Raw genomic sequence first — 72,089 nt, forward strand, 5'->3', positions numbered from 1 at the left:
AGACAGTGTATGAATGCATAAATATGCATAACCACCCTTTTAAGGAATGTCTGAATGATGGGAGTGAATTATTAAGAATGAATGAGATGCACGGCATTTCACTACAATCAGTGAAAGTAAACAAGGTAAGCTTTTGCTGAGCTCCTGCTGTGCTAAAACCCAACTATATGCAAAAGATTTCTATCAAAGTAACATACACAAGGAGAGCTTTTGCACATCAATTTATCTATTTCATATTGCACCACATTAAATAAAAAGGCATTTTATATAAAACAGTAATTAAGACAAGTGCCAGGCACCAATGAAATTGAGTTTCATAAATACTAAAACGCACATACAGAGACCAGTATTATTTCAAAAGAACACTTGAGTTTGGCTACATTACAAAATACATATGAAGCCGTTAACAGTGCACCAAGCCAAGATGTGTTGTAAAACTGGTACTACAGTATCAAAAGCAAAGAAACAGGCAACATTGTTTTGCACAATCACATTAGTGAGCAGATATTAAGACTGTGGCATCAAGTATGAAATGTATTTTAACAAAATATGTTATTTCAGTTTTGAGTCCTGGTGGGCGGGGGGCAGTGGGGCACTATCATTAAACTGCCCATTAGATCAGTTGCTTTATGTAAACATATGCAAAACTGAAGGAAATCCTATTATGGATGACAATGACTGACTATTAACTATAAATACATGAGTTGCAGCTAAAGCTCCACAATTTTGCTTCCAGAAACCTAAACAACTGTCATGCATTAAATGGATTTGTTTTAAATAGATGGTGTTTTCAACGCTCATAACTTAACTCACCTACATCAATGAGACAGCATGCAACTAAAATCCTACTTTTGTTATATTGCACAGAAAAGGCAATGTGGTGCCATTAGTTTCTTCAGTGTTGACAAGCAATACACAGTAGTAGGCTAAAGTAGGATGTGTTAATACTACATAGAGCTCATAGTGAGGGATGCAAATTATAGCTTCATTAAGAACATTCAGCTTAAAACACATTCAGACTGAGATTCACATGGAATGTAATAAATATCCACATATTACATAGAAAGAAATACTGATGAAGAAAATCAGTAGTGTTGCTTTCATTCGAAATGGTAAAGAGACCTAACTAGCATTTTATTGGTTTTCATAAGTTTTAGGTCTTTCCTGACACTCTCCTACCGTGATGCCGTGTAACCGTAATAAAACTGCTCATCAGGCCGAAAGCCGTAAGCCGTGGCAGGACGTGCGGGAGTCACACCTGTCTGTCCGTACCCGTCTGTCAAAGAACTGGAGGAAGAAAAACAGACAACTGTCAGCCTGAATCATCACTGCTGAAGAGAAAATCATTATGTTAATGTGTATTTTATTAGGAAATTCCTTATGTATGGGTTAGATAAAGGTTATGTGAATCACTAGATGGCGCTCTGATCCTGCAAAACAGAACTACCAAGATTAAATCAGAACTGCTCCAAACCTAGTGAAATAATAAATATATAAGTAGCAATTATAATAAATTATATTTACTTCATATCATATTATATATTATTTACACTAGGAGTTAATAAAATTATATATTATACTATACTATGATATATTATATACACCGGCTGTGTTTACAAATTAAAAATGAGATTTTAAAACCAGAAGTAGTATATTAATTCTTCAAGGCAAACGACTAACGGGATCATGCCACATCAGTTGGAAAGGACTAGTATGATCTGCCTTTAAATAAACAACACCCACCCAACTTTGGCCTGTCTTCTTAAAATATGGGTTGTTTACTTTGCCCCTTCCAGCTCCCATAATGCTGTGTTGTTTTTAGACCAAATCACTTCCAGCGATCGGTTACATGCGTTACCCCCTTCACTCCCAGTACACCCGCCCTCTCAGGGCAGCAAGTCTGTCTTTATCCTCTGAGGAACACCATTGCCGTCTGGGGAAATTTCAGACGTTGTTAAAAAGCTTGAGGAGGAGAGGCTGGATGTCAAAGAATTTGGGTGAAACCGAAGCTTATAACTAACAGAATAAGTTCAAAAGGGTTGATGGGAAGGAAACGGCAGTGTGTTGTAAATCAGATGATCCCTTCAAAGAGTGTCCAGGTAAGAGACAGGCCTTAAAAGTGTGTGTTTGTGTTATGATCATTCTTACAGTGAGTCATTCATCCCAAAGGGATGCTGTCATCCTTTCCAGGAAAGTTGAAAAGATGACCTTTTCTGCAGGTTTCCACAAATAATAATGTTACTAGTGATTCAAACCAACTTTTGTCTAATAATTTATTGTTTATCCTTCTACTATCTTATGAAACACAGCCGTTGGCCCTTTACACTTGAGGGTCACAGTCACAGTGCACTTGGTGATAATCTGAAGATCTGAGGTTGGACGCAAGCTGAAAAAAGACCCCCATGTTTGGCCCCGGTAGACTCTGAGAGTTAACACTGAGGTGAGATCCTGTAAAAAACACCCGAAAACCTCTAAACAAGAAAGTATCTGTGTTGCCAGTCTCTTTCCTTCCTCTGGTGCTCGAAAATTATGATTCTGTTATATTTTCTCACCCTCATGTCTTCAAAAATTTAAATTTATTTATTTTATGAAACACAAAATGAGAAAAGGGGGTACTCTATGAAGTATTTTAAAAGTATTTGCATATGATAGGTTTGAAATGACACAAGGGTAAATGAATTATTATTTACTTACTGAACACAAACTCAAATCAAGTATATAATCAAATCAAGTGTTATCTGCAAACAAATGGTACCTGGCCTTTTCTCAGAGCTGATTTGAATTATTTAGCCATTTGTTCTATTACTTTAAACCAACTGGTCTCTATTAGTGAATATATGAAGTCAGTTCCCCTTAAGTTCACACAGGTGTCCCAGCAGAGTAACCACAGGTGTAGTTCATCACATTAACTCTGGACATGTTACATAACGTTTGCCAACAGAAAGTATCCAAAGAAAGTAAAATAAATAAACGCCACGTGGTTTAACACTTTCTAATGCAACGTCATTTAAACTTTTTGTGTATCTTAAGTGTCCAAATACTTTTTGTGGGAACTGTACTCGTCCTGTTTGGCTCTGGGAATGTTTCATTAAAAATAATATTGTACGCTTTACTGCATTAAAATAATTTTACTTTACTTTAAAATATTATATTTTATATGATTTTTGTCTAATCATAACATTCACAATGAGGAACTCCTATTTTTCAAGCAAATGCAGCCAAGAATGTGTTTTTGTTTTTTCTTCTGAAATAACGAAGCGTTCTTTATGTGCTAAATGAAAGATTGCTCTGTGCTATTCTATAAATAAAAGTGATTCTATTAAAGGCTTTTAAAAGAACCGTTCCCAGTGTGTCTGGCTCCTGACTCGGCGCAGGGAAACCTAGGCTGTTCATTGTGTTAACCTGGGTCTCTAACACCACACGGACAAAATGAAAACCACACTTTCAGGCCGCCCAATTCCCTTTGCACTCTCAGTATATTCTACAGGTATTGCTTACAAAGAGCTGTGAAAAAAAACATGGCTTCCTCTGCCGCCCTTCTCCCGCTCTTATTCACTTGCTGCTTATTTTTCAGTGCCTCTTCTCTGACTTCACGACTCCAACCTTTCTCTCACAGACTAATGTATAATTTAGCAAGCTCTCACTGTTGTTAGACCTATGTTTAAAGCCTAAACCTATGACTGTCTAATCATTTAAAGGGGTCACTGTATTATCATTAACTGTACCCATATCAAATAATTCCCTCTTTGATTACGGAGTTGAATATTTGGAACAGAGCTCAAATATTTTGCACAGTCCCATGACACAAAGTAGGCCACACCATAAATCATAGCATCAAGTCATCACATTAGTGCTTTTCTGAAACCCCTAAACAGTAGGTATATGGCAACTGAAGCAGATTTGGAAAACGCTAAATAGAGGGAGCTGTGTTTACTCTCAAAGCTGAGGGTATTTCTGTTGGAGGAGTGCTGTGGCCTGCTGGGATGCCGGAGGACTCTTTGACGCAGCACTTTTGAGCCCTTTTCTGCTAAAGCCAACAAAACTGGCAGACAAAGATGTGTGTGTGTATGATGCAGTAATAACAAAAGCCAGTTTGACTAATTCATCATATTTAAATGTACCTGCTGGGGAAACCCTGTGGTCCTAACAGGTCTCCGTTCTGGAAGTCTGTGAAGAACTTTGGACTGATGGCACCATCTGCTGGGATTATTCCATCTGCGGGAATCACAAAGAAGCTAAAGCGCGCTCTGCAGGACATGGAGGCACCAGCGCAAACACTTTTTTTTTTTTGATAAAGGTAAGAGTAATACATCATTCAGACCTGTAAAGGGTCTACTTGTATTTGTGTGCACTCACAATACCAACAAAAGGTTCTTTTATAAAACAAAGAAAACAAACATGATGCGCTTTCTGCCGTCTTTAACAGGAGCGCTTCACAAAAATGAACCGAAGCTGAGCGAATACATGCCTCACAGACATGATAAATATATCTATCAATTATCACTTAACGAAATAAAAAATTTTTAAAACAAAAACTCTTTTATTATAATCTTAATCATAATCAAAGATGCATTTCTCTCTAAAGGCGCGTCTAATGAGGAGACGGCGAGTCAGGATCAGCGTACTCAGAAAACATTAGTTTATTAGTAAATCATTTAAATATCTCTTTACTATTTCCTGCTGACACATTCATGGTTATGCTTGCTGAGGTTTTGCAGCAAGCTTTAGCCTATTGTGTGCATTTGAACGCAGAACTATTCAGCTGCGCTGAAGTCACTTGAGCACGCTGCTGCTGCTGCGGGACACTAAACACCATCGAGCTGCTCTCAGTCGCGGCACGGTCTCGTCTTGTTTCCACCAACGCTGCAATTTTTTTCATCACTAATCGATAGATGTCTACAATATAAAAATAAAGAGAAACCCAAAACAGGCCCGAGGCCTGGCCCGCGTCTGAACTATGACGTGGAAATTGGCAATTAAAATTTGAAAAATTTAAATTATAATTTTAAATTAATTATTTTAAAAAGTAATAATAAAAATAATTTAAAAGTACTGTTTGTTTATAATCTGGGTTTTTAACTAGATTACAGACTACAGAATATTTTATATTTATATATATTATAGATATATTAGAGACTTTTAATTTAATTAAATAAAATTAATTAAAACCACATTAAAATGCCAAAATCAAAAGGTAAATTTAAATCATGTCTTTTTACCCCAATATTTTTTTTTTTAAACATACACATTAAAATCTTCAATCTCACTGAATCAAAAAAAGAAATGTTTATTAAATATATCAATACTTTTACTTCATAAATACGTTTTAAAACAAGCAGTACTGTCATAATTACTGCAGAAATACCACAGAAATATCTTATATATGGGGCTAATATTGTCCACCGTGAAAAAATCATGTCTGATCATTTTGAAAGATATTTTCAAAAACACTAACTCAAAGTATGTTGACGCATCAAAAATGCAAAAATTAAACACCCTATTCATAAGAACTACTATTTAAATTAAGCTATATTTCTTAAAATCCCCGCCCAATATAACCTGCGCTGTAGAAGAGGTCTGGCCGTTCCAGGATGTCACCATTTTGGAGAAAAGGTTCTCCATCATCTCCATACATGAAAGGCTCTGCCTCATCCATCTGCCGGTTCTCCACCATCTCCAGCCACTGAGAGTTATGCCAGCGGAACTTCTCACTCTGGATCTTCTTGCCCCACTCCACATCATATTCCTACAGACACAGACAGAGAGATTATTAGCACAGGACACAGAAAGGCTCTGCCTGTATTGCCTCGCTGCATGTGCCATACCGAAGATGTGGGATGAATCAGGTGCGCTGTGTTGCCTGGCAGACGGATAACATGGTAGTTGTTTATTTTAATTCTACAGGGACTGAGAGTAATAAAACCTCTTTGAGGTTGGTGGAAATAGTTATGCTAAGCAAGCTCTCTGATTAATCATCCCCACACGGGGTGGAAGGCCTGGGGCTCTGATGGCCACCTGAGGCCCAGGCCTCAAACAGGCCTCACTGTCACCGGTCCTGGCCTCACCGGCATACACAGTGACACTTCCTGCCAGGGCACAAATTTATCATTGTTAAGCATTAAAGGCGCCACATGCTGCACTCCTGTGGCCAATCAACGCGATGAATGTGGTCTGATACACTGGCTAATCAATCTTCAAGTAGCTGAGCTCATGACGTTACTGAACATTTGGATCCAGAGCAGGTTTGGGTGTTTTATAAATAAATCTGGGGGGAAAAAAAATCTTCAAGCGTGTCCAGAAATAGCATGTAAAAATGAATTATGAATGACTTCTCCTGTCTGGGTTAAAAACCGCTGTCACTAGGGAAAAAAAGGCTTGGGTATGACAAGACAAAATTAGACAAATTAATTTAAACAATATTCATCAGATATTCATATTTGTATAACATAGAAAAAGAAAAAGGGGAAGATGACCAACAACGTGTGTGTGTGAATGTGTGGTTTTCAGCGGTTCTGCGTTCTGTCCAATATCACCACGAGATATTAAGCAGACATCTCCTTCTCTCTCTTTGATGTGGCTCCCTGCTTTAATGGCCCTTTCCGATCAGATGTATGGAACACTTCCCTTGGCCTCAAGACCAGCCATAATTACATTAATCTGAGGCCTGGGACAGATCACTCGTGACAGAGCTGCTTCAGAACGGTTTATACATTTAACCCGCTAGCAACGGCGTTCATCCATTAGTCTTTTATGTCAAATGACCCTGACTACAAACCGTATGTGCCATATTTATCATTAACAATGAAGACAATTGGATGGTCTCCCTCTTGACTCAGTCAAAACAAAAGAAGAGAGGAAGAAGATTTGGCAAAAAAGTTTGGAACAGTTCTTTACAGCGTTATTGTTAACTAAGTCTAAAATTATTAAAACTGATTTACGTTAGGTGATATGAAACCGAAATAAAACATGAATGTTAGATGAAAAACTTGAATGACTAATGTCACCTTGACAACTAACTGAAATATAACTGAAATTAAAGCTGCAGTCTGTAGGTTTTGCCTCTTTGTCGCCATTTCTGTTTGAAAACCTGGAATTGCAGCTCTGTGCGGAATTATCTTGTTTGCGTGGGCTATGCTCCGGCATGGTCTAATCCGATTCAATGATCTATGCTAAGCTAAGCTAAAAGTGCTACCGCCAGATCCGGAGATCGGCTGAATGGATTCAAAAATGGTAAAACTCAACTGTTTAACTCTACGGGAGTTGTAAAATGAGCCTATTTTCAAAAAAAGTAGAGTGTTCCTTTAAGTTGAAGTACTAAAATAATTAAAACTAAATAAATAGAAAAGCAAAATAGAAGTATAAAAAAACAAATAAAAATGACAAAAGCACATTTCTCTGAATTACTAAAATTACAATGAATACTAAAAATATAAAAATAAAGCCTTGTTCAGAATATATAGGTCAAACAAACAACTTGAAATTGGTGGAAAAAACAGCCCACTACTTGAGGTATAGCTGATTCATACTCACAGCAATGATGTCCAATGTATTGTCACACACTTTGCGTATTTCTGCATTTTTGTCGTGCATCAGGTCAATGAGATACGCAGGAGCCTCTGATAAGATAACAGTCAAGGACAAAAACTTTGATAGAGGAATCGCTGTATGACTGAACAACAACATCACGCAACTGCAAGTTTTACAAGATTAAGGATACGTGTTTCTTTTATGATGACATCTCGGGTGGCCTGGTGAAACACCATTTGGTAAAAGACGTACACAATCTGACAGACAAACTCATCATCTTCTTGCTGGGCTGAGGATGGAAGAAAGAAAGAGATGATCATTTCTCTACTTCCACTAACATACGTCAAAAGAAACAGGCATTTTAAAAGCACTGTGATGGCATGAATGTTTCCTACCATTCAGCAGCTCTATTAGAGCAGGAATGATGCCTGATTTGGCCAACATTACAGCACAGGAGTCGTCCATGGAGACAGTGCCAATCATGATCACCACCTCCAGAATGAGGTCATCCTCTGCAGAGCCTAAAAGCCACATATCATGAGACCTTACAACTAATATTCTCATATATTGTGAATTCTGATGTAAAACAGTAAAGTTGATTGAGACAGACCTGGTTTGAGGTGGTCTTTGAGATAAGGCACCAGGTTGTACTCCTTTAGCACAAGTTCCCAGTCAAGATCAGGAATAGTAAGATTGGAAAGAGTTCCCAAGCTCTCAATCACAAACTCCTCCTCTTCCTTCAGTCCGATCGGAGCCGCCAGGTCACCGACATAATCCTCAAACACATCAAATGCTTATTAGTTTTCAATGTAATAAACATCAATGAAAATTTCTACATAAACTTGGGTGAGTATATTCTCGGTTTTGACTCTTACAATGAAAAGATTTTTAGAAGGTCCATCATGCTGAGATATATTTCGGATCATCTTCATCATCAGAGGATCTTTTAGCTTTAGTGCTCTCTTCATCAGCATCTTCAGACCATTGCCTTCGATGGAAACATTAAATTCAGCACTGAGTCTACTGTTCAATGTTTTTTGGTTGTGCATTTGTATCTGCTCTCACCTTCACACATGATCTGGGCATTCCTCTTGTTGGCAGCCAGGTTGATGCAGAAGGAAATGAGCTCAGCGTCAATCCTCTCCTCACCACAATCAAACAACATCTTCATTACCTTACCAACAAATCACCAGGAAATAACAGAAAGAAACAGTCAGAGCACTTGCCACAGCAGCCATTACTCCAGTCTTCAGTGTCACATGATCCTTCAGAAATCATTGTGATATACTGAATTGGTGCTAAAGAAACATTTCTTAGTATGGTCAATGTTGAAAACAGCTGTGCTGTGAAAAGTTTTGTGGAAATTGTGATACATTTCTTTGATTATGTAGAAATATTTTGTAACATTATATCTTTACTGTCACTTCACTGATGACTTCAATTTAATGCATTCTTTCTGAATAAAAGTATTATTTTATTTTAAAAAATTACTTACTGACATCAAAGTCAGCTAGGCTTAGTGTGTGTATATGTTCAATTTTAGTCCAGTTACCTCATACCCAAAAGCTTCAAGCTCAAGTGCCCCCTTCTTTCTTGAAAGATCCAACTCAACAAAGTCAGCACGCACCTTGAAGTCCTGACCAGCCTAGAACTTTAATCAAACCCGCCTTTGTCACACAAAAAAAAGCTGACAGACCTGAAACATTTTTTCCAAACTCCCGCGCCCAATTTGTAAGTTTCCCAGACGTCCAGGGATTCCTGATTTTCTCAAGCGAATCTTAACTTTAGACACGAACCTTACATGTCACTCTGCATTAGCTTGGCTAACGTCACCACACCCCGAGCGGAACAGAGGACTGGACTCTGCTACCTGAGGGGACGGTAGGGGTCCAGGAAGGGAGCGTGGGGGAAAAGGGACTGGGCAGAGGTCCAGGCCTGGGCTGAAGTGGTCAAGGGATGTCAACATCGCCCCCTGACGTTAACGATAAGCAGGAGGCCCGGAGAGAGAGTAAGAAGGCAGCGGTGAGTATGCAAAGCATACAGTCCCATACAGAGTATCACATAGCAGCCGCCCTGCAGCCTAAATCACAGTGGCTAGACTTACTGGCACCTGCCCTGCTTTCACATGCAACATCCAGTCGCCCCACCAAAACCTTGGTAACCCCCAGCCTGCAGTCACCATGTTTTCATCTCTCTAGTCACCCAATTTGACCACGAAGGGCCTTTCTATTTCCTTTCTTCTTATACTTTAATGTCTGATGGTTCCTTATTCTGAATGTTAACTATAATCTCTAACATGCTTCTGTGATCTAATTTAAATGTGATTTAAAGTTTCTTTAACAATCCATAGTAGGGGTGTAACAGTGCACAAACATGGCAGTTCGGTATATATATATATATATACACACACACACACACATACATACATATATATACATATACACATATATATACACATATATATATCTATATATATATATATTTGTTTTTTTTTTAGATTTTTCTTCAAATAAATTCAATTACAATTAAAATGTTCTACCTCAGTTTCTGCTCTAGCCCTTTTACATTACTATAAGGTTACAATGAACAACAGAGAGCTCAATTTTAAATTCAATTACTATTTATTTTTAACTATAATAATTAACACTCAAAACACTTAAAAAATTTGTATGCAAACATGTAAATCGCACATAATGCAGTTTTTAAATTAACTTCTAAATTATACAATAAAATTTCTATTTGTTGTTGACAATCATTTACACAGTGGCTGTCATAACTTGTTTCATAAAATATTTAATTAAACATACATTAAATAATACATCACTAACAGTTAAAGTAAAATATAATTAAGTATATAGTCTAATATTTCTCAAAATGCTCTTCTCTAGACTTAAATTTTCTAGCTAATAACGAGCTGTAGACACTGATGACTTGCCAGAAGTAAATGAAATGCTACATGACATTTTGTTTACAAGCTGTTTTATTGACGTATTTCTGCAATTGAAACTCTGATTGAGCGAATACATGAGATGTTCATTCATGTTTATTTCACATTTAAACTAGTACTAAAGAGGAAGTGATTATGGCGCAGAGGCTTTAAACAGCGACGCCACATCAAAGAGCGCCAAAATGGAATTTATTGTCTGAATTTCCTCAAAAAATGGAATGATTTGTTCGGTACACATGCATACCGAACCGAAAGACCCGTACCGAAGATTTTCGGTATGAATATGTGTACCGTTACACCCCTAACACATAGTGACCCAAAGAAAAAAAGGGCGAAAGCTGCACTGGGTTCTCAAACCTTTTGACCACTGGATTTCCAAGATTTTTCCAGCTATTTGTGATCAACTGATACCGTCTACACTGGATGCAAAGCATCATGATGCAACAAGACAGTGACAGTAAACTCATGCTGTTCTAGTTCTGACGTACTCCACATTTCCAAAAACAGTATAAATGGATTTGGAACTTTAAATTTGATGCATCAAACGTAGACAGCTTCAAACTGTTGCGGTGTGGCACAATGGAACAACGGTCACACCCGATGTTGACATGATGTGAGAGTGGATATAGACCTCTCCTGTCCCCTGCTATAAGATCATGCTAATGCAGGCTGATCTCTCACCTGTGGAATGCAATCCGTGTAGGCAAACATAGACTTGAAACGGTCGTCCATACTGATGTGGTACAGAATGCACATGGCGATCTGTCTCTGCGCTTCGTCTCCTGAAAGACAAGCACACACAAGCCATGAATGGACAGACACAATCTGCATATTCAAGGTAGCCTGAACTACACCTTCTTCTTTAGTAGAAATAGACAGCAAGATAAACAGGACAGCACCAGATTGCACTTTTGAGCATTCGATTCTGATTTGAGTCACGAGTGTCCCAATATTTATGGAATGAGACACTTTTTGGTCATTACTGTGGACCTATGCGACCATTCAAAAATCTGTGGTCAGTAACACTTTTTTTGTTGGAAAGAAAGAAAATAATCCTGTTGTTGATAAAAGATGCATTATATTGAACAAAATTTACAGTAAATACTTGTACACAGATGCTGTTCATCAATGGACTCATCAAAAAATTCTACAAAACAATGTACCATGGTTTCCACAAAAATATTAAGCATCAAACTAATAATAACAAGAAATATTTATTGAGCATCCAATCAGCATATTAGAATGATTTCTGAAGGATCATGTGGCACTGAAGACTTGACAGTTCTAAATCGTAATAATATTTCACAATATCATTGTTTTTACTTTAGTTTTAATCAAATAACTTTAACCTTGCTTGGCAAAAGATAAAAAAAATTCCAAAAACAATTAAAAATCTTACCAACTCAGTAGTGTTATTAAAGACAAAGCAAATCTGCAAGAATTACTTTGTTAATCTTAGGATTTTTTAAAGATCTGGTATTTATTTCAGGCCTGAGTAATTCTGACCCTGAGAAAGCAGACTGAAACCTGGACCTGGTAAGAACCTGAGCCTCCGACTTAATCAGACAGACAGACCCAGACCCCGAGAGAGGGAAGAGGGGGTGGGGACGGGTCGGAGCCGGCCATGGACCCTTTAGGCAAGGTTATCTCAGCCTATTGGAGCCAGATGTGCTCCCAGAGACCCCTGAAAAGAGAAGGGCTTCTCCATTTAATTGGGGAAAAGAGGAGGAAGCATAAATTTTACTGCCATTAATAACTTCAAGCCAAGCTGCTCTGCACCGCTAGCACCACGATTGGCCTACACATGTGCTTCTCATTAGTGAAAGACACACACAAGCGTACAAACGAGCTCTAGCGCACACTCAGAGGTCAAGCGCAAACACACACACGCAAACCCCGAGTTAACGCCTCGGCCTGCACGTCGGGAGAGGAAAACGGGGGATCCTTTATGAGGATGGAGGAGAAGGGCCTGTAAAAATGTTCAAAACAGCCCCGGAGCCTGGGAGAAAAAAGCCCATTAAAAATTCATTATCCTGTTCAGGGTGCGTTTAGTGGGAGAGCAGGAGAGCTAAACTTCAATTGCACCCCAGTAAGATTTAAACCACCCAACCGCCATAAAACCACAGCAGCCAGGCCTTCAGGTGACCACTACAACCCTAGTGTCTTTCAGAGCTGATCGAGACATTGATTACACACTATTGGTAAACAGGGATCAAGTTGGTCGACTAGTGATCCAATAACCAATTACTCAATTAGGAGGGGAGGTTGACTTGTTTATCTAGATTTATTTTTTTTTAATATATATATATATATATATATATATATATATATATATATATATATATATATATATATATATATATATATATATATATATATATGTGCGTGTGTGTGTGTATATGTATATATATATATATATATATATATATATGTGTGTGTGTGTATATAGATATATATATGTGTGTGTGTGTATATACATACACATTTTATTCTTTTATTTTTTATACAAAATTTGCAACAATTTAAACCACACAACCTCATCGATGTTAACCTGCTATATAACATTATCTAAGTGAAAAAAACAACAACAATATAAAATGCTTTTCAGAAAAACACACATTTGTTTTGAAAGTGGCAGTGGGTGGCATTTGTAGGCAATATATAAGTGATATATAAGCAGTGGCGTGCTGTGTGACAGGCGAAATGGTGATTTCGTTCTGCACTTGGATGTAGACTTCTTCCTGTACTGCAAATAAATGATCGTCTTACACAGTAAGAAAGTCTTGTTTTCCAGAACAAATATCTAAACATTCTTAAATCAAGATTGACTTGAAGTAAAATGTATAAAATTAAGTGAGTTTTTGCTTAAAATAAGAAAGATATCTTTCAATAAAAAATAAATTTGATGTCCCATGTGACCATGTTCTTATCCCATTAGCAGATAATATTCCTTGTTTTAAGAAAAAACTAAATTTTTATACATATTTTAGAAAACAACTCTTATTTTTGTGTCACTTTGCTTCTCAAGTAAATGCATCTTGATTTAAGAATGTTTAGATATAGATAAACAAGACAAAACTAATAAGAAAAGTAATTTTTTGCGCAGTGTGATCTAAGAGGGCTCAGTTGGTTCTGGTTCTGAGATAATTCATCAAGGAGGTTTGAGAGGGTACAAAACTTCACTTTCATCTTCTCAGCAAGGTCAGAAGAGCAGATAGGAGCCTCACTCAGTGCACGCTGAAGATTCATGAGGCATTTGCAATAATCTGACAGGACTGGACGTCACATTCTTACAAAGCAGACCAGATAAAAGCAGAGATTACACACACCTTCAAAAAATACTTACAAAAACATCACATCATCCACACTAGTGCAAAGGACCATTAGCTGTTGGCAGCCAGTCCAAAATGTTCATAAAGAATGAGTAGTTGTATGTGTCTGACGGAGAGAGAAAATCTCCATAAGCCACTAAATGTGGACTTCCCTCGTGCTGGAAGAACAACATTTACTTTAGAGCCGAAGCTGTTTTTTTAACAAATATATTACATTAATTGCACGGGACACACGACACCCCCCTGAGGCCTTGCAAAAAACACATTTTTGGTGCCAAAGCCAACCACGCCTGTATATATAGTCCATGCACCAATCGTGTGTTTCGTTTCATCTCGAGAAGTGGTCTTTGAAAGACAGGACAGAGCCAGACTGTAACTGCTTTATGAGGCTAAAAAACGTTTGCATCCTCAAACACAACATAAATAACTAGTAGATTTACTGTCTACTACTTATGCTGTCTCAATGGTTGTAACATAGCAAGTCTGTCAAATGGACAATTAATTTGTCTGAATAATAATTTGAAATCATAACCATGAGATAAAATAGGGTCAAGGCATTTCAAGAGCAATGTGGGTTTGAAACAGCTCACAAAATTTAGAGCATATTCCCATTTTTGTCTTGCCCTCGCTCTACTATGAGCATATATAAAATAATAAAGACTTAAAAACTAAAATAAAAAATAAAAATAAAATGTCAATAATTAAAAAATAAAAATTAAATTTTTGATTATCTCTACTATCTATACACACACACACACACACACACACACACACACACATAATATATATACAGTGCCCTCCTTAAGTATTGGAACAGTAAAGACTAAATTGCTCTGTTGGCTGTGGAGTGAAGACATTTGCAAATATGATTAAAAGATGAATATGAGACAAAACTACAGAATGTCACATTTTATTACTAGCCATTTCAACACATATGTTTTACCAAATAAAAAGATCAGCACTTTTAGTGTTCATCCCACTCATTGATGTGAGCAGTATTGGGACAGTTGAACATAAGGCAGATATAAAAGATTAAAAGCTATTATTTATTTGCAGATCCCTTGCACACAATCACAGCAGTTTTGGGGAGTTTCTGCCTTTACTCTCCTCTTCAGCTGGTGAAATTCATGTTCAATCGGATTTAAATCTGGAGATTGACTTGGGCAATCTAAGACTTTCCATTTCTTTGCCCTTATAAATTCCTTGACTGAACTGGCAGGGTGTTTTGGGTCATTGTCCTGATGCAATATGAAGCACTTCCCAATGAATCTGGTGGCATTTTCTTGAATATTGGTAGGCCTCCACCATGATTTACAGATGAGGCTGTATGCTTGGGATCATTTGCAGTTCCCTTTTTTTCTCCACATTTTTGCTTTCCCATCACTTAGATAAAGGTTCATCTTTGTCTCATCGGTCCATAAACACAGTTCCAAAACTCTTCTGGCTCACCTTTGTGCTTTTTTGCAAACTCTAATTTTGCCTTTCTATTTTTGGTGCTGGTCAGAGGTTTGCATCTTGCTGTGTAGCATCTGTAATTCTGTGTCAAAGTCACAGCATCACCCCAGCTTTCTGGAAGTTGTTGGTGATTTTACAGACACATCTTTTAGGGTTCATTTTCACAGCTTTTATGATTTGTCTGTCATCAGCTACTGTTGTTTTCTCAGCCGATCAGGTCGTTGTTGGTTGCTGGTGGTTTCCAAACTATTGATTTCTCCATGCCCTTTGTTTTTGCTATAGCTCTAATTGACTTCCTCTTTTCTTTTAGCATCCAAATTGCTTGCTTTTCTCTCAAAGTTAGCGCCCTCATCTTCATCCTAGTTTGTGTGTGTCATCATCGAATGCAAGATTCAGAATGCAGAAGTAATGGATATAACTGATACGACACATTCCCTGCTTTTAATATGTGAAGAATTAATGCAAAAGGACACAGCTGATCACTTAGAAAGACCTGTGAGGCAACTGTTCCAATACTTATGCTCACATCAGGGGGATGAAACTCTAAAAGTGCTGAACTTCTTAGCTGGTAAAACATCTACGTCTTAAATCACCCAATAATAAAATGTGACATTCTGTAGTTTTGTCTCATATTCATCTTTTAATCATATTTGTAAATGTCTTAACTCCACAGCCAATAGAGCAATTTTGTCTTTACTGTTCCAATACTTTTAGAGGGCACTGTATTTATAAAACAAAAATAATACAATTATAATATATAAAATAAAATAATTGTATTATATTTGTATTACAATTACAATATATAAAATCAAATAATAAAATGATAATGTATTTAAAATAAAATAAAAAAATAAAATGCTTAACCAAAAACACCTGCAGGAATCTTACCTAACAGTGAGGTGAGTTTGGGCAGAAGGTCCGCCTGCACCATCTTGCTGCGGAGGCCGGTGTCAAAGGAGAGATTAAGGAGAAGGCGAAGGGTTACGTTCAGGAGATCTTCATGTTCACAGGGCACCAGTTTTGCCAGCTTCTCTACTGTATCTATCTCAGCCTATAAAAGAGAGAGAGGTGATTGTGATGGAGTGATGTAGGAAACTGTTGTCAGGTCAGTCAGTTAGTTCTTTATGTGCCTGTGGCTTTGCTTGTTAACACATCTGCTTGTTCCAGCTGTGGTCAAACACAGCCACAGATGGGACAGCCCAGCAGAAACGTGATCCCTATTAAAGCCACTGTTCACAGCCTGGAACCAGTTTTCAAATCAAGCCTTCAATGTTAATAACTGCCTACATCTATAACCTTGCATTCACAGTCGGCGTCAAACAACGAGACAGAACCGTCATCTCCACACGATTGAAAGCATTTAATTAATCATACAAGAATGCATTATTGTGGTAAATCATTTGTCAAAGTCGTAATAACTTTTGCTTGGCTGCCTCGACAAATGTGTTTAATTTAGAAGATCAGAAATTAGCTGATTAATGAATCCAAATAAATGATTGCTTAGATAACCTTTGGTCTAGAGTTAAGTGTGTGATTGGTTGCAGGTGGAGGAAGTGTGGGATAAGTGGTCGACTAAACAGTACAGCTAAACTGTCTTGAAGCAATACAGAACATCAAATGAGCAAAACGTTATGAGAACAGGTGTGGCTGATTTAGAAAGGAGAGAGTAATAATATGAAAGTGACAACTAGGGTGGTGTAGCCTTGTGGGGTTTGAACCAGCAACCTCAAAGGTTGCAATCTTTAAGCACAGCATTTAAACACCCCATGAATTCAAAATTGGAGTTCTGGGGCTATTAGAGCATGTCTGTAAGCTTTTAAGGCATCAGTGTACTACTACAGGTTAACAGAATAAATAAGTCACTTTGGATAAAAGCATCTGACAGTATTCTTTACCATGTCATTCTTATTTTCTAAGAAGATACTGAGTTTCTTGAGGAAGGACACCACCAGCACCAGTAGCTCCTCACTGTCTCTGTCCAGCGTTTTCACCAGAAGGTGGACAATGTTCTTGTTCCTCATCTTCAGCTCTGTGCGAGTGTCCTCAGACAGATTCAGCAGCAGGTACAGAGCAACTGATGGCACAGAAACACAAACAGCAAAGTTATCAATACATTTTCAAATCTGTATTTAAAACAGGAAGCAGATTGTGCGCTTAGAGTGCTTTTTAGGTTCAAACTGTATTGTTCAAAAGTCTGTATTGTAAAAAAAAAAATGTATTTCGCAAAGAGGCATTAAACATCAAACATGAATTTTTTACAATAATACAAAAGATTTTTCAAATAATGTTCTTATGAACTTTCTATTTATCAAACAATCCTGAAAAATATCATGGTTTTCACAAAAATATTAAGCACAATCATAAGAAATGTTACTTGAGCACCAAGTCAACATAATAGAAGGATTTCTGAAGGATCATGTGACATTGAAGACAGCAGCAATGGCTGCTGAAAATTCAGCTTTGCCATCTCAGGAATAAATTACATTTTAAAATGTATTCAAACAGAAAACAGTTATTTTAAATTGTAATATTTCCACAATATTACAGTTTTTACTGCATTTTTGGTCAAATAAATGCATATTAGTGAGCATACTTCTTTCAAAAACATTTCAAATAAATCTTTCCGACACCAAACTTTTAAACGGCAGTGTTTATGTATATATATCTTTTGTAGTGCACTTTATAATATTTTAATGTGTGATTTCATTTGTGCTTATTTTTTAAAAAGAGCAGTGCAATTTCTGTACCAACAGAATTGTAAAATAATGAATATTAGAAAGAAAATCAAAAGCATCACCTATAAAAGGACAACTGGTTTGTAATATATTGTATAGAACAGTGCATATTTATAAAATCAGACACAACAATCATATTTGGCATCAGTATCAACCAAAATGTCCATTGGAGCCTGGCAAAACATAAAATTAGACATTTCTTTGTGGGTGTGTGGGTAATAATGTTTTCTACCTCTCAAAAGCTGTTCCTGTTTGGTCAGCAGTCCATGGTACTTCTTCAGGGCTTTTTCGTACTCCTTCTTCAGGTTCTGATTGTCTGGGTCATCGTCCCGTTCAAAAAGTCAAGGACCTTGTCTATTAAAACCTTGTGTTCAGAGCAGTAATTAAAGGACAACATTTTAATTAAAACATAACACCCATGCCCCCTGACATGACTTTACCTTTACCCTTTCACCTACGACCCCTGCTACACTGAAAGGATATCAGCCTTCTTTTTCTTCTGCAGTTCGTCCTGCCATAGGTCATAGCGCTTCAGCTCATGCTCAATTATGCTCATGCACAGCACGCCGATCTTGTAGTGAGTGATCAGGCCGTGAAACTGGGAGAAACTGGAGATAAAAAAACTTGTTTGTCTAACATTCACCATGCATCCAACCATGCCAAAATAAAGCCTCAACCCATGTCAAACACGCTCGCTCACAGAGAGCATGATGAATGTTAACCAAACCATTGCAGACTTCAGCAAAATAACATCGGAAAGGCAGAGATTCAAGAATGATTCTAGCTTTCACATTTACCTACAGCCTGGCTTTTCATATGAGTCCTGACAGCAGCTGATGTGTTGTATTATGATAGGAGTATTTAATATTATGAGTCTCATGCAAGAAAATATATTCTCCTCGTGGCACATCGCCATTGTTGTGTCTCAGCTCCATGCACAACACCCATCAAACTGAAGAGTGAGTCTTGGCTAGCGTGTGCAGATGTGTAGCCCGTTTACCTGGAGAAGCAGAAGAAGACGTAGATGATGGTGGTTGCCAAATCGACACTCTGCTTCCAGTCTTCCCTCAGGACCCGGGCCAGCGCGCCCAGAGCAGTCTCTGTGGGAGAGCGGACATAACATTAAATGCTTTCATTGCTCATGAAAAGAACTCACGTTGTGAATGCAAAATGGCAACAGTTAGAAATATGTGACTGCTTGAGAATAACTTGTGAATATGGAGAATATGTTAGGATACGGGCTAATGGAAAAAGAAAGAACACACTTGCAAAGGAGAAAGTGCATTGTGGGTAAAAATCAAATGACACTATGGTAGACGCTAAAAGGCAAATAGTCGAAGGGAAGTAGAAAGCAGGCTGTAGTACTACAAATATTGATAGAGTTACAGTGTCCAAAGGGGTCAAAGAGATCAGACATATAAGGGAGAGCGTAAATGGAAGACACTTTATGAATGGATCCCCATACTCTGTTTTATTTTACTAATGTTTACTATTAATGGCAAAAAAAAAAAAAGATGCTCACTAAGGCTGCATATATTTGATCAAAAACAGTAAAAACAGTAATACTGTAAAATATTATTATAATTTAAAATAACAGTTTTTTTATTTTAATATATTTTAAAATGCAATTTATTTCTGTGATAGCAAAACTGAATTTTCAGCAGCCATTTCTTCAGTCTTCAGTGTCACATGATCCTTTAGACATCATACTAATATGTTGATTTGGTGCTCAAGAAACATTTCTTATTACAATCATCAATGTTGTGCTGCTTAATATTTTTGTGGAAACTCAAAAGAACAGAACAGAAGATTCAAAAGAACAGAATTCATTTGAAATAGAATTTTTTTGTAACTACCACTTTTGATCAATTTAATGCATCCTTGCAGGATAAAATTATTAATTTCCTTTTTTTTCATTAATATTACTGACTGATTTTGAATAGTAGAGTATAAAGTCTTTGTGCTAATATGACAAGCCCTTTTTCATAAGGGTAAGGGCAGAAACATTGGGACTTGGAGATCATTTTCTTGAAGGAATGAATGAGGTATGTAAAATAATGGAATGAAAATGACTGCAAAGAGATGATCATAATGTCCTAAATATGGCATCCTACAAAAGTTGGTGATATTTCACCAAAAATGAAAAATCTGTCATCATTTACACACCCTCAGTTTATTCCAAACCTGTAAGAATTTCCTTCTTGTTTTCAAACCCAAAAGAAGATATTTTGCCAAACGTCAGGGTGCAGCACTGGAGCCCACTGACCTTTATTGCACAGACAAAAAAACATTAAGACCTTCTGTTGTATTCCACATAAGAAAGTAAGTCATACAGGTTTGGAACAACATGAAGGTGTGTAAATGATGACAGAATTGTAATTTTGAGGAGCAAACCAAAGCTTTGTTATATGGTAATGTAAATGTATTTAAAGTAAGGCTTTATGCGGAAGGTTTAAAGATAAAATCCTAAACTGTTTTACAATGACTCTTTGACATTTTAGCCATGAGCTCCAGTGTTTAACACACCATTCTGCAGCAACTCCTCCAGGTTGTCAGGATTACGGGCCAAATGGAGGATGAGTGTAGCTCCTCTGATCTTCTCAGGGATGTCCTCATACAGAAGCTCAACATAGTCATCTATGCTATTAATGTTGGCCTCCTCGTCAAGCTGCAGGACACAAGACATTAAGAGAGTCAAAAATGTTTTGGTTGAAGACTCAACAAAAACTATCATATATATAATTTGACACAAAAAAATATTCTTTTCATACCTCCATGCCTTCAAAAGGAGTCAGGTCTCTTGGCTTGATCTGTTTCTTCTCTTTCTTTTCTGAATAAACAAAACACAGACAATCATTAAAGCACTGAAGCATTTTTTTTATTATATTTTTACCCTATTCTTCTCAGCTTACCAGCAGATTTCTTGCGGTTTTGTAGGTAGAACAATAACTGTTCCACCTCAGGAAGTCTGGAAGGGGAAATGAGTCTACACTCCTCCACTACCTTCCGTGCTAAAGACGCAATATCTGTGTTGGAATTCAGGCTTTTCAGACGGATTCTGCAATCAGAGGAAAGTTTTAGCACTAAAAATCTACCACACAATCAGTTTTCCTAAATTAATCCGAATGATCTTACATCTTCTGGCACTCCTTGCGTTCTCCTAGCATCGGGTCTCCCGTCTCCCCTAGGATTGTAGCTTCCACTTCATACTGGACAACAAGGGCTTTTTCTGTGGGGTGGACATCTAAACTGCCACCCTTATATTTCCTAAAGACAAAACGATACAGATAATTATTGATTATTGTTATACATTACGTATTTTTTCTACGTTGAGTTACCTATGAAAGATGTTCGATGCATAAAGCTTATCTTAAAAAGCTTATCTTTAAAAAAAAGTAGTATTTTACTAATAAAACAATCATGTTTTGTTATCGTTTTTGTTTTATTTTTTTTCTCACAGATATGTTCCCAGATAGTAACTTGTTCCTTCAAAGCACCCTGGAGTAACATTAAATATCACGGCAAATTAACGTAAACATTCAGTACCATTGTAAACATAGCATACGTACAAAATACATTTTCTTAATTCAATAACTCTGTTTAATATGATGATGATACCCATTTAAACGTCACTTGAAGACTGATGTAGAAACTGATGCCATAATTTGCCTGAATATTTTGAAAGCTGTACATATACATCAAAAATAGTAGAAAACAATATTTATTACACGCATATATATTGTGTTTTTATGCTATTATGTTGAGCTCTACAGCTAATGACAGAGCTCGCTCGCGTTACACAAACACTCACCGTTTTAAATATCTAGCGTCGTCCGCTTGCATTGTTGTTCATAAATTAAAGCAAATAAAAGTGTGCGGTTGATTTCTGTCTGATGTTTTGACGTGTGTCTAATGTGGCTTCATCGTTTCTGCTCTGACAGGATGCTGCTGTTTGTGTTGCTATGGGTGTGTACTAAGCGAAGAAGCAGAAATGAGCGAAAGAACCTCTAGCGCCACCTGTATATGTGGAGGTACGTATCGCTCCCTTGGAATACATGTACTGGCAAGACTTTTGTTGGATTTGGTTTGAAGTATTTTTACTTTACTCAAGTAAATTTAAAAAGTATCGGTAGTTTATCAGAGTGTTTTTCTTTGTAAAACTTTACTTCACTACATTCCAACACACAATATGTCATACTTTTTACTGCACTACATTTCATAAGTTGTTTTACCTTTAATACTTAAGAACATTAAAAATGTAGTACTTGTACTCAAGTAAATCTTTGAATTATTTTTACTTGAGTAAAAGTAAGAACGTAATAGATTTCTAATGTAATTAAGTATTAAATTATATTTAATACGAAACGTACAAAGTGCAATATTATGTTTTGGAATAAAGTTTTCTAAAGAAAGACACTGATAAAGTACAGACACTTGAAAAGTACTTTTAAAGCAGAGTAAAAATAGTTCCACCTCTGGTAAGATTATAGATGTTTATAAGTGTTTTATTACATTTTATAGGTCTATATTGCATTTGTAGATTTCAATTACAATGCATATCTTTAAAGGCCATTTTCTCATGCGCTGGGCAAGACATCTTCACTTCAGTAGCGCTTGCATACACCAAACATAGTTGTATTATTTGTTCATATATCCTTCACCTGATTTATATAACCTTTAACTTCTAAACACATGGTGAAATTTGTTTTTCTGACTGTTGCCAGTATTTATGTATGTAAAAAAGTTAGGGCCTATTGAAAATACAAAATATATATAGCCATATATAGCCTAAATAAAAACAAGACAAGAATTTTGAACCTGGCTTTATCCAGTGTTCAGATTTCTGTTCTAGAAATGTAGATGCAATTTTTAATGAATGCATTTTTAATTAAATAATGCATAATTTGTCTTTTTGTCTTATTTAAACATAACATTTCAGAAAACTTGTAATTAAAAAAAGGTCTTATTATACTGTGATGAATCAGCTAAGAAAGTATGGTGAAATCTATTAGATAAAAAAAATATCAAAATGTTTGAAACATTTATTAATAAGGCTTTTTGGACCAACTTTAGGACCTGTATTATTTATAAACAGTCTTCTCTAATTGCACTGAGCATGCACTTCCAATTTAAGCACTGGTTCAGTTTTGGTTCACTGAATATCACATACACTAAGGGGATGATCATTTGGCAATTTATCTAAATTTCAAACTGCAATCATATGAGTAACACATGGCCCATGAGCTGACATGACATGAAAGATGAGAGGCCTGATATCTTATACATCTTATTTCTCTCTCTCTCTCTCTCTCCCTATCTCTGCTTTTTCATACAATTTATGTGTGTAACTCTAAAATCCGTGTTTTTTTAGCAATTGTGTCACTATTGTGACTTATACTATTGTAGCTTATGTCAATGCATGCAGACAGTAAGCAGCAACAGCATGTTCAGATTAGATCTGTCTTTGATCTTTCCTCACCACTGTGAACTTGCCACCAATACTGTGTATACAAACATGAGAAGGCAGTACTAAGAATAGCCACTACATAAGCCGCTTGTCATTAGCTGTGAATGAATGCATGACTCTCTGGGCCATGTGTTGGTATGCACTAATATGCCATTCTGGATGTGTCTATGGAACGTAAGAAAAGGAGCTTCATCTGGAACTGGAGAAGAAAGCACCACCCCTCTTCTGAGGCAATCTTACCCATCCCTTTCTCATTCCACCTCCCCAGGCCTAAAGCAGGTGATCTGATAAGATGTGGTAGTTTTAAGCACTCTGCTGAGAAAAGAACGCTCAACCGGTCAGTAACCAGAGGCCTCCTACAGATACAGCAGCACCGTGGTGTCTTCAGAACTTCTTCCAGAGATATCTTGAGCTACGCATTATCACACACTCTTTGAGCCTCTTTGCAGAAGATTCAGAATGTCTGATTCCACCTCCATTATGGAGTTTAGCGGGACGCATCAAGCTTTCCGAGACCGCTGGGCAAAGACGGATGATGAGATGTGCAAGCACAGTATGTCTTTCCACTTGCACAATACTCTGAGGAAGGAATTCTTTGGCAGCTACCTGTACCTCCTGGAGCAGATTCCTCTGGGTAAGATGAGGGAGTGGGTGGCACAATGAATTGTTTCTAAGAATTATGACCCTTTGAGGTTTTGCTGCAATGTTGTTGTGATGAGAACCGTAAGGCAGACATTTGGAGTATGGAGTTGTGTCAGACCAAATCCACAAAAAATATTTAGTCTGCATCCAGCAATATTCATGTTATTGGCATATCTGTCCCTGTTAAAGCTGCTTCAAAATTACATTTGCAAATTTGAGAAGATAAGGTTGAACAGCTATCCCTAAACCACAATATCCAATAGGAACAATCGATTTTCACTTAACAGTATACACATACTAAACATTGTACAGTAATGTGACTATTTTAAGCATTGCATCACATGTATATGCATGCTGCATACTTAAGATTTTACTGAATAATAAAATGTCAGCTGTGACTTTACTATGTTGGTGCATTAGCAGCAATAACAGCATATTTCAAAGTATTGAAAGGCTTTGGAGATGGTAGTTGTGTGTTAAAGATCCTGAGCCATTAACATAAAAAACTAAGCAAATGTTCTACTTTAAACAGCCATGAATATTATACGATGATATGGAGTTCATACGTAGTTTTGTTGTGTTGTTGACAGTGGTCTTTGTCTGATGAATGTTAGCTTATATTTCTACTTGTCCACACAGTTAATCAGATGTTGGGTAGTGTAAACTGTGGAAACAATTAAACGAGTCTGTCAGAGTTACAGTGAGTTACTGGTTGGATTCCGAGGCTGGATTTCTTTTAAAAGACTCAATCACAACTATTTGTCTTGTTAAAGGGATAGTTCACCTAAAAATTTGATGTTAATTTGATGATCTGTCAGTCATATAATATCAGTCAATGGTACTCACGGCTTTGAGAGAAAAAAAACCATACACAGACAAAACCAAATTAAACCCTGCGGCTCGTGACGATATATTGAGGTCTAAAGACATGAATCGATCGGTCTGTGCAAGAAACTGAACAGTATTTATATCGTTTTTTAACTCTGATCTGCCACCTGGTCCAACTGTCCTGAGCTCGTTCACACAACAGCCGGCACGTGATGCGTCTTCTTCTTGCTTTACGGAGGATCGCAGACTTATAAGTGCATTACCGCCACCTATCTCTCAAATGGACTATTGACACTCCTAACTGAGATTGTAGATAGAGTGTCAATGGCCTATTATCCATTAAACGATATAAATACTGTTCAGTTTCTTGCACAGACCAATCGTTTCGTGTCTTTAGACCTCAATGTATTGTCACGAGCCGCAGGGTTTAATTTGGTTTTGTCTGTTCGTATGTTTTTTTTTTTTCTCTCAAAGCTGTGAGTACCATTGACTGACATTATATGACTGACAGACTGCAACGGTTTGAGTTCAAAAATCTTTGTTTGTGTTCTACTGAAGAAACAAAGTCACCTACATATTGGATGCCCTTGGGGTAAGCAGATAAACATCAAATTTAAATTTTTGGGTGAACTATCCCTTTAAGAGTTTGGTCTGGTATTAAAACACAGAGAGCAACAGGTTTTACCTTTGGTCTTTACTCACGTATAACAACACAGGGGGAAAAAATATCTTTATTAAATAAAGAACAGTTGGTGTTAAATTATATGTAAAGGAATAATAATTTGAGTTGAAAAGAAACATACTGAAAAAGTGTTTCTTAAATTTTAAACTGTGAACTTTACTCAAAAAAGTAACTTGCAGGTAACTAAAAGCTAGCAATAGCTCTTGTAGTTTTTAAAAATGTAGTTTTTAACCCTATAGTGTATTGTGTTGGTGGGAAGAAAAAGAAAACACAAAAAAAGCACATTTACACTACTAGCATACTGGAAACTACAAATGCCCTGCTCAGTTACAGCAAAGTTATGTTAGTGTCAGTGAAATTCATGTAATAAATGATGTATTCATGTAATAAATTACAATAATATTCATCATTAGGAGCAAAAATATTTTTGAGTGCATCATAAATTACATCAATTGCATTTTAGAGCAAAAGGGAAGACAATCATTCATTCATATATTTTTTAAAAAGACTGAAAAGAATTCAGTTTTGTGAGAGAAATAAAAAATATTTTATCATTTACTTATAATTCTTATAGTCACAGATGTGTAGTGTGATGATTTACACACTGAGGAAGGCTTGGTAGCCGAAACGTTTGTGTCTTTCCGTATTGGTGATGAATGTTGAATTAAACGGAAAAAGAAGACTGTTCTCGTGAGTGCGGATCATAAAAAAATCATAATTGTTTTTGGTTAAATTAATTTCCATTGTATGGAATGAATGAATGAATGAATGAATACATTTAAAAAAAAAATCAAAATATATTTTATGTTCTGCAGAAAATGTTTGGAATGACATGAGAGTGCGTAAATGAATGACAGGATTAGCATTTTTGGGTGAACTATTTTGATTTGGCTGAAATGTTTCCTAATATAGCAGGTTGTTTTAATGTTGCCTCATGACCAATAAGGCAAAGCAGATGAGCGAGTGTTAAACTATAAAGAGGGCCAACAAAAATATACAGGACCAAAATAAAATAGTCCACAGGGAATCACTGCATGGGCTTGTTATTATTTTTGACTTTGAACCAGTAAAATTGTTGTTCACATATCAATCCCTGCTCACAATTTCAGTATCACAGTCCACTCACCGTGCCAGTTCTCTCACCTATCATCCTTCAGCAAGGTCTTCCCGCTAATCATCTGGTGATCCGATATTTGACTCGAACTTTCCAAACATGCTTTGACTTAATAACTGGTCTGTCCTTTAAGTGACCAGCTATTCGAGAGCAGATGTTCCAGCTGAACTTAATAATGCGACATTAGTCTGATGCTGACAGGGTATCGTATGTTGAGTTGCTTCATCTAAACTCCTAAATGTGCCAATAATAAAGCATTCCTTTGCGCTGTAGTACAACACTGTCAATACCAACAGTATCTTGATGCTTCAATCGCATTTGCTGAAAGAAAAAGTCTTGTAAAATGCTATTAATAACTGGTACTTTTCAAAAAACTACTTATGATTAAATGTTGTTGTGAGAAGTTGTGTTGTTGTGAAACTTCATCTAATAACTGTACATTTTCCCTTGAGATACTTTGATCCCACACCTGACCTTGATATTTCAACTACAACACAATATTAGATTTCTAGTAATTAAATCAATGGCTTGTTTCTCTCTCTTGTCTTTTAGTGTAGCTATGTGACTGTCTATATGTTTATTGCCCTACAGTGAAACTCTATGCAGTGACTTGTGAGTACATTAAAGGGGAGAAGCAGTTTTACTACAGAGCACAGAACTTCTACAAGGATGTCCCGGCATCAGAGGAGGGCATGATGGGAGATTTTGTGGAGATATCAGAGATCGACCTTGAAGGCTCAAGACAGTTCCTGAAGAAGTTTGTTGTACGTAATTTTAATTTTCTCTTTCTTACTGAATGTGTATTATTCACATTTGAAATAAACTTAAAATATTTTTTTATAGTAAATAAAAAAAGATTATTGGATTTATCTTTTACAAGAAAATACTTTTTAGGCATTTTTATGTAATTAATGTGAAATGAACAATATCTGAGTGGTAATCTTTTCTACGCCATTTTCTTTTTCAATTATTTGTTTTTATACATCAAAGAATTAATCAGTATATATCCTATTTATAAATATCAGACACAGTCCTAGTGAAAAATTTATATACTAAAATGTATTTGAAATACGTTTATTTTATGCTTAGTACAAATACATTTACATATTTATGTATGAAAATTTTACCTGCAATTATACTTTTGGTATGCTAAACCTGTATGCTAAAGTCAAATTGTGTTTTAATTGTGCAGAAATTGCTGAAGTCCAACTAAAGATATACTGAAGAATATTTGATTGCAAGTCATCAACAGTGACATTAAAACACATTTTAGGCTTAATATTAAGAAATATGTATTGTGCACAAGTAGTACTACAAATAAAGTTTCATTAGATATTTTTAAATCAGTAAATCTTGAGCAGTATGTCAGTAAATATGATAATAGATGTGAACTATACTAAGTATGAAATAAATGTATTTTAAATCTTTTACTTTTTCACTAGGGAGCCTATGACAGCAGACAATCATTTTTAATTGCATATTGCCTTTTCGGTCTGCTCACATATTCTTTAACTAGCAAGACCTCAAGATCAGAATAACCCAGCTGTACACATGTCTCTATACCACTATTTGAACATGTGATTAATTAACACATCTAAGTTGACAAATAGCATTAGCTTCATAAATAGTGTTCAACTGTTCTGCTGAAACTTTGACCCTGAACCTGGACTAGCATTCATAATTCTGTATTATGTTTGAATATCAAAAAAAAAAATCTCAATAGGGTCCAGGAAAGGCTGGCACCAAGCGGGCACTAGACTGCGGCTGTGGAATCGGGAGGGTGTCTAAAGGAGTTCTGTTTCCTGTGTTTGAATCCATGGAGATGCTTGACATGATGGAAGAGTTCATCCTGCACGCCCATGAGGTTTACCTCGGAGATTACGCAGACCGAGTGGAGGCTTACTACCTTTACAATCTGCAGGAATTTACCCCATCTACAAAGAGATACGATGTCATCTGGCTGCAGTGGGTTGCCTGTGAGTGGATGGATTGTTTTCATGGATTATTTTATGTTATGTACATATATTTCACAGTAATGTTTTGTCTGCAGTTACTACTTTAATTTGACCTGTGTTTTCTGCCCACCTACATTTGCTTATTTTAGAAGGTGCAGGCTATCTTTGCCCATTTGCTGTAATGAGAGCAGCTGAATGCTAGTCAGAGTCTTTTGTTTCAGGATAAAGTTTCATCTCCCTTACTGCAGTCTGTGTACATTTGATACCGACGGAACAGATATCTATATGAAACTGCTTAAAACCATTTAAAGACTTTCAATAGTACATGAATTACTGGTGGTGACAGATTTTTTAAGTGACTCAAGTAGTTATATATAATATAAAATATAAAGAATTCTGGACTTTATACAGCCGTTGCTCAGCTTTGCATAAATAGTATCTGCTAAATGAGTTTTGGAAATTTGGACATTTTGAAATTTACACACTCTCTTTTTGTCAAGAATTACATGATTCATCAACCATTTTAAATTTCTCAGGTCATCTTACTGATAAGGACCTGATGGAGTTTTTAATGCGTGCTAAGCAGAGCTTGAGGCCCAACGGTGTGATCATCATTAAGGATAACATGGCACGGCAGGGATGCAAGCTGGACCCCATTGACAGCAGCATCATTCGCCACCTGGACATCATGAAGAACATCATTCAGACAGCAGGCCTTACCATACTGGACGTGGAAAAGCAGGAAGGCTTTCCAGAGGCTATCGTGCCTGTATGGATGATCGCCATGCGCTAAAGGAAAGATATGTTGTACATGCACTTATGTATAGTATATATTATAAAAGCATACAATAATTTTTTTTTATTCCATTTACCAGCTAATATGTCAAACTGTAGTCATTTCGGTATATGAAAATCTGTGGATCTGTTTTTTTTTTTTACCAGTAATCCGGTTTTCCATCTTTCCAGTAACTTTTGCAGTTTTGAAAAGCAATGAAAACAGTCTATAAAGTTTCTACTTCATACACATGTAAGGTTAAGAACATTTTTGTTGAAATGGAACAGATAGATGTATATAATTGTATCGTCCTTTTAAAAAGATTTAGTATTTTGTACATTTATTGTCGTATCATAAAGTAAAATAAATAATTTATTTATTTTTTACAAGAAGATAATGCTGTTGTCTATGTCTAATTTAACTGACAGAATTAAGTATGTTGCTGCCATTGTGTCATTTTTTTGTTTTTTAGAGTACAGATATATTAATAAATTTTATGTATAAGTGTCATTTCTTGTTTTTACAACAATACATCATAAAGCAATAAGTCATTGAATCGCATTAGTGAACATTTTTCTGACCTTTTAGCTTGCTTATAAAAGATATGATAATGAGCATTAGTTGCATATTTCCTTGAAGTATTCTTGGTGTCTTTGAAAGCAGAACTTCTCTTCACATATTTAAAGAACTGAGGGATAAATAATGTCAACAAGTTCAAAACTTCATTGTATTCCCCAAACTATGAAAAACCACACTGTTTAGGTAAATGGCTCTCAGATGGTGTCTTTGTAGAGAGGAAGGGAATTATCCCTGGTTTTGACAGACTACTCTTTTGTGTCTGCCTTGGGCTCTGTCCAAATCTGTCAGAACATGTCTGCATAAAGAGCATCAGCAAGTCACCTCAAATATTCAGCATATAAGCCTCACAAAGATGTCTTGAGCAGTGCAGTGTAAAAATTCAAGCAGGTCCTGTTCCCTGTGAATAGGCGGTTTGTCAAGAAAAAAAGTGCAAACACTCACAGCACGCAATGGAGTCAGCCTGTTATGTTTTTGAGTGATCTACTCAACGAATTCCTTGCACTCATGGGATTTCGCAAATACATTTTTCAAAGTTCAAAACACCCTCAGGCTGCAGTCATATTTCTTTCATAAATCTATGTAAATAGCAGCCAAATGTCTATTCGCCTATTCAGAAATGGTTAGCGTACCTGGCAGTTTCTGCTATCAAGTCTAATCTTTCTCGTTTCCTTCACAAGCAGTCCGGCAGCTAATGGTCTGTATTAACAGAAATTACATTAATAAATTTGGTCATATTAGAGCTGAATTGGGCCAAGCTCCAGGCGCAGAGAGTCAAACATAACATTGACAGACAACTGGGAGTGTTGCACTGCCACAAGTAATTATCGACAAATGATCCTGTGCCTAGAGCTGGCAGTGGACAGTGACATCAAATTTCAGGTTTATTTAACAATTGTTTCTCATTTTTCAAAAAGATGAATGCTCATTTGTGGTGTCAAAGTTTATGCAAGTTGCTTTAAATCTCATTTCAATCGAATTTAATAAGAATTTACGCCTTTCGTAACATGACTTTAACCTTAAAGTCTTAAAACTACAGGCTTGATACCAAGAAAATTGGTCCTCAGTGTTTTGAAATGTGATACAACCGACTGACACATTACGGTTTGGGATTGAGAAAAGAAAAATAATAAAAAAATGCATTTAAATCTCAAAATATTTGCTTTAAATCATTATGAAGGAGCGTGATGATTTGGGGTTGGTCCCTGCCAGGAGAGTGACAGAGTTACAACCATAAACGTTCACAACGTGTTGTCTGGTACGGGCTCTCAACCTTATTCTACATGTCAGCTCAAAGGCCAGAGCTCAGTTACACATACTTTTTATAGGCCATGCTGATATTCAACAGTTTATTCAGATATGCACTGCCACCTATCATGTACTTCTGATTACATTAATTTGATCTCCAAACTGTTCAAACTCTGACAAATTACATCAACATGATGGATTTAGATGGAATATAGTATTTTAAGGTTTCTGGTAGGACAGTCTGCAGAGATAAGTAGGCCTAAGTCATTTGTAGATTTCCTCAAAACTCTGCAAGCACTGTCTCTGCGTACCAAACCGGATCAATTTGCCTGCGAAGGGCACTTCGGAATGAGAACAATCATAGCCACTATAATGAAGGGTCTTTCCAAAGCGAAGTGCTCAATTTCAAAGGGCCCTTCGGAATGAGGGATTTTAAAGGGTACAACTAATAAACATTTTCGGTCCTATGATTCTTTGCACAGGTTTAATTTGTGACACAGATGATGGAAGATGACACAGAAGTGCTTTTTAAGGAACAGTTTTTTGGTTCTCTACACCCTCTGTCGAAGCATGCAACATTGAACCAATGGCATATGTTTAGGGCGGAGCTAACATGTAAGGCGACTAATGGGGAATATTTTGGAAATCTGATTAAAATCTGGATTGTAAAGCAGGGTTGGTACGCCAAACATAACTGTGATAATTTATTTCTGCACATTTAGTGAATTTAATATTATTACTTTTTTTTACTGTGCTTATGTTATTCCACTGACAGTCATCGTAAATAATTTTTGTAAAGATTTATCTAAGATTACCATCATAGTGAGTAGAAAGAAGATATTCCGTAAACCCTAGTCAGGCTAGACAGCATATTTAATTTTTTTCGGGAAAAAAACAAAATAAATAAATATACAGTATATAACCATTTAAAAAACCATTAACAAACTAAAACAACTAGAAAATATAAAATATTTTTATTTGCTTGCCTCCGTGTCAAATGACCATTACACTGACATCAGAGAACATGTGAATGTTTCATTAAATTATTAAAATATTAACTTAAAATTTAAGAGGATATAGGTAAATATTTTGGGTTAAAAAGTTTGGGTGAAATGGATGTTCACATCACCATAATGCTTCAGAATTGTCTGGCTCCTCAATGCGGTCAGACTGGTACTATTGAGGAGAATGTATTTCGCCACAGTCACCTTAAAATGTCAGCTGCAAACCACGGCTGCCTCATCAGTGATCATGTGACCCTGTTTGGCCTGGCCTGATGTGGTTGATTGGTCGCTGAGGTCAGACATTTGTCCTTGTGACTGGATTGGGTTTTACAGTGCGGGGGATAAAAATTGACCACACTGGCACAAACAGTAAACATGGTTGCCTTTAGATTTTATGCCTGTTTTCCTAATTAGCACAGCCTTACTAGCCTGACTAGTAACATGTGTTAGTTCTGCCACAACTAAGCCAGAAGCTTGTTTCATATGCTATATCCTAGTTTAAGTTTGAGGAAAACATCACTATTTCACTTCTTTGCAGGGTCTTCCAGCTAAATTAGACGACAAAGAAGGGAAGGAAATTACATGTGCAAGCCTATTAACTAACTCAAGCTAATTAGCTACAAGTAGCACCTAATTTAATGACGTTGTACAAAGTTTAATTGTAAACCCACCCAATTAGATTCAAAGGAGCGGGTAACAACACAATCCGTCTCTTGTAATATGTTGGTTTTGCTGTTTGTAAAAAACTTGTATAATCGCCTTGTAGGCATTTTCTTTTTCCTCTCTGGCTTTGGAAGAATCATTGCTCATGCTGGTTTCAATTCACTAACCTTTAAGATTACACAATAATGAGCCAAAATAACTCTCACATGCACACTGAGCCTGCCTGAACCATTTTCCTCCAAAGCTATTTAGGTTCATGATTCACTATTGGTTTCCACAGCAAGAAGGGGGGGGGGGGGGGGGGGGGGGGGGGGGGGGGGGGGTATGTTGTTGAGAACAGTCTCTTCGTTTTCAGATTGTTTTGTGGTGAACTACATTGTATTGCAGCTTGGCTCGTGAGAACAGATCACCATGAGAGAAAGTAAATAAGAGAACAAAATATAGAGAAAGCCTGAGAGAGCCATTAAATCTAACAGGACCAAAAAAGAGTGGATGTAGCAGCAGGTATTTCCTGCTTCTTGATCTTCTGGAGCTGAGCTCATTTTTCCCCACTGGGGGTTCAGGCTTGGTTTGTATAATAACTTGTGGGATAATGCCAACTGTCTATTATTCATTTTTCTTTGGGAGGAAAACAGTTCGGAGGGGAAAAAAAGTGGCTGGAAATACGGCTGGTGATCAAAATGTTTAGAATGGAAATTAATTTTGGATATATACATTTAAATTCAATGTTATTTTACTAGTTAAGAAATGCCTGTGATGTGTATGGATACGCTTACATTTGCCACAGTAAAATAGTGAAAAAAATGATTAGACCCAAAAATACACAACAGGATGGTTTCAAAGAATAATTATTTAAAGAAGGATTCTTTGATGAATGCAAAGTTCAATAGAACAGCATTTATTTGAAATATAAATTTTTTGTAACATTATAAAAGTCTTTCCTGTCACTTTTAATCAGTTTAATATGTCCTTGCTGAATAAAAGTCTTAACTTTCAAAGTTATTTGTACTTTTAATGTACTGTAAGTCACTTTGGTTAACAACAACAACAACAACAACAAAAAATCTCATGTTAGCAACATCACTGAGTACATTTAAACCTAATGAAATTACATTTACAGCTCACAACATGCTGATTCAGTTTCATTAATTTCCCATTGGTTGGCTCCAACCAAAGAATGCAGAATCTTTCTAAGCAAACAGCCGTCTCCAGGCCACAGCAAAGCCCCTGCTAATGAGAGAGCAGGCAGCTCGCTTACCAATTTCAAGTATGATTTATGAACCGAGCTGAGAAATATGACTTTAATAATGGTAAAAAATGGCAGAGCTGCTGTCGGGATTGGCACTTGGTAGTGAGACTGAAGCTATAGAGGAAAATAACACCCCAAGGCCAACCGCTTTTGGCGAAGTCATTCTAATGAACTGTGAAAATGCTTTGCAGTGTGTCAGATATGGGCACAGCAGAAACTGGCTCTATAAACTCCTGATTAAACTACAGTTTCTGTGGTTTTGCCATCATTTAACTGTGTTACAGCCTCTGTTGTAGTCATAATTGTGGGTGCAGAGGTTAACAGGAATATGGAGATGGCCCTGCCTGGCGCTAGTGAACCTCAGACATAGTCTCGGGCAGTTACTATATTTAAAGATCCAAATGGAACCTGGAGTTTTAAAAGCGGCCTTGAAATCAATTTCTTTGTTATTCCTATCCCAAATTTGGAATGTGTGAAAGGAGTAGGACATTCACTGGCATGAAATTGCACTGACAGCTCTCTGCTTTTTCCGTACCCATGTTTTAGGACAATTTGACAGGAGCAATTTTAGGTTTATTACTCAGGATGTATTAAGTTAATCCAAATGATGTCAGGAAAATGGATGTAGTCACTTCCCGTCAATGACTTCCATGTAATCCTTATTATCTTGTTCAATGACCATATTAGCACAAATTAAAATGCAGACACCCTGCAGATTCTTAACATAAACTGTTATAGTTTATGAGTCTCTCTCACCAGGAAAGAGATGTTGTTCATTGTCACATGACGTTAAAGAATACCGACAACCCCTGAATCCCCAGGCTTAAACTCAGCTCCATATCCCACGCAAACACATCTTGTTGGCAGATGTGGCGACACCACAAACACTTCAAAGTGCCTGCACTTAGACCTTCTCCACGCACTGACGCCAACTGTAAAAAGTGCCGGACATATGGGTTGGAAAATATTAGACCATTCAAACAACGACTGGGCAGCCTCCTCGTGGTAGGAGAAAATATTTTTATCACTCATCATTTAGTGCTGTTGAGGGTAAATTGTGACAAAGACCTTCAGGAGTCATCATTGCAAAGCAAAGCTGACAGAAGTAAACAGATCTGAATTACACGGTATCACGCTGGGTTAAATGAAGCTATTTGCTGAGAAAGAGATTGTTAGGGTAAATGTGAAAAAGGCCCATTCAAGAATGATAACTATAAAGATTACAAACGATAACTATATTAGCGTCCACACCAGAGGCAGTCATATGCGTGAGTTCTTTAAAGGGGTCATGACCTGCCTTTGTTTTTTTATTTTGTACAATTCTCTGAGGTCCACTTATAATGTTATCAAGATATTAAAAAAAAAAAACACCATAATTACGAAGCAATAGGCTATTTTCTGTCCTGTTTTTAACCCCCCTCATCAGAGAGCTCTCTCTGAATAGACATGGAAGATTGTAGACTCGGAAGTAAATGTCCACTGGTATGACTGGCTAATAGTTGTGCATATTTGACATATGTCCTTCATAGATGGATGCTGCTGGAATTTAGGTTAAAAATGCATAAATACTCAGTTCAAATCAAACTATCTGTAATAACAGATAAAGCAATAGTGAACAATGAATCAAATATATACGGACCAGATCTAATATAGTCGGCACAGCATCGTCTTTTAGTTTCAATCTTTCTGAAAATCCTGTGTCACATCCCACATGGAAAGAACCTATATGAGGATATATGCGCATATATGAAACCTATATGCAGTATATATGCACATATCTGATAACATATATGCTGCATATATGCGTATATATGCCACATATAGGCAAAATTGAGGTGCATATATGTGCATATAAAGGCCATATAGGTCTCCTGTATTGCTTCTTTATATCCACATATAAGCCCTATATGTACATGTAAATGTAAATTTCGACATTTTGGGCTTTTATTTATGTAGTCTAGCAGCTATGGATTTTAATAATTTTACTAATATATAGGTAAACATATAGGTGCATATATGCATATATGTACCTATATAGGTACATGTGTGCACGTATATGTGTACATATATGTATGCATATATGTGTACATATATGTACGCATATATGTGTACATATATGTACGCATATATGTGTACATATATGTGCATATATGTACATATATGTACATATATTATAGGAAAACGGCCAATTTTATATATGTCACATATATTAAAACATATATGTTTATATAGGTTATTTCCGTGTGGGATTGTGTCTTATTTGTAAACGAATCTGTGATAACATGAAGTGGACAAAAGACCAAATTAATTCTTACTGACACAGTCTGTAACTTCATTAAAAGTGAAGTTCGTCGAATAAAGTTTATCTTTTAGTTTCTGTGTAGGCCTGCATTTGCCTCTCTTGTTATTTACACTACATGCGTGAATCAGTGGGCGGGGCTAAACGTGCAGTTATGTAGAAGCAGGCTTTGATCTTCTTCTGCGGAGGCGGTGCTTAGCCACGCTATGTCATCATAGAGTTGTACATTCCACAACCTGTTTTTTTGGCAGATTTGGCTTCAATATAAGCTGTTTTTAGAGATTTGATTTCTCAGTTCATGGCCCCTTTAAAGTTGACTAAATTCTGATTGTCTGTCAATGTTGAGAGAAAATCATTCGGAAAGTGATTCCAAGGATGTGGTTTTATTATCGTTATAGTTGTGGTGCGGACTTCCTTATTCTCAATTAGAATGATCCTCAATTATAGATAAAGATTCATCTCTAGGTTTCGAAGCTTGAATTCTGATGGTTCGTTGCTAAAGGGCGTTGATGTGGTAAACTTATGAAGCAGTGCCTAATATAAAGTATTTATTTATTTGCAGATTACATTAAATAGGTTATACTTTATTACAAACATACGTAATTGGTTATTCTGAGTGCTTTAAATGGTGAATCTTTTTGCAAAGCAGTTGGTTGAATTCATTTCGAGTTTTCTCGCATCACTGCTTGAAAATAGCACTGGTTTAATTTGTACAGCGTTGCCATGATCACTGGTAAAATTTATTTGAAAAAAACAGGCCGCTGCATGGTGTGATTGACCAATCAGAATGAAGTATTCCAGAGAGCCTTGTTTATCTACTCGCTGACTCCGTCACTTCTCGGCAGTTACTGTAATGAGTCAATCAGTTAATCCAATACAGCTGTCACAGACATGCAGTGTGAAAACCGTGGGTTGCTGGAGATCTAGTGCTCTCTCTCAGTATTTTCCCATGAACATAAGCAAAAGCATAGTATCTCCTTCCTGTTGTGGTGAGACGCAACAGGGAGACATCTTATTCAATCCGACATCTCAGGGGACAGACATCCCAAAAATGACTCCTCGAGGCTCTTGAGTGACTCTAAAGTTTACTTTGACGTAATCACACATGGCAAACAATGAGAAAATCTCTCCTCTTGAATATCACACCATGGACATTTGCATGCTTTCGTTCACTCTTTTAACTGAAAACACAAATATGACTCGACTACAAACACATGCTCTGCGCCTGCTCTCATGCAAACAGACCTTCTGATGCTCAAAGCGTGATTTTGAGGCTTTGTGTGACAGATCTTCATCAGGGGAAAAAAATGAAGTGCGGGAAGTGAAAATTGAGTGTTTTTTTCCCTGAGTGACAGTTCATCAGCAGGCCACTGAGATCTGATTCCATCTGTTTCTATCACTCTTGGTTATTTTTTATTTGGACTGAATGAACAAGGAAAATAGTGACTTAACCTCATTAACTCTGTGAGAGGTTTGTTTCCCATTAGTGCCTAAATGAAGTTTTTCCAAGTGAATCGTCATAGACAGGACCCTCAGGGCACACTGTCAGTTGTGAAATGATTTACCTATTTAGTGTCAAAATTTGTTTACTGAATGTGTGTGTGTTGCTGAATGTGCTTCATTTGCCATTTTTAGTATTGACTTGTTTGTGCTGTTGAAACTATTTTAGATGTTGCAATATTAGGCCGTAGCGCAATTTCAAACCATATTTGACATTATTGTGGCCATGCAATAAATGTTTTGAATGTATATAAAATTAATTCACCACTTTAATTTAATGCAATTAATTGCATGGGTGAGAAAATTAATTATAAAGTCAATTGAATGTTTTTGTCTTAGTCTTGGGACATTCAGCAAATATTAATTTGCAATTAATTTACATTTTGTGCATTTTTATTATTTTCCCTTCTCTTCTCACTATATAATTAAAACGTGTTTAAAAATAAAAAATACAATAATAAAACAATTATAAAAATAATAGATTTTTTTTATTTTTACATTTTTCAAGCATATGTTTCTTTTGCTTTTGCTTTTATTTTTATTTATTCTGTTTGATAATGCAAAAGGAAAAACTAGACTGCTACATGAAACTCCCATAGCATTTACATTTATTCATTTAGCTGACTCTTTTATCCAAAGCGACTTACAATTGCTATATATGTCAGAGGTCGCACGCCTCTGGAGCAACTAGGGGTTAAGTGTCTTGCTCAGGGACACATTGGTGTCTCACAGTGGATTCTAACCCGGGTCTCTCACACCAAAGGCATGTGTCTTATCCACTGCGCCATCACCACCCCATAGCAGCTTTCATTGTGTCATCACTATAGAGAATTTACTAGCAATGGCTTTTAAAGTCTTGCTATGTGCATCATACACTAAGCATACGGCTCTAACACCACGCCATAAATATGTAACAAATTAAACCAGTTAAGAACGTCACAGGAAAATTGGTGAAGTTAGGCATGTTTTGTATACATATAACTTACACTAAAATAAAGACAGATGCTTTTAGTTTGCTTTCTCTTCGAATTCAGCTGAGCTAAAGCAAAACCACATTTTCAGGATCCCTCGCTGGCTGCATGTCGTTTTAACTCTCCAGTGTCTAACAAGGGAAAAAACTAGTTTACCTTCACAAAGTCTCTTGACAGTGTCAGGCAAATGTACATAATGAGAACTGCCAGAGGTTGGAGGCTGATTGACATGTATCCTCCACACTGTACCATGTACTGATGACAGCATGTCTGTCATGGCTGCCAGGGCTGAATAATTATGACTTACCCACAATTTAAGGAGACCCATATATGAACATTTACTCTACAGAGGACACAATTTTGGATTAAATTCACCATGGATTTGCTAAGGGATGGAATCCTTTTAAGTTGTTTGCATAAATGTTTCATATTTCTATAAAATGAATTTAACAAGAAAACAATATAAAAAATTTATCAGCTTATCATGCAGTTAGTCTGATAAAAAGTTTACACTGATTGCCATCATTAGTTTTATATGTTTTAGAATAACTGAAATGACTAAATATAATCCACTGTGACTGACAGTATGTGTAAAATGTGTCCTGGGAAATATTAGACATTATGTACTCATATTATTCAGCATTACAGGCCACTAGAAATAAAACAATAAGTACAGCTAACATTTGTTAACATGTTTTGATTTAGTCGTTTCTGTCCTTATTCAAACATATTAGTCCTTAACATAAACTACCACTAAGTATCATCGACAGAGGAAAACCTGTTGACATACAGACATGTAAGTTTTGAAACTGCATACACAGCTGTTGTTTAGCTCATTTGCTTTGCTGAAGGTTAAACCAAACAAGTGTTTTATTACAGCGGTTATGGTTTTGTTTTGTCCCATACAAGGACGACTCGACTACGTGAGGATAATTAAATGATTTCAGATGGTAAAAAAACAGGAAAGCAAACCCATAATCAACACCGCTGTCTTGCGATGGACAAACTCAGCATGTTTCTGACACATCAAAGAAAGCCTGTGGCCTCTTGTTAAAACTCAACAACATCTCACGCTGCTGTAAACCTTCCACAAAACACACAGGCAGCACTTTCCTCCAACGCAAAATAACTGTAAATGTTTAATTACATTCATAAAGTAGATATAGGCAGTAAATCACCCAGACGTATGTGTGTAATATAACAACAGAACAAATGCATTACAGTAACTGTTCTTCGCATTAGGGGGCTGCGGCTGGGTAGGGTAAACTCAACAGTGGCATGCTTGTATGGAAGAAGGTGTCTGTGACTGTGCCAGTTTCTCCTGTAGTAAATACATTAAAAATCCCATATAAACTATTCTAGGCCTTGCGGCTGGTGTTGAGTGCATCTTGAGGTGGGGTGAGTGGGCTGCAGGCACAGAGTGGCTGCTGATGGGGGCTCAGGGTGGGCCAATTCCATCTTGCTGATGGGTACACTTCAAGAATTATGACCAGATGTTCATTAATAAACTTTTAGAAGACCACTGGGAGAGATGGAGAACAAATGCAAGAACTATGTTGGACCACAAACAAATAGTGCTAAAACTATATACATACTGGGCTTTTTTTGCAGCTGAAATGTTAACAAATGCAAGCCAAATATACACACATATATAGCTAAGGATTTAGTGATTTTAGTGGTTCTGTCCGTTTTTCAGAGCGGTGTACTTAAAGGGTTAGTTCACCCAAAAATGACAATTCTGTCATTAATTACTCACCTTCAAATCATTCCAAACCCGAAAGACCTCGGTTCAGCTTCGGAATACAAATGAAGGTATTTTTTTGCTAAAATCCGGCAGCTCTCTGACCCTGCCATAGACACCAAGGTTACTACCATGATCAAGGTCCAGAAAAAGTAGCAAGGACATCAGTAAAATAGTCCATGTGACATCAGGGGTTCAACCATAATCTTACGAAACTACGAGAATACTTTTTGTTGAAGCAAGCACATACGTCATTATAATCTCTCCACAATGGCAGTGCGCCACAGCAGGGATAAGGAGGTTTGTTGAATAAAGTCGTAATTTTTGTTTTCTTTACGCACAAAAAGTATTCTCGTAGCTTCGTAAAATTACGGTTGAACCATGATGTCACCTGGAATATTTTACTGATGTCTTGCTATGTACTTAGTACAATTCCCAAGCTAATTAGTCTTATGAACTGTTTCTAAACATACAACACAACCAGTGAAGTCTGATTCCTGTGCAAAAGACTCAGAGTCAGTTCTTTTTAGTGAATCACAAATACATACAAATCAGTTGGAGCAGTTTTTCAATTAATTTGACTCAAGTCCTGAACTGCAAGTTAAGAATTCTGTCATGTCCGACTCCATGAATTAAGAATTTGTACTTAAGGCTTGCAAGATTTATTGTAAATTAGTTTAGTACTGACTCTCTTCACATTCAAAAGAATCAGTAATGGAATCGTTAAGGAACCAGAATCAGAAAGAGGAACCGGAACTGTTAAATTCCTTGTGATTACTACTAGTACCAGCAAGATCTGTGCAAACAATAAATGGCTCATGATTCATAGCATCTGTTTGAAGTTAAACAAAAACAGACATCACTCCAGTATACTTAAATGATCACTTTAGAATGTTTTTCATTAACTGTTCAGACCATTTATGCAGATTAGAATCTTAAAATGAATCATGTATAATTCTTAAATTGTTTGTTTTCTGAAGTAATTAATTCCCTTTTGTGTAAGGATTCCAAATGTCTTGTTTTGTACTCCATGCAAGAATATCATATGGATTTAGAACAACATGAAGGTGAGTAAATTATGACAGAATTGACATTATTTTATTATTTACGTCAAGATTTGAGCAAAAGCATTGGAGGGCTTTCATCTAGTATTTCCTATGAAATGACTGCTAAAATGTGCTTACACTAATATACGCATCCATTTTCTCTATAAAAATCAGGCCTTTCTCAACTATTTACCATCTATTTCTGCCTACAAAGCATTGCTGTGGAACTATCTTTATTGTCACAAGTTTCTTACACAAACTACCCTTGTTTCATCTTGATATTTGTTATGCTGTATGTCTGAGGTTCTGCCAGATGTGCTGTGGGTGGCTGTAGCCTACAGGAGACTTGTGAAGTCCTGGATCAGAGCCTGGACTGGTCTCTGAGCAAAACTGCTAATGCAAGCGGTTTGGGCACACATAGAGTGTAGAGTTAGATTCAGGAGACATGATTCAGGAAACATGCCAAAATCTTCTTGTTCTGGTAACCTCTAATAACTTAAGTCACAAGACACAGGTTAATTATGTCAATCAATGCCACATCATGCCAGTTGGGACAGTGCATAAAAATTAGGCACCGTTCACATAAGAATTGTAATGATAGAAATCTTAAAATCTGTAATTATTGTAACCCATTAACATTAAGTATTAAGAAAGAATTTACATTATTATAAAATGTTACGTGATTCAATCTTGTTTTCTATTAGACGTGTAAATCTTTGAGACCGAAATCCTTGTTTTGGAAAATATCACATAAATATTAACAACAGCAAAGATGAATGTGAGATAAAACAACATTAATCCAACTCTCCTGCACTGCTCATTGATTTGAATGTGTCATTTGTTTCAAAACTCACCATTGAATTTTTGGTTATTTTTCAGCATTATTTACTTGAACTAAAAATATTGTTTGCAGCACATGACAAACATTCTAGAAATATAAGAGGTGGGTTAAAGGAGAGAAAGAGTGGAAGAGTTTTATGCTAAACATACAGTGAAAGAGACAGCAAATGATCACAGGATAATTTCTGTCTTTTCTAATCAGCGCATGACATCACACAGATCTGTCTCTGGTCCCCTAAACTCTTTGCAGATGGCCATGACTGGAAACTGAAACTCTGTCTCGCAGCATAAACAAAAAGGACCGCTCTGTGACGGACACAAATGTGGGAGAGTCAAAACATGTGGGATCTGAAACCATTACATCTGCCTAAAGTTCAGTCTTTGACAGCTTTGACCCCTAATCATCCCCATATTGACCTCAATCTTCCTTGAGGTCAACCATCAATTGGCTGTTTGTCTTTTTGACCCGTTCCCTGACTGATTAAGGGAAGTGCGTTTTATTGATGGCTAAAAGTCACAGAGAGGCCATGATGTGCACTTGCTGTTCCTGCACTGATTCCTACTTAACTGCCCATAAGTTATACATGGCTGTCAACTGTGTTACCCAGCTAAGAAAATCACGTTCTGAGAACGTTTTGCTAATGTTTCCGTTAAGTTATAAAATCATTATTTCAGAATGTTCTCTGAATTTTTTTAAAACGTCCAGTTTTGTAATGTTTTAAAATGTTTTTTATTGTTATGAAAACATTAAGGGAACAATACATTTTATAATTTCGCAAACATGGGAACGTTAGTTCTAAATGTTCTCGGAATGTTCTGAAACAAGTGATAGCATTTAAAAAAAATGTTAGATAAACAAATAAAATCGTGTCAAAATAAAAATTTTGAGAACTTTATTAAATACCTGATAACTATGAAGAATGTTCTTTTAACATAAAAAAAAAATTTGTTCATCAACTTAAATACAATTTAGCCAGAACGTTAGCCAAAGTTCTGGGAAGGCTGCCAAAGCTCTTCATGTTTCCCTTACATGGTCTAAAATGTAAAACTTGATTAATTTGCAAATTCATTATGCTCACAAAATAAATATCTCTTCATATTGGACTGTGAAGCTGTAGTTTTGTTGAATATATATCTATCTCAGCAAAGAGAAAGCTATTTTATGATATAACACATACTGAATCATTCATTTTTTTATGATTTTTCTCTCTCTCAAATCATTCCATATGATTCATATGTACCTGTCTAAAAGAAATTGTATCTGCCTGTTTAATTTTCAATAGCCAAGCAGAACTTGTTAGCAAGGTGTTGGGTGATGGCAAATTTCTCATTTAGGACATACATGGTCAATACTACTCATACCAAGATTATTATGTTACTTCAATCCTGCAATAAATGTGGTTTTATTAATGGGGACGACTTGTATCTAATAAAACCATATTTGTTCTGAGTTCATTCTTGTCTTACACTCAGATGTAGGAGTCACTTAAGAGTTTCACTCAACACATCTGAACATTAACGAAAACAAAAGTGCAAGATTTGTTCTGCCTATAGGCTGTGTATGGCACACAATCTAACACTGCCATCCTTGCTCTAATGTTTGAACGTATGAACTGCAAATTCAGGCTGCGTGTTCTTTGGGTGATGGTAGACGTTGCTCACAGGCTTTTCTTGTAACTAGGAATATGGTCAGGTCATGGGCCAAAAAATCTTCCATCTTAATTTAACACAAGCTCGTGTTCACTCAGCCTGCCATATGGAGCCCACGCATCAGTCTGTCTTCTCAAAGTCTCCATTTATCCTTTCCTGAGGTGTTTCTCCTTTAAAGTGCACAAATAATTCCAGATGGATCAAAGATGTGAGTCTGCCTTTAAAAAGCTGCTATGAAGTTGTAGTGATTGCTTGGTTGCCCTGTGTAGGGCAATTAACAGAGCTTGACTTTTTAACAAAATACAGTTAAAGAATGGTTGGGGGGTCAGAAACATATTTGTCCTCTACGCGTTGACATACAGACCCATATATATATACAACACACAGAAACAGAAAAAAGCACAGAGGGAGCAGAATTCAGAAAGAGAGACTACAGAATTAAGGGAGCTGTTAGCTGTGAGTTTTTATTTATGGTTTCCTGTCTGGGTGAAGTGTTATGTCATGGCAACACAGCACCTTGAGGGCAATGGGCCAATCACATCAAATCTGTCAAAGATAGCTGCCAATTTAAATGAATTATTAGGTGATATTTGTGAAGAATCACACTAAAAGACATTTCAAAATGTACGTGAAGCATTTAGACTGTTGTGTTTGACATAAAAGAGACTTAAGAGTGCATTCAGACAGATATATCAATGCAATGCAATGAATATTAATTAATTTTACATTAACTTCATATATGTGTACACACACATGCATAATTAAACAATTGAAATGTTTTATATTTTGTATAATATTTCATATTGTATGTTAAATATTTTTAAAATGTATTTTATTGCATTTTCACAACAATTAGCATTGAGAGTATATGAATTAGGAGTAATAATATATAGTATAATACAAATATATATTATAACTATATAATTTGCATGTAGTGTTTGTATGTTTGAAAAAAATATTAAGAGAAAAAATAAGATATTTTTTGCATAAAAATTACAATTTATTTATTTAGTCTAAATACTATATATTTTTCAATACTAATATTAAATCTATCTATCTATCTATCTATCTATCTATCTATCTATCTATCTATCTATCTATCTATCTATCTATCTATCTATCTATCTGCTTGTCTATCTGTCTGTCTGTTTGTCTATTTATTTCTCTCGGTGTTTGACATCTAAGAACTTCTACTCGCCAACACTGGCAGTTCAACACACTTGGGCTACCAAACCACCCACCAGAAATGGAGGTCATACCCAAAAAGCCTCACTGATGCTAATGGTAATAATGGGAAATCAGACATCAGTGTTGCCGCTAAAGTAGCAGACAAGAGTTCACTCATTCAGGACTAATTTGGCAACACGTGCCAGATCACTCAGATAAGCAGTTGATCCAGAGAAATGACAGGGCCTCTCATAGCCCCACAGAGAGCCTGAGCTCTGCGCTTACTCCTGCCACAATCATGGGTGCTTCTGGCAATAAAACAAAAGTGTAACTTGATACAACTGTTTGACGTTTTTTTCTCTGTGGATTTCATGCTTTTTATCACCAAGCAAGCTCTTTCATTAACCTCTGACCTCTCTACCACGAGGAGTGCAGGATGGCTCAGTGAATGTGAAGAGGGTAATTGGAGCAAGAAGAGGAGGATAAACAAAATTAGCCATTGACTCCAATAGTCTGATGTAGCTGTCTGGATGACTGCAAAAAAAATATAATATAAATATTTTTAATACAATATTTCAAAACTTTTTATTCTATACAGCCTAGCTGGTTTAATTTACTGCTCTATCTATCTATCTATCTATCTATCTATCTATCTATCTATCTATCTATCTATCATTGTGACCAGGTTTTTAGTTTTTATATTATCTAAGAATCCCAAAGCCTGTCCTAATATTCAACATTTTCCAGTGCTGATTTTTTTTTTTTTTTTTTTTTTTTTTTTGACGGCTGCTAACTTATGTAAACTTAGCAGATGTTTTCTTAAAAGAACAGCTTTCTTGGTACATGAACATTGAAAATAATAGAACGTTTATCTACCAGTTCTTCACCAACTCAACGGATAGGAAAGAGTTAATCAAATCCACACTTGTGAATATCAGCAGATGTAAATCGTGTTTGCTTACGGTTTACTGGATACATTCGCCTATTTTTCCCCATAACAACTAAGCACAAGAAAGAACCCGGTTTATTTTAATATGTGCCCAAAGAAATTGTAAAGTTTAATAATCTAAAACTATTGCATGTGAGCATTCATTTACTTTACATTATCAAAAAGTTATAAAAAATAGCAACGTTATATAAAATAAAAAGGTTTTATAACAATACACTATTATAGTATTTAAAATATACGTGTCTAAAAAGCAAACAGGCAAATTCCGAGGGCACACGGAAAGGGTCTTGAACGTGGCAGTCATTATACACAAATATGGCGGCCAGATGAGAAAGTTAAGTGAATTTCCGTGTGTGCATGTTGAAAAATACCATTTTATCTTACATATATTTGTTTTTGATAAAACTGATTTGCAAGTTAGTTGCAAGTAAGTAAAATAATGGCTGCGTGGGCTGGATTTTCAGAGGAAGAACTGAGAAGAATGAAACACAACGGCGAAGTTGGTGAGTACAAATGTTAAAACTTTACTCAGAAACATTTTCATTCGTGCAGTCTGCCTATAAGTGAAATGAACAGCACACATAATGATGCTGATTGTTGTTGTGTAAGTTATTAAGTGCGGAAAAGGTCTCAAATCGTATATGTCGACTTGCGCCTCTAGACGTCGTGTTTGGATCCTCTTCTTGATTTTAAGACACAGCCACTAGCTCTAATTGTGAATACTGATAAGTCTGCTCCAATGTGTTCTTATCCAGTAAACCAGGCGGTGTCTGTCGCTTTGGGTCGTGGCCGGAAAACCGCTCCGACTAACCGGAGCAGACAGCAGCTGCAGCGGGAAAGGGCTCTGCAGCTGGCAGCCAAACAGAAGGAGGACAGCCACTCTCTTCCACCCGACCAACAGCTTACCAAGCCCCCAGACCCGCCTGCTGTCAGCCACCCCGCTCCTGTCAAACCACAGGACGAGCCCAAACAGCTGGAATCGCAACTGGTTGAACATGACCCAGAATCACCTGTAGAGTCTGCACCACCAGCAGTCATCAAGGAGCTGGACAAACAGGAAGTGGAATTGTTAGTAAGTCTATTTCTTATGCAAACACCGGCTCAGAATACTTTATATTAGATATTAATAATATTTTCTATTAAATATTGTTTTTAATTTATATTACTGTACAAGATCATTTGTATCACATTTTATCCCAACATTTATTAATATTTATTTATTTTCCTCTTTTTGCATTTTGACAAGGGTTGCCATGTCTTTTCTGTGGAATTGGACACTTTTTGTATTATTCAAGAAACCTCTAAGGACTGTTATATATAATGAATAATGCTAACTCTAAATGTTTTCAAAAACCCTGGTTGTATTAAAGTAATATACATTGAATTTGTAGAAATCAGAGTAGATGACCATATGTTATTTTTGCATTGTAATGGCTTCGAATATAAGACTCCACCAAACTTTTCTTATAACAGGCGGGAGAAGAGCCGTCTGCAGCAGCTGCAGTGGGAGCAACGGATAATGGAAGAGAAGAATAAAAAAAGAAAAGCTCTCCTTACAAAAACCATTGCTGAAAAGTAAGAGCAAATGTCTATTTACGATGATAAATATGATAATTTTAAACAATTATCAAAATCTGTCTGTCTGGAGTAAGATAACCTTTTGCGTGCATGATAATCCAAAGGTGTTATATAAAAGCAGAGTGCTGAAAACATAACTTCCCGTTTCCCAGGTCCAAACAGACACAGGCTGAAGCTGTGAAACTGAAGAAGATCCAGAGAGAACTTCAGTTACTGGATGATTCTGTGTCCAGCGACATCGGGATTCTTAGAAAACTGATAGAGCAATCAAGCATGGATTATTCCCTGGCATGGTAAATGTTCATTTCTGGCCCATTTTTACAGTCCATTCTAAGTGTAAAGTAAATCAAGTTCACAATAGTTTCTTGTTGAAATTGCTCTCACTTTGTTTTATGTGCCACTTCCTTAGATCTCAGATCTGTCACCTTAAAGTAGCAAATCTACAGTAATAGACTAACTTAGTACATCCAATATATGCATTTAGAAGTCTGTTTGCTCAGGGGTGAAAATACTGCCCTCTGTAGCATTTCTATATTAATTCGGCCAAATTATAAAAGAGACAAATGCATGTACATCTGAATTATTACTTGTAGCAGAACATTATCATCGTTTTTATTCATTTTGCTAGTTTTGTTATTCCGTTTACTTAACCGCTATATATTGTAAAAAGTATATTTATGTATATGTGTATGTAATCATCCAGAATCACTCCAGCCCCTTTAGATTCCCAGCTCCATGACTGTGCTCCTCCTCTTCTGTTCACCTCACTCATTTTCTATAGGGTGTAGGTCAGGGAACTAAAATGGCCATAGCAGAAGCTTGGTTTTGTGCCCAGTGACCCATTTTTGTGTAGTTCTTAAGGTTTGTTTTTGGATTATTGTCTGGTTGGAAGATCCAAACATGGCCCATTATAAGATTTCTAACAGACACTCTTGTGACTTTTTGTTTTTTTTTATCCGTTGATATTTGATAGAATCAGTGATGCCATGTTAAACAAGATGTCCAGGAGCTCCAGCAGAAATATAGGCCCACAACATAAAAAATACAGCAGTATATTTCATTGTACACATGCGGTACTTTTTATAGATAAATCATTAAATAAATGAGCATTCTCAAACACACAAGGCAAAGAACCAACAACAATACAGTGGTATCAACAGCATAGATTAATACTTTGCAAACTTGAGTAGAAAAAGGTAACAAACATACTGAATTAAATGCTACATTACATAGCACAACAATAAAGAACTCAATGCTCACTTAACAAAATCAAACAGTCACTTACAGATATTGCATTTCAAAGGGCTTTGATAAGCAAGATGAAGATGGATCTCTGCAACCACATGGAGCACCTTGCACAACTAAACCACTGAAGAAATATGGCCTACTTCCTCTTTAAAACAGGAAATCATTGGAAAACTAAGGAAAACCCAAAACTAAGTAACAAAATAAAAGTCCTTGTTGAAACCGAAGTTTAAAGTCCAGCACAAGTATATTTCATTGTACACATGCGGTACTTTTTATACTTTTTTTTTTTTTTTTTTGCTTCATCTGACCATAGAAGCTAGTCCCAGTTGAAGATTCAGTCATGTCTGACAACTGAATATGCTCTAGATCAGTGCTTCCCAAACCTGTCCTGGAGGACCCCTAGCCCTGCACATTTTATATGTCTCCCTTATCTAACCCACCTGATTCATGTCTTGCAGTCTCTACTATCTAGCTGATGAGTTGAATCAGGTGTATTAGATAAGGGAGACATACAAAATGTGCAGGGCTAGGGGTCCTCCAGGACAGGTTTGGGAAGCACTGCTCTAGATTTTTTTTTTTTTTTCATTTATTTTTCCTTGAAGCCCCACAAAAAAATTGTGGTGATGTAGGTGGTGTTTGATATTTTTTTTTAAAAGGATTTCTGACCCCGAAACTTTTTCTGCAATTCTCCAGCTGTAATCCTTGAGTATTTGGCCACTCAAACTCGCCTCCTCACCGTGCATTAGGACGATATAGACACATGTCCTCTTCCAGGCAGATTCATAACATTTTCTGTTGTTTGGAACTTCTTAATTATTGCCCTGATGGTGAAAAATTTGAATTTTCACTGCTCTAGCTGTATTCTTAAAGCCACTTTATAATTTGTGAACCTCACTTGTCTTTTGCTGCACATCAGACATATATTCTTTGTTTTTTCGCATTGTGATGGATGATTAATTTGGAATTTGGCCTTTGTTTTCCCTCTTATTTATATTTCTGTGAAACAGGGAGCCACGGCTGGATAATTTCATGTTCATAATCACGCTGTTGTGCTCAAAATTGTGAATACGAATGGGATTATATTTCAGATATATTTTACTCATAAAAATTTCTAGGGATACCAGTAATTGTGTCCAACATGTATTTGAGAAAAAACATTTATTTCATCATGATATTTTCCCCCATTTTAAATTCTTATTTTCCAATGAAAGCTTAGATTTATTTATTTGTTTTAAATAAAACATCAAAAGGATTAACAATGCACATTTATTTTCACAACCTTCTTTGATCATTTACCAAGGGTACCAACGATTCTGACCATGTATATGTGTGTGTATATGTGTGTATATATATATATATATTTTATATTTTAATATTTACCATGGCAGGAATCTTTCTATTTATTTTACAAGCTGTCTGTGATCAGTTGATCATGTACTTGTATTTGAGAACAGCAAAATGGTTGCGAATCCTGTGCACATCAAGCTTAAAATATGCATTTCTATACATCTAACTCTCCTGTCACTGCCAATCTCTTATCGTTGACAGGAAGCGCTTTGAGAAAGCTGAGGCTGAGTATGTTGCTGCTAAGATGGACTTGCACGGGAAAATGGAGGTGAAAGAGCAGCTGACAGAGCACCTGTGTGCAATCATCCAACAGAATGAGCTGCGCAAGGCCCGCAAACTAGAGGAGTTGATGATTCAGCTAGAGCTTAATGCTGAAGACATCCTCATCCCAGAGGAAACAGATCTAGAGGACAAAGAGAAGGAGTCCAACTCCCAGCCTGTTACTGAAAACGGTCCTGCAGCAGACACGGAGGGGCGTACAGAAGTGGATGGCTCAAGTATGAGCAAAGACAGTTCCATTACAGAACCAACGATCAGCCAAGACAATCAGGATAGCAAAGCAACAGATGTTTCTACAGATGTGCTGAGCTAGCTTCCAAACATCATCAATTTAATAGAGGCTGTATGACGGTTTACATAACACTTGCTACCAGCTTTAGAAATTGTGAGAGTGTTGAACAAACCAACAATCCTGCATTTTGTGAGGATAAAAGGCAGCCTCGGTCTAATATTGGTATCAAGTTTCCAAATACTGTGAGCATTATTCCATTACTACTAGCATTAAAAATGCCTTAACATTACAGGGCTGAAATATTGATTATGATCAGTTAAGCTCGGTTTTTGATTTTAATTGAGGGTGCTACATAATCCTACATGTGGCAGTTAAAATAGTGCTATGTATTTGTGGTCAGTCATTTGTACAATTTAATCTGTCTTCCATTAAGTAAATGGAGTACCAATCTCTTGAAAACATTGTGCATCTTAAAAACACTATAACTATAAAAGACTAAATACTGTTAACTTGATTGTTTTATAACTTTGACATCATTCAAAATAGAATAGTGGCAAATAGCTTGGTGGTTTGTAGTTGGGATTTTTCACATGTGCACAAGTGAATGGTGGAATCTTTTATCTGTATGTGGCTTGTCTCATAAAAATAACTTGTGAATGTTAACAAATCAATAACAGCAGGGTTTTTTTTATCATACAAAGCTGACAGTTTGCTCAGCAGAGAACAATTTATTCGTACTGTAGAGGAGAAAAACTGTTGGAGTGTGGGAAGTTGAATGGCATAGTTTTTTTAAAATGCATATGTTGTATGTAATTTATACTTTTCTAATAAACCATGCAGATCTTTACACCAACACTAAAAACATATAACACTGTGTAACAGTACGGTTATAGCTTATTCAAAGAGATTTTAAAATGTATTGTAAATGTAATGCATTTGACTATATTCGACACATTATATTGACTATAAAGTATGCTATGAATTCAATATTTAAATGATCTCGGTGAATAAAGTGTTTTAATATTTTAAACTGTTTTGTACTTTTTATTGCACACCTTGTAGAATGTTTGAAATAATCTGTTAGCATTTTTTTCTTGCCTTTTAAACATTGTTTAAAGTGGTAATGCATTCGTTATTTATAAAGAATATGGAAACTGTTGATCTCATATTTTCCTATAACGCTTTACTTTATAAATGAATTTGAGGAAAGCCACAAACCCCATTTAAATGTCTCTCGACTTCTAAGGCTCCTTATATCCACCTAAAACTTTACAGCCATTCAGTAATGTCTGGATAGCCCTTGAGAAACACAGAAATGTATTTGTAAATTAACTTTTTTTACGTTTTTTTTCAGCCAGACTTAAATTCTTAATAGAACATTTCACTTTCACTCCAAAGCAAAGTTTTTGATGCTAATATTAATTTTAATACTAATAAAATGTATTAATTACAGCCATTGTATGAAATCACCACAATATGAAATACAATATTATATTCTTTTCTATTCTGATTTGAGTATATAAAACAAGGACTGACAAATCCTGGAAGTAAATACAGGAAAAGAGATTTTCGGGAAGCTCAGTTTGTGAGAGCGCATTTCTGATTTATGTGCCCTCCGTCCGTCGGGACAGGTTGAAAAGACTCCGTAACCCGAGAAACTCGAGGGGAAAAAGAAAAAAGCGCACGAGATCAACTTTTACTGAAACATTCTGCCTTCTGGCAAGTTATCCGGTTTTGATCATGATGATTGCCCTTATGCAACATATTGTAAAATGAAAAGCAACGACTGTTAATGCTATTTCTTTTTTAAATTCACTGTGTTAAAGTCATCTTCCATCATCTTATTGTAACCATAACAACATATGTTTTAATCTACATTCAAAAATGCACTTCTAAAAAAACTTAAAATAACGTTATACACAAAATCGTTGAAGCCTAATCTAAAATGTTTACAGTTTTATATTGTAAGCAGATTAAAATAGCCTAAGGTACAAACGCTAGTTAATATCATAAATCAATACAAAAGTGCTTAGCCAACTGCATTAAATCGTGAGATAAATCAGACAGATTTAACAGAACATTTTAACACTGAGAACAATATTGCCATGGCCTAAAACTTTTTGTTAGACCATATTTGTAAATGTGGTCTAAAAAAATGATTTACTACGAACTATGTCGACGGAATTCCTCCTGTTAAACACGATCAAGTGCGGTAGTGCTGTCCATTGACCCCTGGTGCTGATTAGACGACCGCGAGCTTTTATTTCGCTAATTACAATTAAAGTGCCTCCTTCTGTGCTCGCGCTTCATATCCTGCGCAGACATGCACGCGCGCTCTGATGATAGAGTCAGGGGAATTCAAACTGTGCCTGTCGCTCAACTTTCCATCTAAAACTAGTTAAAGTCCTATAATGTTAATGGTGTCGTGAGCAATAACTGGACCACTTTTTTAAGACATTAGCCTATGGCTGAAAAATTCTGTGCTGGTTTACTCAGACCTGTGTCTTATTAAAACAAATAATTTATCACTACTGATGCGAGAATGCTGCTTATTGTAAGATTGCGTATAGCCAACTACCAAACCAAATAAAGTTCCATTTCCCATATTAGTGTGGCTATAAAGGCGCATTAAAATAGTCGTACAGATTCCTTGACAAATTGCTCAATGCTTTTTCTTTAATATTTTCCTGTGTATATTGTTTTAACTACTGTAAACTGGATATTTTTAAACAATCGGAATATGCATGGGCTTTCCATTACACGATTTATACAAAATACAAAATATGTATTCTAAGACATGAACTGAAGTGTATTGTCCTTGTCCTGGGTTTTATTTCGATTACTAATTAACTCCTTTTGTAATTCATGAGTTTAGCTGGATTGTCGAGTCTGTGTTTATCACAATGCCATAAAGTCAATCCAGAGTTATGAGTCATGTTTTCAATTACGCACGTAGGTAAAATCATCTGTGGAAAAATCCTAACAGGCAAGAAATACTTTTCCTATTTCAGTGATGATTTGTCCGCTGGCGTTTTTAATCAATAAAATATTATTATTATTATTATTACTGTTGTTACTATTATTATTAATGTGTTTATTTTAGGCTACATTTTTTAATCGAAATATAGCCTGTCGTTATTCTGTCCATCTATTTAGGCTACAGACTTCCCAAGGTCATGGAAAACTTAAGGATATCGGGAAGATTGTGCTTTTCAGGCCTGGAGAACTGGCCTGGAAAATGGAGATGAATAAATTTTTAAAAAACATAGGCTAATTTATTCTAGATCAGCTCTAAAAGTCTCCAGTGCAGTCTCTTTAGCCTATATTTTATCTCAGCAATATCAAATGAATGGAACTCATTGAAAAGTTATGGAACTAAATTGATGAAATATACTTGGATTTTAAATCAATGGAATTCGATTAAAATAGAATGGAAATGGAAATTGATGAAGCACACTTTATGGTAGCGGTCCAAATTATAAATCTGTCTAAATTTAAACCGTCAGTGCAAGTCATCAGGAACAAGAGGGGAAAAAATTTTCAAAGGTTCGATTTTGACATGCCTTAAACAATAATCTCTGCGTTCAAGCGATGATGGACATATGCCACACGGATCTGACATTGGACTGAAAAACGTTTTGCTAGTTGTGGTTGAAAGGACTGGTTTTACAGACTGTCTTCTTTTGCACGATCCTTCACCCTGATAGTAGGCCTTTTTGAGAGAAGTCGCTTGTAGAGGAGCTGGCAGCTGAGGGAATGTAGAAGGAAAACTAATGATGAAAAAGGTCTACTCCATCCCAACAGCGGCTTAATTAAATACATGGAAAGAACGAAAGCAGCACATCTGGTTTCAATCCATTTTCCTTTGATGGCATCAAGTGTTCTTTTCCCAGATCTGGGGCTGGAAGCTACGGGATGTCTGTGGCAGTGAGGAGCCTATAGACTTTTGCCATTGAAACACATGAACATCTACCTTATGAAAGCCTCCACTTATAACTCACCAAGTGGTCTGACACTACTCCCGTCCCAGTTGGAGATGTGTAGGCCACTGCAACCAGAACTTTCTCCAGTTTTTGGTTTGACCGGTAACGTATATTTGCCCAAGTCTGGATGACAAAACTTTGTTTTAAAAATGTTTTAGTGTTTAAACATCAATGTGCATTGTTATGGTTATCTGAATATTCTTATAGGCTACGTGGTAGGCTACAATGGGCCTACAAATCTTTAAAAAATCTCAGAGAAATTAAATTGTCTTTTAATTATTTTGAAAGAACTTCAACCATCATTATATTTTAGGGCACTCAATGATCAAATCAATTGGCAGAGTAGACATAATCATTTAGCTAGTGGAAAGGATGCTATGCAAGGAAGCCAACGAAAACGCTGAATGCATTCTCAAATATGCCTTCCCAAAAATGACTATGTCATAGGACCTTAAGGGGCCGTTCACACAGAAAGGTCTGTATTCTACTGAGCTGCTTTTGTTTTGTTTTCTTCTTTTTATGTAAACACGCACTAAACTGACGTCTTTTGAGCCCACATCTAGCTTTTTTGTAGCGTTTTGTGCATGAAACAGCGTTCTAAAGACGAGGAGTTTTTCCTATTCCAAGTTTTCATGCTCGTAAAAATTAAAGATGGAGTCTAACTACACCTTTAGTTCAATTAGGCTTCTACAGTTTAATTCAACTAAACCATTAATGGAGGTTTCCTTCAAACTTTACAAATGTCTTTGTGCCACCACTCACTTGAACAATGTTCTGAGCGAAATGATAATAAGTGACAGATATCTGGAATTCGGCGTTTGGGGAGGGTTAACCTTCGAAGGGAAGCTGTGATGGAGGAGGGAGAGGGCTGTTAAACGTCAAAGACAGCACAAAGTCTTTTGCCACGTAATTACGAGAGCCTTTCAGCTCCATCTTCTCTCCCAGGGGTCTCAATTTTTCATTTACAATCTACTCCATTGCATGCCAGTGAGCGCTCCGTTTGAAGTGCCAGAACGCGCGCGCGCGTGTGTGTGTGTGTGTGTGTGTGTGTGTGTGAGTGAGCAGAGAGCACGGCGTGGAGCAGAGGAGAGAGACAACAGCTTCGGGAAGGCGGTGGAGTGTCCTGCCTCCTCTCGCTGCTTTACACACATGCATCTGAAAGGCATCAGCATTTCTGGATCAGCGCTCAGTCAACAACTCAGTGGAGCTCTGGGAGTTTTTTCTTATTGAACCGACAATACTTTGCAGAAAGAGATTATATGGCTTTGAATGGACGCATTCAACAGACTTCGTGGTCTTTATAGTCCTATTAAGTTCCACAAAGTTTTAGATCAAGCTGAAACATTGCTCCACCTGGATAAGTAGCTATCATAGTGAGCAAAGGCAGCTAAGGCATCGGTTTGGAGGCGCTGTTCCTTATGAGGTTGTCTTCAAATTTACGCAAGGAGGACCTGTTTGGTTAACCTAATACACTTGCCCAGTTTTTTTATTCCTCTTGTATCGTATTTGCGTCATGACTTCTAGCTATGCACATGTAATGGACAGACAAGCAACCATATCCAGCAGACTGGAGAGTCCCATTACAGCCAACCTGGAAAACCTGCAAGCCAAGAAGAACTTCTCGGTGAGCCACCTGTTGGATCTAGAGGAGGCTAGAGAAATGGTCGGTTCTCAGGCGGACGAAAGTGTTGGCGAAACGGGCAGGACTATGCTGGAATCTCCGGGTTTAACCAGCGGCAGTGATACAACACAACAGGAGAGTAAGTCTGCTCACACTCCCTTGGAAAATCAAGTGTTGTTGTAGACATAGGCTATAGAGAGAATCGGTAACATTTAACACAATATAAAATTAACTGGTAGCCTACATTTTGCCTACAAAAATAGGCTACTGTCAAATTTTAATGGATAGTCTATTTGATTCTGTAGCCCAAAGTAGCAAGAAACTGGATTAATCATTAAATTGAATTTATGATTTTTAAATGTACAGGCCTAATACTACACAGTTTAGCAAATGTGTAGACATGCAAAGTTTCTCTCCAGAAATAATACTAGCAGAAAAAATAATTCCGCATGAGAAAAGTTTATGGGTCGTGAACGCATTTTCATAATTTATGATTGCTGACATTCCAGCCCGTTGTGCATTACTGAATATATGGCCCCGTAAACATCGCGACATTTGTTCATTTTTATGAGTAGAACTGCTTCCTGAAATTGACCTTATTTTATAATTTGCTTTAGCCTATACAGTAATTATCAGACCATTTGGAACGGTGAAAAAAAGTTATGAATAACATGCACGTCTCTGTAATTTTTCATTTTTTTTGGTCTAAGGAAAATATTAAAGATAAAAAGGGCGCAAGAAAAATCCTACAGAAAAATCCTAAATCTACTTTCTGGACCTTTTCAGTTCATTTAAACACTATAATTTGTCATCATTATCCTGCATTATTCCATTATTTATGTGTACAAATATAAATCGTGTTTTGCGGGAAAAAATATTTTGGCCTGTTGCTTTCTTTCAAACTTAGGCTATGTTACAGTGGAATTATTTTATTAACCTAAAATTTAGCTATAGGCCCTACTTTTTACATTACACTTTCAATTTTTTATTTATTTATTTATTATTATTAAGTATTATTAATCGTATCACATTAATTATTATTATTATTGCCGCTCTTATACGTTTTTAGTATTATATGTAGGCTATAGTGAAATCCACAATAAAAAAAGAAAAAGTTTTTTGCCAGCTTTCTGTTGTTTTTTCGACCTATAAAACGTCATGTAGCCTACGTGTATGAAACGTTTGTCGTTATTATTGCATTGTTTGACATGAGTCTGCATGTTGTTGTTTTCTTTCGTTTATTCCCCTGCGCGCGTGTAGAAGCTTAAATACAAATCAACATTAGGCCTACTCACAAAACTATCATTTCAAACTCTGAGAACGTGAGTTTGCTTTTGGATTATAATTTACATATTAACTAAGTATTTTATGTTTTTTAAGGACAATATTTTGATGAAATTTCCCCCCAAAATGTAGGCCTATTCGTTTCTTATCGTTATCATTGTATGAGGATTGTTCCAAGATACTGAGAAATTACAAATACACGGAAATCAGAATGAGGTATTCAAACACAATGTAATAGTCTTATTTCATATTTTGTAAGAATCCATTCACTCGTGTGTTATTTGTCAAGTGTTTTTCCTAAAACTCTTGGACTCATTTTGTAGAAGCTTTTTTAAGCATTTCCCAAAACAAGCTCAATGCCCCATTAAACCGCTTGAGTTTTCATTTAAATATAGCAAACAGGAAGTTGAAATAGTAATTAAACTGACCTTTACAATCTGAAATTGAACCAATAAAATGCTGGCATTTAACAATCTTTCCAACAGGCCTAAAGGGCCTATACCCCCTGCTATGCCTAGGTCAAATGTCAGTGTTCATCTTGTGATCCTTTTGGAAAATTATGGTGTGGAACTACTGTTGTCATGAAAAGCAAAGGGATGGCAACCCCATAGGCTGCAGTTTGTCTGTGCTGTCAGTTGAATGATTATCGAGTCTCATGAGAGTCTAAGTTACTTCTGTGTTTTTGGCTGTAAAGTACTGATGGGAATAGGCTCTTTAAACATTGTTTCAAAATATTCCTGTTTTGATTATTATAAATATTCCTTTTCTATATTTTATTTATTTGCGTGGTTGCAGAAGTACCAGTGAAACAAACGGTGGACATTTTGCATTTGCTGTTGGTCAGATTAAAAAACAGCAGAAATAGTTTCTGTACGTTTATAATTCTCTCCTTCAGTGCAAACTGAAGATGAAACATGAGCAAGAACAAAAGCTCTGTTTTTGGGATCGCACACAGAGTTTGTCTAAAGAATTCCATGACAAAAAGCAAAAAAGTTATATTTATAATGACTTGAGGGGGAAAAAATGTAAATTATCCCCTCTTGTGGGTTTATGGTCTTGTGAGAAATGTCTAGGCTCATTACAAAACATTTTTCATTAGTTACATTGTACAGTAATGATTACTAGTTTAATAACTGGGATCACTTTACTGGTTGCAGTGTAAATTTGTGTTAAATGTTATTTTTAAAGTCATTGTAAAACACTACAAAGGCAAAAAAAAATGAAATATCTTTTAATAAATAGTTGCTTATGATTTATGCTTTGCAAAAATATCTAAATACATATATATATACATATATACATATAAGCACACACACAAACACACACACACACACACACACACACATATATATATATATATGATTTCCTTTAATATTAATCCCAGAAAAATCTTGTTTTATTTTTATTTTTTATTTCTAAATCAACAGCATACAAGATAATAAAAAATGGCTATAATAGTAACATAATGAGAACCAAACACCTGCCGATGGAGATTAAATTTGAAATATCTAAAAGCTTCATCTCCTGAGATAAATTTATGTGTGTGCTTTACCAGATGAACAGCTGAACTCAGAAGAAAAGAAGAAGCGGAAACAACGGAGGAATAGAACTACGTTCAACAGCAGCCAGCTGCAAGCGCTGGAGCGAGTGTTTGAGCGGACACACTACCCAGATGCCTTTGTTCGAGAAGACCTGGCACGCAGAGTCAATCTCACCGAAGCTAGAGTTCAGGTAAACTTAACACCCCACAATCAGGTCTTTAGTTTACTACTTGATTAGAGAATGCATCAATTTTGAGAATTTAATACAAAACGGACTGAAACTTTATGCATAATACCTCAAAATTAAAATACGTTTAGAAATAAAAATGACCAAAATCAAAAGATTTAACACTTACCTAATTCAAGGTTTCAGCAAACATTCAGTTACAGATGTACGTGATGGTAACACTGAAGCTTGGTGTTGTCATCGGCCCTATCGTCAGAGTTCAGCATGATTGTTTAAAAATCCTCAACCGATCACTCTGCCTCTCAGCACACATGCTGTAGGCCGCAGCCAGTCTCCACATTCTCCTGTAATGAGATTGTTTTTGTAGAAAGATGGGGATTATTCCCGTTTATAGATCAAGAGAAGGAAGGGGAGAACGAAAGGAAAGAAATAGAACAAACACATCTGCAATTAATGTGTCCCAGAAAGGGAGCAATACAGAAATGCTTTGATAAAAGAGACTTTGAGCTCATTCCTCAGGCGCTGCGTAACCGGATACTGTGCCTCCACCAGGCCTGGTGCTGCAGCCAAAGCTTCGAGATCTGGGCTTCCCGCTCTGTCTCCAACCATGTTTCACAAGCACGTTTGCTCATTCTTCAAACCTCTGATCTGTCCTCTGCAAAAAAGGTGTACATGTGTGCACCAGCGGATCAGGAAGAATTTAAAAAAGTGCAGAAAAATATTGTCCTACAGAGCTATGTCAAGCCTGAAACTGAGAAAAAAAAAATGATTGCATTTTGATAGATATAATATCAATCTTCACACTCTTGTTTTCTGAATCTGATCACAGCTGAGCCAATCATGTGAATCAGGAATTATTTCAAGGAGAAAAATGCATCATCTAAGGTCACAGAACACAAAAAGTTCTGAAACGTTATAGCTTTGATCTAGCATTTTTTGTTTTCGACGCAGGCAGCTGTATCTTGAGTCTAAGAATCTGCTTTGCTCTGCAATTTATCTTTCATCGCTGTGCACTAAATATCCAGAGTAACCACCATACTGTGTCATTTCGGCTTGTGCTCTCATAGGTGTGGTTCCAAAACAGACGGGCAAAGTTTCGGCGCAACGAGCGGGCGATGCTGGCCAGTAAGAATGCTTCGCTTCTCAAATCATACTCAGGCGACGTAACGGCGGTGGAGCAGCCTATCGTCCCCCGTCCCGCACCCCGTCCAAATGACTACCTGTCCTGGGGGAGCGCAGCCCCGTACAGGTAACTCTCTGAATCCTTCTCATCAAAACGCTCTGGTTTCATTTCATTTCCTCTCTGTATGTCTCTTCTGCTCTCCCGCTGTGACTTCATCTTCTCCAGGTTGCCCATGTTTTCTTCTTCCAAATGTTTTAGATTAGATTTTTTTGTACAATTTCATTCTTAAGCTCTTTTGTTTTCCTTCAAAATTTTGGTGGAGTCGGAGGGCCGCGCTGGCAAATAAGCCGAAACGGCAATGCCCTGCTTTTCCCAGCAGTGTTGTGTAGGTCCAAATGGTCCAAAGTAGCACAAGGACTGGCTAGCAGGTCGTTTTCTGCCACTCTTTGTGAAAGTGATGGTGGGCCGATCCCCTGATGATGAAGTGATAATCTGAAAACAAACCATATTAAATCCGCCTGTGACCCTCATGACCTTTGGGCCATAGGATACAAATTGACTTTCAGAAGGAGAAAAGTCCATTGGGCAGGATTTTTTGTGACTCTAGCTACACTTTGGTTATGATTTACAGTAATATTCATTCTTACAAGCCGTATAGAGTAACTAACCCTGCCACTCCGGCCAAATACCTTTTTCCCAGCAGCTGAAATATGCAACTCGACCGGGAACACTTTTTTGCATGGATACGCATTTGACCAGCGATCATGCCAGTAAAACGAGCTTGCACAATTTCAACGCACACCTAACGCATTACTGTGCACGCATAATGCATACATATTAATGCAGTATTTATGAAGAATTATTAACTATTTATATATTCTTAAGCTGGTACCCAAGGCCGGAGGGAGGGCCAATGCGAATGCCACAGAAAATGCTGCCCACAGAAAGCAAGTACTTTTTTAATTTATTTTTATGGTTTATCATTTAAATTGAAAAATTAAGCACTATATTTTGAATTCACATGAAGACAATAACCATTTGCATTTTTTTTATTTAATTTGGGGTTTATTTGTCATCAATTGAATTTGAAATGCGTTTAACATTAAAATTTATATTGACTATCTCCTGTCTTATTTTCAGCACCATGGCAACCTACCCACCCACTTGTGCCAACACCACTTCCACCCAGGGAATGAATATGGCCAACAGCATTGCTAACCTGAGACTGAAGGCCAAAGAGTACAGTCTCAACCAGGTGCCCACTGTCAACTAAGCCTGAAACAGGGGACAAGATAAGGGGACAAAGAGAAGCAAGAGACGTTGAGAAGAGAAGAACGCAGAGGAGCTGGATTAGTTTGGCTTTCTGCAGTGTCAAGAGCAAAGTGGATGTGACTTTTCGCCCCCTCTTAAAACAATGGAATTGCATTGTTGTCCCTCTCATTTGGCTTTTTTCTTCATCACAGATGAAGGTATGTTTTTGAGAAACTTAATCTCAGTTTGTACTGATCCAAAGATTGTAAAAACAGCGCAGGGTCTGCTCTTTGGAGAACAAATCAACAAGCAGGGCTCCGCTAAATCTGTAAGAAGTGGCAGACGGAGCGTCTGGATGCTATAAGCTGTTCTTTCCTTGTTCTTTTTTGCCTTTATTTTGGGTCGACCAGACGGAAAGTAAAGACACTTTCATGGCAAACAATGGAGGACTGTTGCTCACCATTCACCACTGAATGGTTTAAATTACACAAAACGTTTAATGCTGAGATTTGGCAAAATACTGACCCAAAATGTCTCCATGTCTACATCCAGTAGAATAAAGACACATTTGTGGACTTTAGTCAGTAAACAGGAGATGTTTAAAACTATCCATGCTGATGGAAGCATTGAGGTCGGATTACATCTTTTAATGCCACTGTTTAAGGTAAATACTGTGCCCCATGGTGACCTATGTATCCGCTCACAGTACATTAACACATTATGTTTCAGTTTTTTCCAAAGGTGATGATTTTTTTTAGCAGTTATATTTTCCTTTTTATATTTGGAAACCATATAGTAATAAAACATTTTCAAGCAATAAATCTTATACTATTGTGTTGAATCCAGCAGCTGAAGAGGCACGCATATATGTTTTTGCTAAATGCTCATTATTGAGAAACTGTTGCAGGCAGCAGTATTACTTCAACATGACCTTACAAAATATATCCGTATGTAACATTTCTTGCATTATGTTAGTCAAAACACCAACGCTACAAAATAAATAATCCAAAATGAATTGTTTCATATTAATAGATTTTGATGGTCATCAGTGTGCTTTCAATTGTGTCTGACACTATGTGAAAGAAATATGGGTTTTTAGATTTATCCTACGATACACCTAGATTATTTCTGACTGTTCAGATTTTTTGCAGGTTAAGTATTTTTGTAGAACACACTAGGCAACACACCTGTGTTATTAAAAACAATTTTAGAGAATCATACGATACTATGCAATGCCGCTAAGCTATGCTTATCTGGTAGTGTTGATCCTGTCTAAACATCTCAGAACTTTTTATTTTAGCAAATGTTGATTCCTCATGGTTTGCCCATGTACAAAGAAAGAACATGCCCCACTAATTAAACCAAATTCAATTTATGTACTGTTTTTTATTCTTATTTTATTTTATTTTGCATTGAGTGAAGATTAGGCATAATAATTAACCCATATGTTTCAATTGATTATTCTCAATTGAATTGCAAATCAAATTCAATTTATGTACTGTTTTTTTATTCTTATTTTATTTTTTGCAGCGAGTGAAGATTAGGCACAATAATTACCCCATGTTTCAATTGATTTAATCTCAGTTGAATTGCAAATTCAATATTTTTTTTGACAGAATCTCAGTGCATTATCATGTAGTGTTATATTTTTCTTTAACATCTGTACTGAACATGTGTTACTCAAAATGTTAAGAACAGATTAGAGCCTAGATCTGATACACACTGCTTTTTGACCATGAATTTCAGTTTTGACATTCACTCGCACAGTTCGCAGCAACATCTGTAACTCTATATGTTTACGTGTGTATGACGTGCTCACTTTGGGGAAATTTAGAGTGTTTCATTTGAAATCTGGTTACCAATTATGTCCTATATAATAGGAGTAGACAGCCACAATAGTAAGCATTTTTATGTCACAGCATGATGGGAAGCAAATCCCAGTTACCCTTATATTTCTATGGGGGAATTAAAATACAGGAAGAAAATATGTCTACGTTTTCTTACACTTAAAATAAAGGGTAAAAAAAAATCTTAAAGCGCATTATTAACACCAAACTAATTGCATAAAAAGAAAATTTGTTGATGACTACAAGCAAATTAATGACAAAATAAGAGATGTTGCAGAATCACTAAAAACAAAAGCTTTGCAGATTTAATTACATCTAAAATAAACAAACTGATTGAGTCTGATAAGATTTTTTTCCCAGTAATCCAAGAATGCTGTATACATGATGTACTGACTGCTGTATTCGAGACACATAATTAAAGGCTTTATCAATATATAATGATCAACAACAGTTCCAACAGCTAAAATATAATGTATGTCAGTGTATGTGAAAACTGAAATGGCGATCCACAAAATGATTTTGTGACATTTACTTTATGCAACAAATTTACTCTATATCATTTACTTATTTTATTGATAACCTGCCGATGTCATATATTGAAACTTTCAGCTGCTATTCAGTATAGTCAAACCCACTTTCAGAAAGTGCAAGACTATAACTAGAAACACTAGCAATTCAGAGATATTCACTAAATCAACGGCAGGGGATGAGATTGTAATTATTTCCCAACATTATTCTCAGCCCAACCTATTGAAAATGCTTTCCAAGGCCTGTGTTTACACCCACGGGCGTTGATTAGCGACATGACTCATGTGTATATGTGTGTGTGTGTGTGTGTGTATGTATGCTAGTGCCTTGTTCTCCGTCCAGACTGTTGCATGCTCTCCATGCTGTGCTGCTCAGGTCAGGTCGAAGCATCTCACCTTTCAGGCAGCCGGGCCCTGCTGACCTGAAGTGCTTCCAGATGTGTGTAGGCTGTGACCCGTTCGCCCCACCCCCAATCCCATCACCTCAGGCCTGGGGCCCAGGCCCCCTCCATCAGGGCTGACAGCATCCCCCTCGGATGGGTGTACGCGTAGCCGCCCGAGCAGATGACATACAAACACCTCACCCCCTCAGCACCACATCTGGAGCCTATTACAGAGGAGACAGTAAAAGTGAGCATGGGGGGGAAGAGTCTGAACAAGCGTGTGTGTGGAATATATGTATGATAAGGTGGAGATGTTTGGAGAAAGTTTGAGCGTGCGTGCATCTACTTACTTCCCGTGACTTTTTTTGTTTCGTGAATCACAGGTTTCCCTTGTCATTTTTCCTTTGCTCCATAACAAATCTACCGCCTTCCATGTCAGCCCTCTGGCTATTGGCTAAGGCGCTGAGAACATGTGGCCGCAGCCAGTTTATTCATGTGAGTGCTTGGATTGGGGTTTGCACAAAACTAAAAGTTACTTGTCTTTTGTAAAATGCAGTCCAGCTGTTTACAGTGTGCGGTAGAAGCGAATGCCAAGACGGCATTGTGTGTGCTGACATAGCCTGATGCTGAATGGAGTTGAATGAAATGTGATTCTGACGTGCAGAGTTCACAGACCACAATCCACCTGCTGGGTTCAGCTACAGAGGAACATACAATCATCTTTGTGACAAAAAACACAGCACTTTGGCCTTTCAGATGGATTGATTGGCATTTTAAATGTATGGTGAAATTCCCTTGTGGGATTTTACTTGGCTGCTTTGTTAACACTGCACTGTAAAAACAAACTGTTCCTTGAGCTTTAAAAAATATGAAAGCAGGAGTTTGCTACGTTCAATTAATGTGCTTAAATGTTTTAAGTAAATGTCGTGATTTAACTTAAAGTTGCCATGATTTAGAATCTACCACATTTATTTTCAGTGTTACAGTAGGCCTACCTGAGATGACAGACCCGTGCCCCAAGTTTTGAATTTCACCTCGATGTCCAGCGTACAAAAATGTTAAGAACTTTTCCGTTCAGTGAATTTAAAACAATTTTTCGCAATCCCATCCATCGCCACGCGTCGCCATTCTCAGCAGCGCGCGCCCTTTACGACTGTCTAGCAGATGTATGTAAGAGCATAACTCGTTTGAAATTATTTTTGCAGTATTATTTCGGAAATATGTGAATCCCAAGTAAAGGCAATAGCTGTATGATTAGTGGAATTTAAAATCATACAGACACTTAAAAAACTAAATTTACTAAAACAAAATTCTAAAATAATTACTTTACAATTCATTACATGCAAAACAACACGTCACTGAACGTGACAACAAAACAAATAAATGGCAAGTGCATGCTGGCAATGTGTGTCGCTTAATAAGGTAATTAGAAACTGCATGAATTCAATTCCCCTGAAGCTTGCTGGTGTGACTTCAAAATCAGTTCTGCAACTGAATGGTACTATCAAGAAGAATTCATTGTGTTCCTGCAAATTATTTTCAGTATATTTTACTCTTACTAAAAATGATATATAGTCCTTTTCAAAAAATATTGACCTTACACAAACTTGCTAAAAGTAAAGATAGATAGCCTACTCTCCAGTGGCAGCCATATAGCTTTCTATTTTGCTGCGCTTTCACCATGTCTGTAATTACGGGTTGTCTCTACTAGATCAAAGGATACTAATTATTATGCAATAGACATTTGTGGGATGTTAACTGGCTGTATGGACGTTTCAGACTTGAATGATTATGTATTTTCATTTCTATCTCTCAAACAAACCGCCAGCGTGCACAAGGCTGGTGGCTGATGTGACATCAGTCTTCATCATTGCTGTATAATCAACTTCAGCTTCCCCCTGCACGAAAAGTCACATCTATTCCCTAAACAGCTGAACTATTTAAAATATGCACTGTTAAAAGGCTTTTATTTATAAATGGGGCAATGGAGAAGTGGATTGAGATTTGGGTTTACATGGCTCAGAGCAAAACACATGTGAGCCCTAGCTGGCCCAGCCTGGTGACAGCTTTCAACTCTCCCTGTTCTGGAGTGAGGAATGGAGAAGAAATACAGACCAAAACATCTTTCTCTCTTGCCAAATTACAGTAAAAATCTGTCTTTCTTTCTGTGTGGTTTGGCATTACATTTAAAAAAATAAAAACCCTTCTAATGAAAAACAGTTAACCATTTAGTTGTCCTTGAAGGGGTCAATAAATAACAGCAGGCCTTCCGTATGAGCTACAAGAATATGTGATGCAAAATTAATTCTTAGGATGTCTAAATATTGAGTGAGGGTCTCGTGGAGAATTATTATTTTTCTCAAGGCTTCTGAATAGCAGTGCTATGGAGGCTTGTTTCTCACTACAGAAAAAAAAATGGTATTTGCAACTTTTATCTCAAAATAAAGTTTTAATCTTGATATAAACTTGCAATTGTGAGAAGAAATAGAGATAAAAAGACACAATTACCCAGTAATTTGTAGTTTGTATTCTGAGGCTGGAAAAAACAGGATTGCAAAATTTAAACTATTAAAACAATTGTGAGATGTTAAGTCAGAATCACAATAAAATAGCCAAAATTCCAAGATGTAACTTAAAATTCCAAGAAATTGCCAGATGTAAATTCAGAATTTAGAATTGTGAGATATAAACTGAGATATATCTCAAACTACTGTCACCTGACGGATGTAAATTTCTATAAATGTGTTCATAAGCTCAACAAGCACATGACAGATGACAAGCTAATGAGCACCATCCTGTGGAGTATTTACAGATGCATTTTGTCCTTTCATGCTAGCCAAAATATTCATCTGAATGAGTAGACTTTCACTGAAAGGAAGTGGTTAGAAATAACATTTATTTATGCTTTGATTTGCCAGCACTAGGAAAACTTGACTGGAAACTACAAGGTCCATTCCAAGATACCTAGTCTAATACAAGCACATTTCCTTTTCACACTAATAAAAGTTGCTCTTCTCACCAAAATGTTAGCAAAGCACCAAAATGAGAAGAAACAAGCATTTCACAAACAAGATCAAACCAGAAGTTCCCACTTTACCTTGCTGACAGGATCTGAGGCCTTGTCACACATTTGCTGATATATTCAAGAAGTGTGGAACGGGCTGTTTAGGCTGACCTCGGTGTTTAAACTATTACTAATTTGAGCTGGATAACTTCCTGCTTTCATTACTCTTGCCAGCAGGGCCGAGATGACAGAAAGTCCCAGCGGCGCCGGGCTGCTGGAGAGGAAGCAGCACTGTGACAACGGCGCCCGAATCAAACACAAAGGTCAACATCCACCGTGCACCTAAATCCCCCTAGTGCCTGTTAAAACCACAGGACAACGCAAATAGGTTGTGTCACACCATTTCCTCAGGTTTTAAAAGAAAGATCAGTTTCTGGAGCGGATAATTGAAGATGTTAATTCAGACATATGATCAGTTCTTCATCAAGGGTCCTACATTAGGATTATGATGACTAACACTATGCAGCTTCAAACTTGAGTAGGAAAAGAAATCAAAGACATAAGCGATAGAAATACAAGGTATGAGGTCAGCCAGAGACCCTTAGCAAATATACACATCAAAAGAGAAGGTCAAAAGAATCCCCCTCCACTTTAAGTAACAGTTAGCTTTATATTCCATAGTAGAGTCTATTCTTTCAACTTTACAGGGAGGAAATAATATGGTCATTAATCTTTATTAAAAAGCCACAATCTTTCATATCTTCTCCAAACAGCCAATGCTTAGATCTGCTTACCAGTGGTTTTTATCTGTCAAAACTGAGAGAAATAATTGTCTCTCTCTCTCAATCACTCTTCTTTTCTTTCTCTGTTAGTTTGGGGTTTTCTGTTTCAGAAACGATCTCTACTGTGTGTAAATGGGGGTGCAGGGGGTACACGCTGAAATGAATATTATTGTCACATCTCGAGCCAGGTCAAATTCCCCACCAAATGTGCAATTTGGGGATGACGCCTGCCACGGAAAGTCTGCCTTTAATTTTCTCCACTGGCACACACACTGACATGTGCACGCACACAGCACATGCACACACACACATACAGATGCTTGCAAAGAGAGAAGAAAGACAGAAAGAGATACTGGGAGAAGCAAGTGCAGAACAAAAGCAAACTTAATGTATGCACTTATTCTGCTCAGTTGTCAGATTTAAATAGTAGGGTTGTCATGAGACTCGGTGAAAGGAAATTAGGGGTCTTTATTAAACAAATGCATTAATGTCTATACGAGATGCTGTAAAAATAAATTTAATCATCCACAACTGCTTGGTTTTATTTTGATGAAGAAAAGGTGAAACTGATTTCCTTTTCAGCCTTTGTGTTTAATAGAAACTCTACGACACTGATTTAGTGGACGTTGACACAAAACACATTCTTATGGTTTATAAAACGCGACTTGAACTTATAACATAGCATCTTAAGAATTCAGTGTGCATGTGCTATATGCTAAAAACAGTGGGAGGCAGCAAAACCATCAAAACACTTGTCTAGCAGATGTTTGTGTAGAAAACCAATTACAAAGCAGCAAAGAATACAAAATGCGTTACGTGAACAGGCCCTTTTTACATCTTAGGGGCCATTCACATAGAACATTAGAAAATCTAGAGATGCATTTTTATTTTAAATTGAGCTCCATGTTTTTAGAACATGTCATGCGTAAAAATGTTCATCTGGCACATTTATATAGAAAAACAATGAAAAGCAGTGCAATGGAATGCAAAAACGCATTATATGTGAATGCCCTCACAAAGCAAGTATTCATTTCGGTGCCCATATAGAATGAATTGGCTCAATACACCATATTTACATGCACATCAGTGCTAAATAACCTAAATTTGAATTAAGTAATTTCATGTTCTATAGGGCATAATGTTTCTGGATCCTGTCTGAGCTGGAACAGTCATCATGAGTGCATGTTGACACTGCCTATACACATTCCACAAATGCAGACTAACAAGCAAAGAAATCATTTATGATCAACAGGGTTATTGTAAGAACATTCAGCCATCCGCTTGCAGGCTTTGATGTGAGAACAGGGATTGATGGGATTTTAAAAACTGTATGGTGCAGATGTACAGAACTGCACTGGTAAAAGTGGGTCCACTTTCACGTACACTAATGAACATAAAAGTCTGTAACTGTATATTATATCAAACGTGTTTATTAAAAATTTGAAGTCATGTACAGCACATCTGGAGCCTGTTTGAATATTTAAAGAGACGATACGTGACTTGAGATATTAGGCTTTAACATTATTAATCAAAAGTATATTTATATAAGACTAGCTCTTTACAAGGGCCTATGAATAAATTGTAACATTTTTCAAGCACGTATCCAGTGAGGCTTGTAAATCATTTGGCTCATAAAGATATGCGCAAGTATTTAAAACTCAGTTTGTTGATGTTTTTATATTGGCATTCATTGAAAGTAAGCGGCCCCAAAAGCCACAGGTGAGCATGACGTCTTGGTTCATATTCAACTTTAAGGGAAAACCTAACCATCTGTCTGCATTTAATGAAAAGCATTCCACCGCCTTTCGAATTAATGAAATATTACACTGCAATGTTCAAGAATGTCTTTAAACAGGAATTATGCGCCAGTGGACCTGTTTTGGCTTCCAGGGATGGTGCAGCTCTTCAGTTTCCCTAGAATCATTGGTTTCAGAAACAAAGGAAATCCAACTGTAACTTTTATGTCTTCATGTGCTTTCTCAGCTTAATCTCTATTATACACATTAATCGCTGTTATAATAATGATGACAGTTGCTTTTATAAATTAAAATATAATATTTATAATTTAATCAGAGCTATATTTTGTAGGCACAAAAACAATGAGGGATTCTGATTGAATCTCAATTAAATAGTAGTATCAAACCTGAACAGGCAAATTCATGCTAAATACAACAACCAAGTCGACATATAGTACAGAGAGTCAAATAAATGAATCACTTTTATGAATCTGTTCATTTACATGAACAGTCTGAATGAACTGCTTCACTAGAATGAATTGGACTTTCCAACACTACATTAGAGAGAGAGGATCATTTAGGATTAATTGATTGACTAAACTAGAATTAATCAGACTTGTCAACCATGAGAGAGAGGATTCACTAAAATGAATCAGACTTTCCAACATAAGAGAGAAAGAGAGACACCCTTTGCTCAAATATTAAAACAAAATAGGCTAAGATTATTTAAAAAATAAATTGAAAATATATAATTTCAAATATAGTTTTTAATTAAAACTATTTATATGCCAAATAAAATACTTATAAGACAAAATAATCCACAGCAAGTTAGCGTTCATTTTTCATAACTAATCATCACTATATCTTCTATAATTGAATCAGTGTTTTAGCGTGTGGATGCCAGACAAACTCACGGACTCCCGTGGATGTCATTGTAATAAAAACTACCCATGTATGTGCTTTGTTGTCCAGATGAGGCTTTTCTTGCATTGGGAACAGCAGCTTGCGCTCCAGCCCTGCTGCTCTGAGGGGAGCACAGTGGAATTTGGTGCATTTCCCTGTTTCGTGCGCTGGACTTGTTCACTCGCTGCCAACTCTGGGCTCCATTTCGCCTCCACATGGATTCTTCCCTTAGGGGTCACCATGACAGCGAGCAGATCGATAATTAGAAAAACAAAACTGGGAGCCTGTGGACACGGAGGGGAGAGTGTAATATTAACATAGACATTGAGGAATGGCTGATGAATCACAGGCTGTTATGACAGCTCCAAACAAACCCGGGGACGACTGAAGGACTGAGTGATGATGACTGGGTAAGACAGGGAGGGGCCAGTTAATGACACCCCACCCCAAAACCCCTCTTACTCATGCATTCAGTCATAAATTGTTCTTTATACACGTAAGGCTGTTACATACATATCCAGAAGGGTCAAATGTCTGACAGCACTGGTGAATTTGTTTTTATTTTTCAGTAAATTTCATATTTTTGTATTATAAATAATATTATAAGCATACAAATTTAAAAGTAATTACAGTTATTATTCAGTGACCTAAAAAAATAGTGCAGAATCTTAAATATTTATTATAAATTTTATATATTTCAATTCATTTTTCTTTTTCTCCTCAATTTCTTTCTTTCTTTCTTTCTTTCTTTCTTTCTTTCTTTTTTATTAATTTCTCATAAACCAAAAACCTCCTATTTATCTCCAGTGGTCTCAGATGTTTGTACAAATATTTGAAAACTTGAAGGTACTGATTTATGCAATCTAAGAAA

The 72,089-nt window shown here is 36.6% G+C and overlaps 4 protein-coding genes across 8 annotated transcripts; 3 read left to right on the plus strand and 1 right to left on the minus strand.

Moving 5' to 3' along the window:
• Positions 1–204: 204 nt before the first annotated feature.
• LOC306843812 (kinesin-associated protein 3-like) lies at positions 205–25,159 on the minus strand. 3 transcript variants are annotated; one of them, XM_079375488.1, is made up of 20 exons: positions 25,101–25,159; positions 21,132–21,263; positions 20,909–21,054; positions 20,768–20,826; positions 20,523–20,664; positions 18,997–19,096; positions 18,480–18,604; positions 18,229–18,327; positions 17,157–17,335; positions 16,150–16,312; positions 11,156–11,256; positions 8,593–8,701; positions 8,403–8,515; positions 8,138–8,303; positions 7,923–8,048; positions 7,718–7,816; positions 7,531–7,616; positions 5,560–5,746; positions 4,122–4,215; positions 205–1,287 (listed from the first exon to the last, which is right to left on the minus strand). In XM_079375488.1, exons 2-20 carry the CDS (start codon positions 21,161–21,163, stop codon positions 1,176–1,178), a joined length of 2,238 nt encoding a protein of 745 aa, XP_079231614.1. In that variant the 5' UTR covers positions 21,164–21,263; positions 25,101–25,159; the 3' UTR covers positions 205–1,175. The 3 variants fall into 3 exon arrangements, with proteins under 3 accessions (XP_079231614.1, XP_079231612.1, XP_079231613.1); XM_079375486.1 differs by lacking the exon at positions 25,101–25,159 and adding an exon at positions 21,808–21,986; XM_079375487.1 differs by lacking the exon at positions 25,101–25,159 and adding an exon at positions 21,808–21,971 and having other exon boundaries at positions 8,593–8,692.
• On the plus strand, positions 23,566–29,968 carry LOC306843814 (N-terminal Xaa-Pro-Lys N-methyltransferase 2-like). The gene is made up of 4 exons (XM_079375490.1): positions 23,566–24,097; positions 27,321–27,493; positions 28,453–28,705; positions 29,221–29,968. Exons 1-4 carry the CDS (start codon positions 23,923–23,925, stop codon positions 29,475–29,477), a joined length of 858 nt encoding a protein of 285 aa, XP_079231616.1. The 5' UTR covers positions 23,566–23,922; the 3' UTR covers positions 29,478–29,968.
• A 16,705-nt stretch (positions 29,969–46,673) lies between these two features.
• On the plus strand, positions 46,674–52,167 carry LOC306843755 (RAB6-interacting golgin-like). 2 transcript variants are annotated; one of them, XM_079375408.1, is made up of 6 exons: positions 46,674–46,701; positions 46,827–46,865; positions 47,118–47,430; positions 47,836–47,937; positions 48,093–48,233; positions 50,737–52,167. In XM_079375408.1, exons 1-6 carry the CDS (start codon positions 46,689–46,691, stop codon positions 51,125–51,127), a joined length of 999 nt encoding a protein of 332 aa, XP_079231534.1. In that variant the 5' UTR covers positions 46,674–46,688; the 3' UTR covers positions 51,128–52,167. The 2 variants fall into 2 exon arrangements, with proteins under 2 accessions (XP_079231534.1, XP_079231533.1); XM_079375407.1 differs by having other exon boundaries at positions 46,698–46,865.
• A 3,717-nt stretch (positions 52,168–55,884) lies between these two features.
• Positions 55,885–63,410, plus strand: LOC306843815 (paired mesoderm homeobox protein 1-like). Of its 2 annotated transcripts, XM_079375492.1 has the most exons (5): positions 56,118–56,789; positions 59,490–59,665; positions 60,730–60,911; positions 61,671–61,732; positions 61,926–63,410. In XM_079375492.1, exons 1-5 carry the CDS (start codon positions 56,543–56,545, stop codon positions 61,979–61,981), a joined length of 723 nt encoding a protein of 240 aa, XP_079231618.1. In that variant the 5' UTR covers positions 56,118–56,542; the 3' UTR covers positions 61,982–63,410. The 2 variants fall into 2 exon arrangements, with proteins under 2 accessions (XP_079231617.1, XP_079231618.1); XM_079375491.1 differs by lacking the exon at positions 61,671–61,732 and having other exon boundaries at positions 55,885–56,789.
• Positions 63,411–72,089: the final 8,679 nt, after the last annotated feature.

Source organism: Barbus barbus (assembly GCF_936440315.1).
Source record: "Barbus barbus genome assembly, chromosome: 24".
Taxonomy (NCBI): Eukaryota; Metazoa; Chordata; class Actinopteri; order Cypriniformes; family Cyprinidae; genus Barbus; species Barbus barbus.

Excerpts from the sequence above, each read along its gene's own strand:
- LOC306843815 (XM_079375491.1), top strand. The coding sequence starts at position 56,543 with ATGACTTCTAGCTATGCACATGTAATGGACAGACAAGCAACCATATCC. Across the intron at positions 59,666-60,729 it reads TCACCGAAGCTAGAGTTCAG|GTGTGGTTCCAAAACAGACG; the intron begins GTAAACTTAACA and ends GTGCTCTCATAG. Across the intron at positions 60,912-61,925 it reads GGGAGCGCAGCCCCGTACAG|CACCATGGCAACCTACCCAC; the intron begins GTAACTCTCTGA and ends TCTTATTTTCAG.
- LOC306843755 (XM_079375407.1), top strand. The coding sequence starts at position 46,802 with ATGGCTGCGTGGGCTGGATTTTCAGAGGAAGAACTGAGAAGAATGAAA. Across the intron at positions 47,431-47,835 it reads GACAAACAGGAAGTGGAATT|GCGGGAGAAGAGCCGTCTGC; the intron begins GTTAGTAAGTCT and ends TTCTTATAACAG. Across the intron at positions 47,938-48,092 it reads ACAAAAACCATTGCTGAAAA|GTCCAAACAGACACAGGCTG; the intron begins GTAAGAGCAAAT and ends CCCGTTTCCCAG.
- LOC306843812 (XM_079375486.1), bottom strand. The coding sequence starts at position 21,839 with ATGCAAGCGGACGACGCTAGATATTTAAAACG. Across the intron at positions 17,336-18,228 it reads ACAGGAACAGCTTTTGAGAG|TTGCTCTGTACCTGCTGCTG; the intron begins GTAGAAAACATT and ends CTGTGCCATCAG. Across the intron at positions 11,257-16,149 it reads CAAACTCACCTCACTGTTAG|GAGACGAAGCGCAGAGACAG; the intron begins GTAAGATTCCTG and ends CTTGTCTTTCAG.
- LOC306843814 (XM_079375490.1), top strand. The coding sequence starts at position 23,923 with ATGTCTGATTCCACCTCCATTATGGAGTTTAGCGGGACGCATCAAGCT. Across the intron at positions 24,098-27,320 it reads CCTGGAGCAGATTCCTCTGG|TGAAACTCTATGCAGTGACT; the intron begins GTAAGATGAGGG and ends ATTGCCCTACAG. Across the intron at positions 28,706-29,220 it reads CTGGCTGCAGTGGGTTGCCT|GTCATCTTACTGATAAGGAC; the intron begins GTGAGTGGATGG and ends TAAATTTCTCAG.